The sequence below is a fragment of the Staurois parvus genome, unplaced genomic scaffold, assembly GCF_062004578.1.
Source record: "Staurois parvus isolate SC_StPar_1 unplaced genomic scaffold, SC_StPar_1.0 ptg000488l, whole genome shotgun sequence".
NCBI lineage: Eukaryota > Metazoa > Chordata > Amphibia > Anura > Ranidae > Staurois > Staurois parvus.
The window spans coordinates 31,541-103,629 of record NW_028318284.1 but is presented as its reverse complement, the minus strand read 5'-3'; the positions used below and the strand labels follow the sequence as shown (position 1 = coordinate 103,629).

At 40.8% G+C, this 72,089-nt stretch overlaps 1 protein-coding gene across 1 annotated transcript; it reads right to left on the bottom strand.

Annotated features, from left to right (window-relative positions):
- Positions 1–12,478: 12,478 nt before the first annotated feature.
- On the bottom strand, positions 12,479–52,033 carry TEKT2 (tektin 2). The gene is made up of 10 exons (XM_089689636.1): positions 51,910–52,033; positions 45,018–45,177; positions 40,235–40,360; positions 38,373–38,578; positions 31,022–31,165; positions 27,402–27,516; positions 20,701–20,808; positions 16,609–16,752; positions 16,438–16,517; positions 12,479–12,813 (listed from the first exon to the last, which is right to left on the bottom strand). The coding sequence occupies exons 2-10, from the start codon at positions 45,171–45,173 to the stop codon at positions 12,600–12,602; spliced, it is 1,293 nt and encodes a 430-aa protein (XP_089545762.1). The 5' UTR covers positions 45,174–45,177; positions 51,910–52,033; the 3' UTR covers positions 12,479–12,599.
- Positions 52,034–72,089: the final 20,056 nt, after the last annotated feature.

The following is a 72,089-nucleotide window of genomic DNA, read 5'->3' as shown; positions in this document are numbered from 1 at the left end:
CTAACTGTAAATGTGTAGTGTTTTACTCACTTTTACTGTTTCTTCTTCTCTGTCTGGAACGGAATGTGTCCAGGCAGAGAAGAATGACATCATATCCTGTCCTGTGTAAACTTCAACACAGGACAGGATAGGATAGGGACCGATCATCTGATTTCACCAGACATCACTGGCTGAAATCTAATGATTGATCCCTCCGGGATCGAATGGTGTCACCCGCGGGTCGGCGGGAGCGCGCATGCGCGCCCCCTGCCGGCAAAAACGTCGGGAGCGCGGAACCCGTTTTAAAACGTGGTTTTGCACCTGAGTGCCGCCCTGCACACGTATATATACAGTGGCAGGGCGGCAAGCGGTTAATGAATTTTATTGCACACAAACACAATATAATACCCAGTTGTTTGGTAAAATATAAAAAATGATGATACAAAGTAAATAGATACCAAACATGTCATGCTTTAAAACTGCGTACGCCCATAGAACTGGACCAAACTACGATACCTAAAAATCTTTATAGGAGATGCTTTGAAATCTTTTACAGGTTGCCAGTTTAGAGTTACACAGGAGGTCTGGAGCTAGAATTATTGCTCTCACTATAACGTTTACAGCAATACCTCACATGCGTGGTGCAAACACCATTTCAATATGTGTGCACGACCTACATATGCATTCACCTATTAAGTTTTTTTATTTTTACACTATCTCTTGAATTTTTAAAATCACTTTTATTGCCTTCACCATCCCTGAAAACGTATCTCTCCAGGGAAGCCTATCACGCCTCTGCCTGCAGGCATCTTCTCAATATCTCCACTTCAAGTTCAGGATATCATATGGCGTCATATGGGCGGAAAATTGTTGAAGATGTATACTCACCTCTACTCTAGCACTGTGGTGTCTTGGAGCTTCCGCTTCAGTCTTCTGGGTATTGATCTTTGTCTCTTTTCAGTGGCCGGGCCGAGATGATGCAACAGTCACACATGCGGAGGAGTTCATTCATCTTGGCAGTTGCCAAAACTGTACAGTGTATAGCACAGACAGTCAGGTAAGAAACTTTAATGCAGAAACAACATAGTATATCTCTTCTGCATTCAAAAAATGCCTGTTTGCATTTTTTTTAACCACTTCAAGACCATACTGTTTCACCCCCTTCGAGTCCAGGTCATTTTTCAGATTTCAGCACTATAACGCTTTGAATGACAATTACTCAGTCATAAAGGTAATTGTGGATCAGTGTAATGTTTTGCCAGCAATCCTAATTCATCGTGTGCCCACCCATTTATGTGGAAACCCTTCACCATGGAGGAATTTAAAGTTTATCTTGGACTTATACTGAATATGGGACTGACCAACAAAACAAAAAAAAATAAATGAAGTCCATTCCTAAAAGTCTACCCAACCCATACATCACATGCCAGTCTATTCTTCTTGTATGCCCAAAACACACTATGAGATGATAATGAGGTTTTTACACTTCAATAATAATATCCTCAAAATCATCTTGATTACGACAAGCCGTCTAAAAATTCAGCTACGAATATTTTTTTGCAGTAAGTTCAAGCTAATGTTTACTCCTGACAAAAATATTAGTGTATATGAGTCCCTTCTTCACTTCACCAGAAGGCTTGACATTAAACAGTGCATCCCTAGTAAATGGGCGGGCGAAATATAGGGTAAATTTCTACCATGTATGCGACAGGGCCACAGGATATACATACAACTTCAAAATTATGAGGAAAAGGGCAGCCAGCTACAGCCCCCTGGATGCCCTACCTATATGGTAATATTTAGAACCGCTATTCAAGAAGGGTTACCTGTGTATAGGTAATTTCTACAAAGTGTCTCACTATTCCTCCATCTCTTTCTACAGCAAACTAGCCTGTGGAACAGCGCAGGCCAACCACAAAGTCTTCCCGCATAGTTTGGTCAGAACAAAACTAAAATGGGGGGAAACAGTCAGTTTACGGAATGAAGAGATACTAGCCCTAAAGTGTAGGGATAAAAGAGATGTTGTCAGGAATCAAGGAGTGACCAGAAAGGTGTGGACTGACACAGGGAAACACAGGTTTCAGGTATAGTATAATACAGGTTATTATTAGCCACCCAGATATATATATATAAACGCACAGTGAGCAAACCAACCTTCCAGATAGATTATATATATATATATATATATATATATATATATATATATATATATATATATATAAACGCACAGTGAGCAAACTAACCTTCCACTAATCTTAGGAGGTGCAGGAACACAGGCGTAGTCAGGGCTGGAGAGGTGGAATGGTCAGGCCGGCCGTAGGGTTCTGTAACGACTGCCTGGTGGTACCTCTAGCGGTCCTCAGGGCAGGATTCCCCAGGGCGCGGAGTCTAAGTCCCAGTCTGCTATTCACCAGGGCCCCTGATGGTGGGGATGGACTTGGAGCAGACAGGAACCAGGTCGCGGCCCCTGAGTACACCTGCTAGTGATAGAGGGATCCGCCAGAGGTATGTGCAGGTACGGCTGGATCCGTGCAGGATGGATGGATGGCAGAGTAGTGAGCGTGGTCAGACGGGCCAAGTCAGCAACGTGCGGGCAGCAAGGTATCAAAGGAGCAGGCAGAGAATGGTCAAGGTCACAAGCCGGGTTCAGTAACTCACGGACAGCGCAGTACAGAGGATCAGGCAGAAGGATGGTCAGGGATGAGCCAGTAGTCAGAACAGGAGACGGTCAACAGGAATCAGGATCAGGCAGGGTCGGCAACAAGGTATCTTCTCACAGGAACTAGGAACAGGATACAGGGGCTCATGGGAAAACATACACCAAGGCCCAGAGCACAGGCCTGGTCATGCCTTATATACACCTTTCTGTAATCAGCCCCAGGTTTGGCTGATTGTGAGCTTCTGGCTGCTAAGAGCACCCGCTGGTCAGCTCTGGTACTGCAGCCCACACGGCAGGAGAGTCCCACCACCGGTGCTGAGAGCACCCGCTGGTCAGCTCTGGTACTGCAGCCCACACGGCAGGAGAGTCCCACCACCAGTGCTGAGAGCACCCGCTGGTCAGCTCTGGTACTGCAGCCCACACGGCAGGAGAGTCCCACCACCAGTGCTGAATCCATTCCTGACAGAACCCCCCCCCTCAAGGAGCGGCCTCAGGACGCTCCAAACAGTCCTTAGTGGGCAAAATGTTCCACCGCCCGGGTCCGGTAACTGGCTGAATATCCTACTGCCGGAGTAAACCGGCTGGCTGGGTTTCCTGCTGGTAGACTTCTCTTTGTGTAGGAGAATCAAGGAAGGCAGGTCACTGGGCACAGGATTTCCAGGAGCAGGCTGGGTATCAGTTATCGGCCAGTTCAACTGGACATCAGGGGCTGGCATGTCGGGCTGTGTAGTGGGCAGAGGCACGTCAGCGGGCACCGAGTCATCTGGCACGACAGCGGGCACAGAGTCACCGGGCACGTCAGCGGGCACCAAGCCTTCTAGCAGAACCGCGGGTACCGGGTCACCAAGCTCGACAGCAGGCACCGAGTCAACTGGCACGACAGCGGGCACCGAGTCAACTGGCACGACAGCGGGCACCGAGTCAACTGGCACGACAGCGGGCACCGAGTCAACTGGCACGACAGCGGGCACCGAGTCAACTGGCATCGAGTCATCTGGCTCGACAGCGGGCACCGAGTCAACTGGCACCGAGTCAACTGGCACCGAGTCAACTGGTATGACAGCGGGCACAGAGTCATCAAGCATCAAGTCATCCGGCTCAACAGCGGGCACTGAGTCAACTGGCACCGAGTCAACTGGTACGACAGCGGGCACCAAGTCAACTGGCACCGAATCATCAGGCATCAAGTCATCTGGCTCGACAGCGGGCACCGAGTCAACTGGCACCGAGTCAACTGGTACGACAGCGGGCACCGAGTCAACTGGCACCGAGTCAACTGGCACGACAGCGGGCACCAAGTCAACTGGCACGACAGCGGGCACCAAGTCAACCGGCACGACAGCGGGCACCGAGTCAACCGGCACGACAGCGGGCACCGAGTCAACCGGCATCAAGTCATCCAGCTTAACAGCGGGCACTGAGTCAACTGGCACCAAGTCAACTGGTACGACAGCAGGCACCAAGTCAACTGGCACCGAATCATCAGGCACCAAGTCATCTGGCTCGACAGCGGGCACCGAGTCAACTGGCACCAAGTCAACTGGCAGGATGGTACAGTGAGTGGGAGTAGGGTACCGACATGTGGCAGATTGCTGGGTATACTGGGCTGTCACTGGGGGGGCTGTCACTGGGGGTGCTGTCGGGAATGCAGGAAAAGAGCTTTGAGCAGAGGAATGATGAGAAACAGGACTGGTTCGTTGCAAGCTGATTGAGGCTGGGTGTAACAAGTCTGACCATGTCTGCAGTAAGGGTTGGACAACACTCAGCTTACACAAGGCCTGTCTGATCAAAGTTTGCACTGCGTTTATACACTTCTTTAGCACCTGTGGTGAATATGCTGAATAATGCTCCAAGAAGCAATCCGGATCATCCTCCAACAACCATACCAGTGATATTATTTGACTCGCCCTGAATGGAGGAAGAAATTCATCCCTGCTTTCAGGGGTACTAGATGAAGCCAACTCAATACAAGCCTGAATCAATGGTTGCACCTCAGAGAGCTCTAGGTCCTGACCTACTAGGGAATGAGCGACCCGTATGCACTCTAGCAGCTGATCCCGGGTATACTCCCGCAGAGTCTTATAGGCATATTCTCTGTCATCAAAGACTAGCATAGACAAATATATAACCTCACCAGGATGCATCCTTCACGACAAGTCAAGATGGCTTCCCTGTGCAGCCACTTCTGGTCAGGAAAGGCCTTGGTGTGATGTCAGGAATCAAGGAGTGACCAGAAAGGTGTGGACTGACACAGGGAAACACAGGTTTCAGGTATAGTATAATACAGGTTATTATTAGCCACCCAGATATATATATATAAACGCACAGTGAGCAAACCAACCTTCCAGATATATATATATATATATATATATAGATAGATATATATATATATATATATATAGATATATATATATATATATATATATATATATATACGCACAGTGAGCAAACTAACCTTCCACTAATCTTAGGAGGTGCAGGAACACAGGCGTAGTCAGGGCTGGAGAGGTGGAATGGTCAGGCCGGCCGTAGGGTTCTGTAACGACTGCCTGGTGGTATCTCTAGCGGTCCTCAGGGCAGGATTCCCCAGGGCGCGGAGTCTAAGTCCCAGTCTGTTATTCACCAGGGCCCCTGATGGTGGGGATGGACTTGGAGCAGACAGGAACCAGGTCGCGGCCCCTGAGTACACCTGCTAGTGATAGAGGGATCCGCCAGAGGTATGTGCAGGTACGGCTGGATCCGTGCAGGATGGATGGATGGCAGAGTAGTGAGCGTGGTCAGACGGGCCAAGTCAGCAACGTGCGGGCAGCAAGGTATCAAAGGAGCAGGCAGAGAATGGTCAAGGTCACAAGCCGGGTTCAGTAACTCACGGACAGCGCAGTACAGAGGATCAGGCAGAAGGATGGTCAGGGATGAGCCAGTAGTCAGAACAGGAGACGGTCAACAGGAATCAGGATCAGGCAGGGTCGGCAACAAGGTATCTTCTCACAGGAACTAGGAACAGGATACAGGGGCTCATGGGAAAACATACACCAAGGCCCAGAGCACAGGCCTGGTCATGCCTTATATACACCTTTCTGTAATCAGCCCCAGGTTTGGCTGATTGTGAGCTTCTGGCTGCTAAGAGCACCTGCTGGTCAGCTCTGGTACTGCAGCCCACACGGCAGGAGAGTCCCACCACCAGTGCTGAGAGCACCCGCTGGTCAGCTCTGGTACTGCAGCCCACACGGCAGGAGAGTCCCACCACCAGTGCTGAATCCATTCCTGACAGATGTCCACAATAACACCTCTGTGGAACTTCAAACAAGACAAGGTCCCATCCAGAAACCAAAATGCATACACTGCTATAACCAGTTTCTGGGGGGGGGGAGTTGGATATGAACGACCAGATGATAGAGCCCTACTTAGCCACCAGGAGATCATTCTCTTGGTATAAAAAGGTAGTCATCTACTTATTTCAGTTGGCATTGTACAATTCTTGTATCATCTTTTCTAAGTGCACACAAAGATCCCTATCCTTCCTGAAATACCAAGAGGAGTTTGTTATAGACCTTCTCTATCCAGATGGCCATGCCCTTGAACAAATTCACTCTGATCCAGTGACCAGACTTCATGAAATACATTTCCCTGATATCCTCCCTCTTACCCAAACAGGCTGCAAACATGAAAAGAAAATGTTGTGTATGTTCCAGTAACAGTGACACCTGATATTACTGTCCCCAATGTCCCTCCCAGCCAGGCCTCTGTACTGGAGAGTTCTTCCAGACCTATCACACATCATTACATTATTAGTGAAGATATTTTTCCAGTATCTGCCTTTTTTTCTGTATGACCTGGACTGTTTATTGACGATGCCTCTGCCTATCGACTGATCTATCAACCGCGTTTTTGCTTTCCACGTGAACTGACCTCGGCTTGTTAATCGACCATGCTTTTTGCCTGCCACCTAAACTGATCTTTTGCCCTGCCACTGTATTAGTGGGAATCAAGATAACACAGGGGTCTCATATATGTGAGGGGCTCCAGAATAGTTTTTCTGAGTGAAGAAAACTAAGTTTTTGGTTTTCTCCAGGTTCTGTAATTCTTTGATTAGGGTCTGCAGACCGGAGGTTTTGAAGAGATTTGGGTGGGAAGAAGCCTCTACCCCTGTGTCTAGGTCTTACCTGACCAAGTCCCTAAGCCTGATGTTTCTGCCTGCTACCATCTGACCCTTGGCAACCATGCCTCTGCCTGTCACCTGAACAGATCACACCTCTGCCTGTCTGGACCCTTCAGTGTTCATAGACCATATTACCGCCTGCTTCCTGCATGTCAGTACTGTATGGACAATGTTCCTGCTTGCTGCCTTAACCAGTCCTTTGTATCGACCATGCAAGACATCAACCCCACTCATCCTCTGCTGACAGCTGCACTACTAAAACCACAGGTGGGCTTTTAAAAATGTGGCCATTTTGTGGGTAATTCCATTGTCCTGGTGCTCCAGGGCCTTTATAGATGTGATAGGTAGTCAGGAAATTAGATGTACGTGATATTTGTTAGAAATATCTTATAAATTGACAACTTTGTGTAAAAAAAATATGTTTTCATTTTCTTTCCACATTTTCCAAAAACTTGTGGAAAAAAATTAAATGTTCAAAAGACTCATTATGCTTCATAGCATATACATCTGGGTGTTTGCTTTCCAAAATGGGGAAATTTGTGGGTAATTCCATTGTCCTGGTGCTCCAGGGCCTTCAAAAATGTGATAAGTAATCAGGAAATTAGATATGTAATTTATGCCTCTTGAACACCTGAAGGTGCTTCTTGGATGTTGGGTCTCTGTATGTGGCCAGGCTGTGGAAAAGTCTTACACATGTGATATCACCATACTCAGGAGGAGTAGCAGAAAGTATTTTGGGGTGTAACTGCAAGTATGCCTATGCTGTGTGTGAAAAATAACTTGTTAATATGACAATTTTGTGGAAAAAAAGCTTCATTTAACAAACAATTGCAGGGAAAAAAATTACAACTTAAAAAAAACTCACCGTGCCTCTTACTAAATACCTTGGACTGTCTACTTTCCAAAATGGGGCTTGTCTACTTTCCAAAATGGGGCTATTTGGGGGTAATTTGTAATGTTCTGACATTTTAGGGCTCAAGAAATTATATAGGCACTCAGCACATCAGGATTGATCAATTTTTCAATGATATGTACTGTAGCATAGCTTGTAGACACTATAACTTACACACAAACCAATTAATATGCACTTATTAGGATTTTGTTTAGCAAAGACATGTCACAATGTGAGACTGATTTTATTGGATATTTTTTTAAAACAGAAACTTGAAAAAAGCTTTTTTTTTTCAAAATGTTTGCTCTTTTTTCGCTTATATTGCAAAAATCAAAAACCTAATGGTGATTAAATACCACCATTTCATTTGGGTACAGTGTAGCATGACTGAGTGTCATTCAAGATGTGAGAGCACTGAAAGCTAAAAATTGGTCTGGGAAGAAAGGGGGTAAAAGTGCCCAGTATTGAGGTAGTTAAGGAGTAAACCAGGTACTCGGGATCAAGCAGGGATGTATTCCTCTCCAGCAGGAACTTTCACATTGTAATCTCAGGATTAGTAGATGGAAAGGTCAGGCTAAATCATTCACACAAGTCAGGCTCAAGGAAGATAAAATAGAGACTATATTGCTCACTGCTGCATTTATTAAAACTCAAATAACCACAAATATTGCACTAATAGGCACTGCAAATAAGTACAAAGTATCAAACTGTTGGATAAAACCTTATGTAGTCCAAAAACACAGACCACCAACCAGCTGCTGTAAACCTCTTACTCACAGTCTGTGTTCATCCGAGATTGCAAGACTTTGCCCTACCGGTTTCATCACAAATGATGTCATCAGGGAACCCCAGTATAACCCAAAATGACCCCTTTTTGGAAAGTAGACAGTCCCAAGTTATTTAGTAAGAGGCATGATGAGTGTTTTGAAGTTGCAATTTTTGTTGTCCCTTTTCTCTGGAAAATAAAGAAAGCCATATTTCTAACACACAGAATGGGCATACTTACAATTACACCCCATAACACATTATTCTACGCTTCCCTAGTATGGGGATTCCACATGTTTGAGACTTTTTGGTTGCCTAGGTGTATAGAGAAGCCCAAAATCCAAGAAGCTCCTTCAGACTTTCGAGAGGCATAAATTATGCATCTAATTTCCTGACTTCCTATCATATTTTTGGAGGCCAGGACAAGAGCATCACCCACAAATGATCCCATTTTGCAAAGTAGACCCACCAACATATTTAATTAGAGGCATGGTGTTTCTTTTGAATATCTCATTTTTTGCCACAAGTTTTTTGAAATTGAAGAAAAAAATGACTTTTTTTTTTTTACACACAGCTATCAATAATATCTCACACACAGCATGGGCATAGTTAGAATTACACCCCAAAACACAATCTGCTACTCCTCCTGAGTATGGCGATACCACAATGTGAGACTCCTTTGCAGCCTAGCCAGATAATGAGGCTCAAAATCCAAAGAGCACTTTCAACCTTCAAGAGGCATTTATTAGGTATCTAATTTCCTGACTACCTGTAACATGTTTGGAGGCATGATAAGTCTTTTGAAGATTTAATTTTTCTACCACAAGCTTTTGGAAAAAGCAGAAAGAAAATAAAAATGTACTTTTTTACACAAAGTTATAAGTTAGTATGATAGTTCTACCACACAGCATGGACATGCTTAGAATTACACTTAAAAACACATTCTGCTACTCTTCCTGAGTATGAGGATATGTGAGACTTTATTAGGAGCCTAGCTGCATAGAAGTGCCCAAAATGCAAGGAGCACTTTCAAGCTTGCAAGGGGCATAAATTATGTATCTAATTTCCTGACTACTATTTTTGGAAAATGTGGAAAGGAAATGAAAAAGTATTTTTTGTACAAATTTGTCAATTAATAGGATTGTTTTTACTATACAGCATAGGAATACTTAGATCTTAACCCCAAAGCTCATTCTGCTATTCCTCCTGAGTATGGTGATACCACATGTGAGACTTTTTCACAGCCAAGACACATAGACTATCAAAATCCAAGGAGCACCTTCAGGCTCTCTAGGGGCATAAATTGAGCATCTAATTTCCTGACTCTACATGCATCTGCATTGCCACCTACATCCAATCAGACCCACAAATACACCCCCCCCAGCCCCCACCCATCTAACGAACATCCACACCCACATGCTTTCCTTTGCCGACACTTGTTTCTTGGAATGGTTGCTCAATATGTATATATTTTCTCTCCTTTCATCTCCACTCAGTGCATTTAACACTCCAGCTGTCAAACAATGTATACAGTTGTGTATGCCTTTTCTTCAATGTACTTGTGTAAAACTTTGGAAAATCAATACAAAACTTGTGAAAAAAATTAATCAATTATTCCTATCTGGATGTTTTTTTTTCTATGAGAGGTCTGGAGATAATGATGAAAATGTACATCTGACCTTTCAGAGCACATGCAATGCTGTGGATAATTTACCTGGTCAAAGATGGCAGATCCACTTCAAAGGACATTTTTGCGTGGTAAATGAAATGTAGCCAGGTGCCGGTTATCGCATTATGCCTTTCAGGGACATATACAAGTGGGACTATAATTAAACCTTTTCCCCCTAGTGCCCACTACTGGAACTGCAACATCACTTCCTGTTAGCAGAGTGGATCCAGTTCTTCTGACAGCAGAGGATCTTAGAGGATCTTGGGACCTGTAGTCCTAGAGGGTGCTAAATGAACTATAACTACCAAAGAACTGGCAACCGAGAGGAATGCTGGGAGAGCAGATATATTCTACAGAAAGAGACAGGCTCACTCTCTTGGGGTGGGATTCAGAGCAGAACACAGAAGACAGATTGTTGGCCTGCTGTTGCGGGATTCTGCACATCAGTTCAGCACAGCAGTGATGCCGATCACCACACCGGGATCACAGCCTCTTTTGCATGGGGACTGTCAGTATTTGTTCTTCTCACAGACATCTCTGCTCACTGCACGGACAAGCCATCAGGTGGTAACTCCACACATCCCTGCAAAAAGCCAAGAGCCTGTGCAAGAACTCTTGTTCCTAGGAGGCCATGCTATCCATAGGATTGGTGAATTGGCAGATACCCAACTTCTTTCTGTCATCACTCTAGAAACACTGCATACAGACTCCTTTACACCTCAGTATCAGGAGATTTCTGCTTGGAGCAGTACCACAGCCTATCTATTTAACTTCATTGAATAACCAGTATTCACTACTTTTTATGGGCTCCACCATCGCTAGAAGTAGACAAAAGACACCACCATATCAGGAACTTTAAACAACACAGGACTCAAGTTGCAATCTCTAGTTAAAAGGGACTTCTCTTCTATAGCCATTGTAATTGAAATTAGGATACTTATATCTATTTATGACAGAGTATACATGTACATAAGTCTCTGCATCCACTATTATGGCGCTGATAGCTTAGTGGGAGCTGATAAGTCACCAAGTCTTTTCTTCCCCCTCTTACTGCTGGTGTTGAAGTTCAATGGTTGAAGTTTACTATTCATGACTGCATAATTTAAGAAATGTTGCTAGTTGATTATTCCTATTTTAGCTGAGTTCTATTTTTATGCATTGACTGGGGTTGTATATTCTAAACCCACTATTCTTGTGGTACTCATTTGAACAAGACTAATATAAAGGTGTTACTAAAGAACTGAGTCTCTGACATTATTATACTATACTGTAATATGTCTAAACCCACAGTATCAGAAATGTCGGGAGGCTTGCAAGGTCAGGGCAACCACTGGGGACAAGATTTATCAAGTGGCCTCTATGGGGGTAGCGCTACAGAAACATGGTTACACAGAGAGTGTGGACCACATAATATATTACATGTAGCTGGGTTTAAAGCTGGCTGTGTATGTGAATATAATACGGTTTTCATTATATACCTTAACCCAGTGTTGTCATCACTAGATCTCTCTGCTTCTTTATACAATGCGGGTACATACTTGGGGAGATTTACAAAAACTGCAGCGTGCAAAATCTGGAGAAGCTCTGCACAGAAACCAATCAGCTTCCAGGTTTTAATGTCAACATTTAATTGAAAAAGCTGAAGTTAGGCCTCTTTCACAGGGGCGTTCCGTATGTCCATTTTTCATCTGTCCATTTACGGATGAAAAACAGAAACCCATGTATTTCTATGGACTAGCAGATGTAAACGGATTAATATCCATTTTCATCCGTTAATGTCCGTATCCGTTAATCCGTTAACATCCGTTTTTTTGAACAGAAGAAAACCCTATTTTTCTTCCACAAAAAAAACCCTGAATGGACGAAAACGGATGTAAACGGACCAAAAACGGATGTAAACGGATGAAAAATAGATGTAAACTGATTTTAAATGGATGTAAAACAGGTGAAAAAATGGATGTAAATTCATCCATTTTTTCCTATGAAAAAATTTGACTGAACTGATGAAGAAAAAAAAGGACCCTTAGAAGCTATTATGTTCCAGATTCTGAGTGCTCTAGTTTTAGTAAATCTCTCCCCAATGGCCGGTAGGAAGGGCTAGCAGTGTGCTGTACATAGCTTCCTGAAAACATCAGAACACAAGCAGTGGGCTGGCTGTAAGGGGAAATTGGGAGTTATGCAAATATCAAAATGTCATGATGGGTTGGTGTCAGTCTGGAAGAATATTATAAATGTACCGGTGGCAGTAAGAATAACAGAATGTGATTGCAGTGAAAGCCAGGTAAGCAATGTTAAAAAAACATAACCCTCTTCATCAATAAATGTTTCTAAACACAAAGATAACTTGATATGTAGTTTTCCTGAAACTTTTGTGTGTTTTTAATTGGTACTATACATTTTCTAAGATATATTGGTAATTTATTGTATTGCCTAAAAGATTACCAAATCAGGAAATTTGGGCCTTTCCCCTGAAAACTCAAGCTAGTTCCAGCTGTTGACTTTTCAAGGGTGAAAGTTGGCGATTGATGGTTCGGTTGAAGGAATCCATGGATGGAACATACTTCTCCATAGGCAGAGTGAGCTTCCGGCGGGAATCAACACATTTGTTGTCCAGGTTTAGGGAGTTTTCCTTACATTTTATATCTGCTTCAATGCGGGCAAGATGTTTGTAGAGCGCATCCAGTGCATCCCTGCAAGAACACAATAACAGTGCTTTCACTTGTGTTTTCTGCGCAGACTAAGCTTTTTTGCAACTCACAAAGCCTTATTCAGTTAGATCAGTTGAAAAAAAAAGTTTGGTAAATTGTCAGCAAGCACATCATTTGAATTATTAATACACTCTACATAAAATTATTTTTCTGTGACTTTCACATTTGTGTTGCTGTAATAAATGTAAAGCTTTGTAAATCTGCCACTAGAAGCAGGGTAGATTAGCTTTTACAAGGACTCTCACCCTAGGACCCTCTTGGGTGAAGTTCCGCTTGAACAACTTTTGAGGTCAGATATCAAGCATATAGGGAGTGTTTAGTTTTTGGTTGGCTGACTGATAGACTTGCATTATGAGAAGGAGTAGTAAATCAGTACTGTTGTATAGCAGGAAGCAAAGTATACTTATATATTTAGGTTTCACATGCATAGGTTTAACCCAGTTTTTATATCCAATGGAATTGACACCACAGTAAATATCTGGAGTATCATATCTCAATAAATCTTTGTCAAATGAATAGGTGTCAATGCCTAACAGTTAACAACCTCCCACTTATTTTTGTACGGACTTAAAAAAATTAGCTTCAAATTTTCTCAGTACATATCAAGTTTTTTTTGTAATTCCTTTATTTTCATAGGACAAAGCAAGTACAGACAATGATCATTCACAAGTGGTTACTCAGGTAATACAATTACATAAGAGCAAGGCAAAACTTAGGAGTATAACAGGCAGCAGATGAGCGGTATATCAACACCACATGAACTGTTTGATATCCATGAGACAGAAATATGGGCTCTGTATCAAGTCACACGGGCACCTAACAGCAAACCATGACCAATGAAACCAATACAGCATGCTCTGCTTTAACTTGTAATGTCAGTGGCTCTACGGACACAACAGAGTAGGGCATGGCAAACAAATTCAACATTTGGAAGTTCCCAAAAGGAAAAGGGGAGGAGTAGGGGAAGGAGAAAGGGTAGCAGAGTCATCCCTCTCCCACCACAGGATACAGCAGGGCAGGCTTCACTGGGAGGCGGACAGCTCATTGAGGTAGGAATCAGTGTACACAAAATAGTTCTGTTGTCTACAAATGTCGGAGCAGGACACCTCTGTGTTGAGCACGGTGGCTGTGAGGTCCTCCATATCCCATGAAACAATAACTCTAGCAAACCAAAGATCCTTTGAAGGAGGCTCAGTGCTCCTCCAACAAATCGGACTGCAAGCCTTAGCTGCATTAAAAAGCTTAATCATAAGGGAAGATTGTATTTTTAATAGGTCTCTCTGTCAAGTGTAACAGGCAGGCTGCTAGGTTATCATGCAAATCCACAGTCGTAAGCTGTTTAATGACTGAGGTCACATCTTGCCAAAATGGCTAGATTCCCGGGCACGACCAGAAAATATGGAGCATAGTCCCAGCCTTTGCACCGCAGCGCCACCATGTATCTGGGATCAGTGGGGAGATACGGTGGAGTAGGGAGGGGACCCCGTACCATTTGGTAAGTAACTTGTAACTGGATTACTGAACCCTCATGGCCATAGAAGACTTTTGTGCAAAATGAAGGATTTTCTTCCTCTGGCTAGGGGTGAAACTCATACCAAGTTCAGATTCCAATTTTGTGAGAAAAGGAAGTGTGTAATCCTCGCCAGGGTGTGTTAGAGTGGCACAGAGTAAGGAAAGGGAGTGGTGTATTGCATCCCCCCTGTGACACAACGATTTGAATACAGTTAGCGGGCGACTGATACCGACAAAGGAAGTGGCACAACTGAAGTCCACCCCAGAGATCCAGGAGGGATCAGCCAGGCAAGGAAGATCAGCGGAAACCAACCGCCCTTCTGATGTTAGAATGTCAGATACATGGGAGTAACCTTGAACTTGGAAGCAGTGAAAATTACCCTTTTGGAGGCTGGTAATAAATTCTGAATTCTGGATTGCCTATGATAGGTGAGGGAAGCGGAGAGACCGCAGTATTGTGAGATGTCGCCCGTGCAACTCGGGGAGTGCTGCCAAGGGTGGGATATGTACACAACACCTTAGGTAGCGGGGATGCAATCCAGGGCCAACTGAATACGGTACCCTGTCCTCCATCTCCATAGAGACCCAGAGTTTTGCATTTTCAGTATCAAGTTTACACAATTGAGTCATATGACTAACCAGCATGAGTTATCACTAATATGTCTCCCCAATAATATCCACTTTACAAATTTATTTTGTAATTGTCTTTAAAGGGACATTCTTCTTCCCACTTACCACCAATGTAAGCAGCATTTTTCCTACTGGCCACCAACATCTGGGGCATTCCTCCCATTGACCATCAATGTAAGAGGCATTCCTCCCACTGGCCATCAATGTAAGAGGCATTCTTCCCATTGACGACTAATGTAAGGGGCATTCTTTCTGCTAACCACCAATCTAAAGCACATTCTTCCCACTATGAATATAAGGGGGATTCTTTTAGCTGACCACCAATGTAAGGGGCATTTTTTCCACTGGGCATTAACATCAGATGTGTTATTTTTCACACAGTCTTCCACTGTAAAGAGGCTTTCGATCACCCACTGGCAAGCAGTGTATAGGAGTATTCTTCTTGACCAACAATAGAAGGGGCATTTTCCTACCACTACAAATGCAAATGTACCTGGCATTCTTCCTCCCATGGACAACCAGTATAAGGGGCATTCTTTTTTCCATTGACCACCAATGTAAGTGTGCAATCGTCCTGTCCATTGACCATCAATGTAGTGATATTCTTTCTGCCACTGGCCACTAATGTGAGGGTATTGTTCCTGCAACTAACCACCAATATAAGAAGTATTCTTCATCCAACTGATCACCAATGCAAGTGACATGCTTCCTCCTACTGAACACCAATGTAAGGGGCATTTTTCCTACAGTCTACAAATGTAAAGGATACACATTTTGCAATATTCTTTTTTAGAGTCCACGCACACTGGCTTAAAAGAAATACCAGTGCTCTTGGTAGAAAAAAAAATGCTAATTTTGAATGTTTTCCTGTACTAGCGTTTAGAAGCGTTTGGCCTTTTTTTCTGCCAGAAAACTCTCAAAAATGTCTCTAAATGGTGAGCTTAAAATATGCCTCTAAATCTCCTAATGTGCATGGACACATAGGAGAACATCCATTGCTTCTACAGGCAATAAGCTAAACTCCTCTAGGAGAAACATTTTTTTTTAAACCAGTGTGCATGGACCCTTAAATAAACTTTATATACAAAATAGCACAACAATATAATATGCATGCAGCAACTTCATCTCCAAAATTTATGTTGTAAAATTTTGCAAATTTTATACAGTAATAGAAATACGACAGGTTATGCTGTAGATAATTATCTCTAGCGTTTGGTATTTATTTATTTCCTAATATATTGGTACCTGAGAAGCCAGAAAACCCCACACAAACACATGGACAGCATACATCCTCAATGATAGGGCCCTTGCTGTAACCCAGAACTGCTAGACAAGAGTGCTTACTACACCTCAAAATGGGCCTTTGCTTATCCAAGCTCTAGTAGGAGCTAAAAAGGCTTTTATATTTTTTAAATAAAAGAAAAAAAAAAACACGTTTAACATCTCAAACATGATATTACTTACTGTGACTGAGCGATTTTTTGCTTTAATGCAGCAATAGTGCCCTCTAGCTGGTGGACCTCATTTGTCAAACCATACTGCACCTATGATTTGAAATAGAATAAAATACTGAACAGACTACAGACTTTGCTGTTTTCTGAATACAAGCACATGTAGGAAAAAGACATAGAATACCTGATCTCTACAAAGATCCACATTGGGTCTATAGGTACGAGTCTCAAGGCGTGTATGAGCTAGCTTCAGAGGTCCACTCTTCTCTCTGAGATCACACTCCAGACGTCTTATGTCTTCCTCCAGTTCCTCTATTTCCTCCTTAGTCTGTAACAATAAAAAGACGATATCAAAATGGTCCTCCATTTTTTTTGTTATTGCTTCAAAGAGGAACTGAACACTGGAAGCTGGAAATAAGGTAGGTAAAGGGCAAAGGACTATTCACCTATTCTGTGGTCTCCCTGCAGCTGTTCTTTACAAACTACTCATTTTACAATCTATCTTTCCATGTCTCTGTGTGAAAGCAGCCAGTCTTAATAGAGGTAAAGTTTTTCTTCCTCATATCAGAGTCTCCAGCAAAGAGAACAGTGTGCAGCACACTAGTGATATCACTGCATCTCACTCCAAATCTCCAGGCATGTTTTTTTTCTTTTTATATTGTTTCCCGCATAGGGCAGCCCTTTTATTTTAATGGGCCACCCTATGCATAAATGCAGAAAACGCTCACGCACCTTTTTGAGCTTTATGCCTTTTTTAACCGTCTGGTTTTTCACGTGCAAAAATACACATCTTGCTGCATTTGCAGTACCATTACCTTGTGTTTTATAGTGTGAATATCTCACTCTGCAGATTTACAGCTATGAAGCATTAACACCCCGGTCACATCAAGCTGACTTTGAAATCATGCGACTTACAGTGAAGCTGCACAAATTCAAAGTGGGGATATGTCGATTTCAGGTGCGATTTCCAAGACATCTGATACAGATGTCTATGCAAATCGCACCAAAAGTAGTGCATGTAGTATTTTTTAAATCGATGCGGCTTCGACCAAGTCGGAACCGCACCGATATGACCGCTCTAATAGCGGACAATAGGGTGGGACTCGGCATGTGATTTTCAAGTCTCAGGGCATGCAAATTGCATGCCAAGTCGCACCCAGTGTGAACAGGGGGTAAGCACAGGAGTTCCTAGGCATCCTAACATACCACACTGCTATCTTTCTGAAGAAATTAAACAAAAGGAAACATTTCAGCGTACTAATTAGGCACAATTACCATTTCTAGATCTTCCCTAAGGGATGGTTCACACCAGGAATCGCGCAGTAGTGTACTGTGCATTCCTGTGCGATTCACATGCAGCTCTGTGCTGGTGATTTCAACCCATTCATTTTGAATGGGCTCAAATTGCACCGCACTGCACCGAAAGTGGTGCATGCACTACTTTTGGAAACTCACTGCAACAGCATCACATGGTACTTCTATACGATGCAATTCAGAGCGGGCAAACACACCACGCTTGCAACCTGCGTTTGGGGTTTTGAACTCAGGTTTCCCACACTGCGTTATTATTATTATTATACAGGATTTATATAGCGCCAACAGTTTGCTCAGCACTTTACAATATAAGGGAGACAGTACAATTACAATACATTTCAGTACAGAAGGAATGTGAGGGCCCTGCTCATGGAGCTTACAATCTAAAGGAAGGGGGAGATGATACAAAAGGTGATAGCTGTGGGGGATGATCTGGTGGAGGTGATTCAAGTACAGTTCTTAGGTGGAGGTGGGGTAGGCTTCCCTGAAGAAGTGCGTTTTCAAATATCGCCTAAAGGCAGACAGGGTGGAGGCTGACCGGACATGCTGTGGTAGGGAGTTCCAGAGGATAGGAGAATGGCTCTGGAGAAGTCCTGGAGGTGAGCGTGGGAGGAGGTGATGAGGGAGTTAGAGAGGAAGATATCAAGGAGGAGCGGAATGGGCGATTTGGCCGATATCTGTGGATGAGGTTGGTGATGTAGCTAGGGGCAGTGTTGTGGATGGCTTTGTAAGCTGTGGTTAGTATTTTGAATTTTATACGTTGGGTTATTGGAAGCCAGTGGAGGGATTGGCAGCAGACGCTGATCGGTTGGTAAAGTGTATGAGTCTAGCAGCAGCATTCATAATAGACTGAAGGGGGGGTAGCCTGTTCAACGGTAGACCAGTGAGGAGGGAGTTGCAGTAATCGAGGCGGGATATAATCAAGGCATGAATAAGTTGTTTTGTGGTGTCATTGGTCAGGAAGGGGCAGATTTTGGAAATGTTCCGGAGGTTGAGGCGTCAGGATTTAGCCAGTGAGTGGATGTGGGGCCCAGAAGGAGAGGTCAGAGTCTAGGATTACGCCTAGCACCCTGGCATAAGGGAAGGACCAATGGTTGTGCTGTTGATCTTAATGGTAAAGTCGTGAGTGGGGGATCAGGGAGGAGGAAATATTACAAGCTTAGTTTTTGAAAGATTGAGTTTGAGGTAGTGATGTGACATCCATACAGACAAGTATACACAAAGAAAGAAAACAGAAGAAAAAAAAAACTAACAAAGCAGATAATTTCAGGTATGCAAAATAGCTTAACCATTAAGAGAGAGCAGTGGAAGTAGTGGTTACCAGGGGCAAAAGGAGGCTGTTAGCTGCAGGAAGAGCGGGAAGTTTCAGAAGGCGATGGAAAGCAGTGGTTACCAGGGGCAACAGGAGGCTGTTGTCAGTTGCAGGAAGTTTCAGAAGGCGATGGAAAGCAGTGGTTAATTTGGCGCAAGGAATGCCAGCCTGTCCCCTCGCCAGCCGTCCCCTGGAATGTTATGTTATGGTGTGAACCAGCCCTAAAACATAAGAATTTACTTTGTCTCTCTTTGTCTCTCTGTCTTAAATCCAAAGTAAACCACTTACAAGGAGCCTTAGCCAAGATGTGCAAGTTTGCACAGCATATATGCACATTAAGAAAGGGTGCCCTCCTCGTTGCTTCATCACCACCCCTGCCATCTTGTCCAGGTCTTCTTTTGGGTGTGGAGTCTTGGCTAATAGAAATCCCACACGTGCACAAGGAGATACTTTGTCCCAGCAATTTTGTAGGAGATACTTTGTCCCAGTTCTAGCAGGGAGAGAAAAATCTTTTATGGCAGAAGAGACACAGAGAATCTCTTCTCCCATAATTGAAAATTCACTTAAAGAGGCGCTCTCCCCCCAAAAATTAAAAGTCAGTGGATACAAGTATACAAATACTGTAGCTGCTAACTTTTAATATAAGGACACTTAGCTGCCCAGGGATCCAGCACTGTCCTCACCCGAGCTGATTCTTCAATTGGCTTCAGGTCCAGGCATCTTAACTAAGGGAAAACAGCTTGCGGCTTCACAGCCAGCTTCCCACTGCACATGTGCAAGCTGTGCTGCGCTTTGTGAATGGGATGTGTCCCAGAAGGCTGCGAGCAACGAGGGGGGGCTGAACTTCCATTTGGATCGTCTAGGCGTTTCAGGTGGAAGTGGGAGCAGGTACCTATCAAAACCAGGTACCCCCCCCCATAAAAAGTGCCATTTATTAAAGAGAGGGGGGGCAAACAAGTGGTACTTTCTTTTTTAGTTCTGCTGTACGTTTAAATTTAAACATCTGTTTAGATATGATATGAGCCACATAAGGAGTACATTGTTTTCAGTAGGATGGCTGGTTTTTAGACCTGAGTTGTTAGAAACAGCAATAAAGCACAACAATTGTATAGCAATGCATAGAAGGCAACATAGCCCAGGTATGGTATAAACAAATACAGATAAAAGTATACATTTTACAAAGAATACAGGTTTTTGAATATTACCACTTACTGATAAGAATATTTACGTCAAGGTATTCTCATTTAGGTGTTATTTAAAAAGAGACAGTGAGATTTAACATACCATCTTTCACAAATCGGAATATGTAAGGGATTGTGTACATGAGAAAATGCAGCATGTTTTCAATCAGCAATTAAAAGATATGAACTTTGGAACATGTCACATGTTCTACTCGCTTTAAGCCCTGGTTGACATCTATGCGGCCGTGCGGGCCGCATTTGTGCAGGCACAAGAGCATGCATACTTACATTGGTCCAGCTTGAATCAATGTAAGTATGCAATAAAGATACAAGGAGTCAACCTTTATAGCTCTTTTGTTGTGTTTTTCACTTCCCTCCCTACACAAACTAAAAGTAGAATGTGTTTAGTACTTACTACTGTTAAAATAAAATAACATGACATGAAAAACAGACTATACAGAAAACTCACATTTTTCTCTTGCCACTTGAGTTCATTGTGAGCTCTTTCAAATTCATGGATCCTCTTCCTGAAAGCAAATTCCACAGCTTGTCTCTGAGCTTCCAGTTCATTATTAGTCTGTCAGTAAGGAAACACCAACTCTATTTAACCACTTCAATACCAGACACTTTCACCCCCTTCCTGCACAGGCCTTATTTTTTTTCAGTTTTCATCACTGTCACACTTTGAATGACAATTACTCATGCAACACTGTAACTAAATAAAATTTGTATAATTTTTTTTAGACAAATAAAGCTTTCTTTTGGTGGTAATTAATCATCACTGGGTTTTATTTTTTGTAATATAAAGGAAAAAAAGACAGAACATTTATGAAAAAAAGACTTTGTTAGTTTCTGTTATAAAAGGTTGCAAATAAATTTTCTTTCTTTTCTTCTAGTCAAAAGGACTAGTGGAACATCTCAAATAGATTCAAACAGCTGCTTCTGTAAGATAGCCAACACCAAATTTAAATCCCAAAGGCACAAGGGTAGCCTGACAGGACGGACTGTACAAATCACCAACTGTACAAAGGTCCGAACCAGGGAGTGCGAAGCAATAGGCCTCTGAAAGAATACAGACAAAGCTGAAATCTGACCCTTCATGGTGCCCAAGGCCTACCTCATTTTCACGCCTGACTGGAGAGGAGAGAATCCTCCTAATCACTGGGATGCCATCCTTTGCCCTCTCACCAGGAAATGTGAGACTTACAGAATCTGTAAAAGATTTCTGGAAACCAGCTTCCTAGTGTTAAACAGTGTAGAAATAACTGGACTTGAGACCCCTCGGTCCCTCAAGATCTTGGCTTCAATGGCCACACCGTCAAATTTGTGGACCGTAAAGAAGGGTGCCATATTGGGCCCTGAGAGAGTAGGTCCGCCCAGACTGGAAGGGCCCATGGACCGTCCACAGCTAGTTTTACTATATCTGCATACCAAGCCCTCCTGGGCCAGGCCAGGGCTACCAAGATCACCAATGTTACCTCCTCTCAGATCCTTTGTAAAAGGCACGGCAGAAGCTGAATGGGGGGGAAGGAATAAATTAGGGAGAACTGATGCCAAGAAGTAACCAGAGCATCCACCCTGAAAGCGATCAGATCCCTTGTTCTGGACACAAACTTGTCCATCTGGTTGTTGAACCAGGATGCCAATAGATCTACTTCCGGGGTACCCCAACTCTGGCAAATTGCCACGAAAATCTGTGCAGGGACCACTCTCCCGGAACCAACTGCTAGCAACTAAAAAAATATGCATGCCAGCTCTCCAACTCCAGAATGTAAACTGCTGATAGAGGCAGCACATGAAGCTCTGCCCAAGCTACAATGTGATTCACCTCCTCCTGGGCCATCCGGCTGCCGGTGCCTTCTTGGCAGCTGATGTAAGCCACGGCCGTGGCATTGTCGGACTGGATCCTGACTGGATATCCATGTAACCTGATCATCTAAAACTTCAGAGCAAAGCAAACCACCCAAAGATCCAGCCAGGCTATGAATAAGGTCTTTTCTGGACTTGAACACATTAGTGTGGGTCATATTATGGAACATTTTACACTTAGTTTTCAATAAAGAAGATTTATTTACTTTTCACCTTGCTGCTGACATTCATTCACAAGTATCTACTGGGAAGCAGATGGAGACTGCTAGTCTGGCATGGTGAAGCACTATACCACAGCCTGGGAGAGAGTAAATTGTGTTGCAGCACCCTCACCTGTGTGGATAGTGTATGCTCCTTGAGTAATAGGTCGTCCAGATACCCTAGTACCGATATTCCCTAAGCTCTAAGTAGGCCCAATACTGGAGCCAGAACTGTTGTTAAAATGCGTGGGACCGTGACAAGCCCGAAAGGCAGAGCCACAAATTGAAAATGATGACCGTCTACCGCAAATGAGGTTGGAATATTGGTGCATGAATGTATGCGTCCTTGATGTCTATGGATGTTAGAAAATCCCGTATCTGCAGTGAGACTACTACTGAATGGACTGATTCCATCCAAATCGAACGAACAACTAGAAATTGATTCAGAACCTTGAGATCTATTACAGGCTTTATATCTCCATTTGGAACTGTGAACAGGTTTGAGTAGAAGCCCCTGAACTTTTCGCTTGATGGCACTTCCACAATTACCCCTTGGGACAGCAATAGATCGAGAGCTTGATATAAAGAATTTCTCTTCAGCTGGTTTGTGGGTACATTGGACTTTAAAAACCAGGGAGGGGGAAGTACCCGGAACTCCAGTCTGTACCCCTGAGAGATCGTGGAAATGACCCACTTGTCCTGAATCACCTCTTCCCAGGCACTTGAAAACTGCGAAAGCCTCCTTCCCCACCCGTACAAGTGGGGTGTCCCTTCATAACGAGGACTTAGGGTCAGCCTTAGCGGATTTCTGAACCCATGATTGCCTTTTCCCTTGGCCCTGAGGCATTGCTAAACTAGCAATGAAAGGGGAATCCAACCAGCAATTTTTTGCAAGGTAATTCTGCTGACCAGCTTTTCAACCTGCGCATGTGTACTGAGAGGACAGCCAATTGTGAAACCTGCTGTATTGAATCCTTAAGGGCATCCACAGCAAAGCACAAAGTGTGTGGCAAATACGTCACCTCCTCAGCAGAATCCTCTCCCTGATCAGGAAGATTCTTAACCAACCGTTTAAAATGGTCCTTCAGGAATTGACATACGCCAATTGCCACCACCACAAGTTGTGCAGCCGACCCAGCAAGAGCAAAAGAAGCCTTCAATAATGATTCCAACTTCTTATCAGCTGGATCCTTAAACACTTGGACATTGTCCACTGGACAAGTCCAACTTTTATTCAAGGAAGGCATGGCTCTTTGAACAGCCAGCATACTCCATTTTTTAACAAATTTTTCCTCCATGGGATATAGCAAAGAAAACCTATTGGGAGGAACACATACTCTATCTGGGTGACCCCAGTCAGCATACAGCATACACTACCTGCTATGTGAGCGAATGCAATGGAAAGGCTTGAGCATTCTGTGGAGGCAGCATCGAACCCAAGGAGGAAAGTCACCAATCCCGCCGCAGGGCTCTGCTAATAACAGACACACAATCTTCATCCATCATGGTGGGTCTCATCATGTAAGGACCTTCAAGGATACAGTCACCCTAGGTCTTGTATAGCGCTGTGCCGGAAAACCGCCTTGGTCATTAAACAAAATTGCACGGGGATCTGTAATGCAGGGCCCAGCATCAAAAATGCAGCATTACAGGCAAAACTTTGTTGGGTCCTCCATTTTCCATACAAGGCTCAGGTACCATTTATTTTAGCGTACAGCCATCCAAATGGATCAAATTAACCAGTCCCTTGATCTTTATAAGAACCATTTCTGGGACCAAACCACATTCCCATAGAGAACTAAACTTCAGTGACCATCACCTTCCAGACACTGGCAAAAAAATTGAGGTACCTCCAGAGTAGGAGGGGTGATATAGGGGAACACTTTCTGTCTGTTTTGGTCTGCCAGTAGTGCATAACCCAGATAGTAATGATTATAGCCTGCTCTGTGTCCCTTGATGTACAATAAGGAAAAGGTTTTCTTTTTTTCTTCAATTTTGTGCTTTTTTTAAAAGGAGAAGTGTGTAAATATAGCTTAAATGTGTAAAAATATTAATAAACAAAACAAAAATGAGAAAAAGGTTTAATGGCTAATTAAATAGAAACAAACTTAAAAAATCACTAGGATAATAATAGATAGAGATGGAGACTAAGGTGTTAATTAAGGCTGATTTGAGTAAACTAAGGGTTTACTTTAAGAGTTTAAGGAAGGAATATTTTGTTTAAAATAAACAAACTTTTTTTTGCTTGTCAGGTTTCTTTAATTGACATGATCTGCAGATGAATGAACAGAAGGATACAAAAGTAATAATTTGCTGTGTACTGGGAGGGGGGTCCTGGAAGGACAGAGAGACTGGACCTGCTATACACCTCTTGAGTACAATGATGATGTTTTTTGGGTGTGTGGAGCACACCCAGTGTCTGAAACTAGTTAACCACTGGCCTACCGGGCACTTTTATCCCCATCCTGCCCAGGCCAATTTTCAGCTTTCAGGGCTGTCGCATTTTGAATGACAATTGTGCGGTCATGCAACACTGTACTCAAATGACATTTTTATCACTTTCTGAGACAGATAGAGCTTTCTTTTGGTGGTATTTAATCACCACTGGGGGTTTTTATTTTTTGCTAAACAAACATAAAAAGACCGTAAATTTGGAAAAAAAATAATAATAATTGCTTTGTGCACTGATGGGCATTGATGAGGCGGTACTGATGGGCTGCACTGATGGGCACTAATAGGCTGCACTGATCATCAAGGCACTGATGATCAGTGCCCTGATTATTAGTGTAAATGTGCCCTGTTAGAATTGCCGGTTACTGGTTCTCCTTTCCTCACACTGTGATAGTGCATGAGGAAAAGACTGTTGATAACCAGCAAGTCTGTTTACACTGTGATCAGCTGTGACTGGACACAGCTGATCACATGGTAAAGGGCCACTATGATTGGCCCTTTACCTCGCTCTGTGATTAGCTATGTCCGAAGGACACAGGGATCACAAATTGTGCCCCCTGCGTGCCCCGAGTGTGCGCAGGGGGGTGGGGTTCTGGGAGGATGTCAATAGACACCTTCCCAGAACTAGCTGACTGCACTGTAGCTGTCATTCGGCTATAGCATAAACATACATTTAGAATCTATTTTAAGAAGACATCTTTGTTTACTTCATGGTACCACTTGAACATTTCTATTGCAAATGTAAAAATGTCCATGCATGACATACTACTTAATACATTCACAGCTCTGCCTGAACTCTAAAGAAACTTCCTCCCTGAGGGCCAAATATTGGAACTGCTCCAATTTGGGATGCATATATTGCACTTATTGTTGGTCTTACTTATGGAAGTGTCTGAAACAGGTACTGTTTATGTTGTCCATAGCATGTAATCGCATTCCTATTATACACTCAAGAGAGCTTGCCAAGGCAGCACAGTTTGTAACTGTAATGGACATTATAACTTCTTTTTTTCCTGTCCTAGTGTTTGACCCTTGGTCTCTCAGTCTTCAAGGTTCTCTTATATAATGATTTTTCATTCTAAATTAGAAAGCAAGTTTGATACATGCCACTGCTCTGTGAATACATTTACATACTAGCGTGGCTCAGCCCTGCCCCTGCTCTTTCCTCACTGGCTCACTGGCTGTGATTGACAGCAGCAGGAACCAATGGCACCTGCTGCTGTCTCAGCCAATAAAGAGGGGGAGTCCCTGGAGAACCAACGCTCTGGTGCACGTCACTGGATTGGAATGGGGCTCCGGTAATTGTTTTTGCTCAACACAAAGTTTTTTCCTTCATACATTGCACTTAAGTTTAACAGACAATAGTACAATTATTCATATAAGCTGATTCCAGTTCTCCTGACTCCTTAGCACATTTTGCTCTAAATTGTAAGCAAATTCAAGATTTGATTGGTAAATTTTGCTTTACTTGGTGATTTTGTCATGTTTTGCTTATTGCTCCAGAAGGAAACCAAAGACATTGCACAGGAAAGAACAAAATTAAAATGTGCTAGTTCTTCAATACTATATTACAACAGATCTTTGTTTGCGCTCATTTAGGAATAAGTGCACACAAAGATCCATGGTAATATGGCATTAAAAACATTTTGTAACAATTTTAATTGTAATTCCTGTGCAATGTCTTTAAACTTTGTGGTTTCCCGATAATGCAATGAGCGAAACATGTCACAACCACCAAGTAAAGCACAGTTTACCAATGGCATCTTAAATCTGCTTACAAAACTTGCTAATGACACCTGGAATTTACTTATGAATACTTTAGGTGTACTATTGTCTTGTGTTCACTCATCACGGTTTTAAATGTAATATATTCTTTTGCAGGGCTTTTCTTCTCAGAGAATAGGTGCAGGAACTCCCCCTTTCCAAGTCACTTCTTGGCTCAGCCTCTACCCACCTCTGAACACCATTCCTTGGTTCTACCCCCTAACCATCTCCCAGTACCATTTCATTGAAAGAATACAGAACCAAGTATCATTTTGTGAATGGAAATTAATGTAAAGTAAACTGCATGGGATTTGTTAATGATAATAAGAAAAGCAGTAAAAACAGACCTCCAGCAGCAACAATAGACCCCCCCAGCAACAATGTACCACCCATAACAAAATACCCTTCCCCCCAGCAACAACAGATCGCCCACAGCCAAAATCAATGGACCCTCCAGCAGCAAGCAGTAATAGACCCCTCCCTCAACAGTAGATCCCTCCCATCAATTGACCCCCTCCAGCAAAATAAGACCCAGCCCCAGTAACAAAAGACCCCCAGCAGCAACAATAGACCTTCCCAGCAGCAAAAGACACCCCCCACAGAAATAGATCCCCTCCAGCAACAATAGACCCTGAAGGACATTCCAGTACCCATTGCCATTACATATATTCGGTGATGGAGGTGCCAGAACTGCGTTCCACCACATTCCCGCTGAAAAAAGCCCTGTTCTTTTGCATTGTGTTTTGTACAGTAACAATGAATTTTATTGTAAATTTTTTTGTTTTTTTTTATATTGGCACCTTAAAAGTCCCATTTTCTTTTGATTGTTGAAATTTTGGCTAATTAACGGGATGTGGTGTAGTCAATTTTATGGAGACTTTATTACCTGTGCAATAGTCATAGCAATGGCCTCTCTCAACTGGGCAGAGGCTCGGACTTCAGCTTCTGCTCTCTCTTTGTTGTAACGGCTAAATTGTTCCCATTCTTGAGGAGTGGTTGTCCTGGGGGAAAAGGACAGTTTAAAATGATTCTATATGTTAATGTCCCCATGCATACATAAAAACATCACATACATTCTGACTGTTTCTTTAAAAACCAACTAAACATTCTGGTGCTCAAAGGTCTTAAAGAGGAACTAAACTAAGTGATTTAACAGGTTTCCAAAATAATTACATTCAAGGTGTGCCATAAATGCTAACTATCACATTTGCTTATGTTCCCAACTGAACTGTCAAGCCATCAAATGGTTAGTTTCATAACTTATCACATGTGTAACACCATGGCAATGGCAGATAAAAATCAGGCGAAGATGGTCCATTTCTTCAACTGTAAAGGATAGCAGGGTTTAGTTACACTGGTCAAGGAAAAATGTCTAACTTGTCCGTTCAACAGAAGCCAATCTAATGACGGACTTCTGCTGAACAAAAACGCACTGGTTGAAATTTGGCTGGCCCAGCTGAACCGGCCATGTATGGCCAGTTTCACAGATTGTTTTCTTTAGAGAGCAACCACAACTTGAGTAGAAAAACATACCCTTGCCAACATGCTACAAATAAGGAACGTTGCTCTGTGTGTGAAAGCAGTGGTCTCTCTGCTGAGGTCTGGCGTACCCCCCTTGTCATCTCTCTCCAATCAGAAGTGAGTTTTAGCTTTGCCAATTGCAGGCTATAGGACTGACCCAGCAGGTGTGTAAGACCTCTGTAGAGAGAAACCTGCTTCTACACAGAAAGAAAAGCTGGGTACACACAGTGAAGGTTTTTTTTTCTTCAACCAGTGGGCTTAAGGTAAAGTCAGGTTCCTGCACAAGTCATGTGGATGCAGAGATCTCTCCTTCTGACAGCTGGTAGAATTGTCAGAATATACCGATCTGCGCTGCACAGCCTCATCTAATGCTGGTTTTCCAGCAGGACGGTTTGACAGAATCCAGTCTAATGATAGACTTCTGGTGAACAGAGAGGACTACGCACAGATCAAAGTTGAGGCAGTTCCTACTGATCTGGCCAATTTTGATACATGTGTACCCAGCTTAAAGAGGATCTTTGCTTTAGGAACAAAAAAAAAAATTAAGGGTCAGCAGCTACATTAATTTAATAAAAGGACACTTACCTGACTAGGGATCCAGCACCGTCCCCACTTTGGCTGGTTCTTCACCAGTATTTTGGTCCCCAGGACTGGCATCTTTAGTGTGGGAAATTGGCTGTGATACTTTGCGACTTCACAGTCAGCTTCCCACTGCACATGCACGAGCCACGCTGCACTTTATGAATGGTCCCGCGCCTTTGATGTGTTCCAAGATGCTGCAGGCACAGAGGGGGGCCGAACTTTCACTTCGATCGCCTAGGCAATCCAAGCAGAAGTAGGAGGGGCTACCCTCTCCCCCCCCTAAAACAAAATGAATGAACCAAAAATCGTAGGGTGGGAGAGGTAGAAAATATGAACATCCCATTTTGGGTGTAGTTCCACTTTAAGGGTGTTTCTGTACAGCATGCTGGTAGGGGACAGGCCTTTCTACTTGAGCTGTGGCTGCTTTGTGAAGAAAACAAACCCATATGGCTTTGCACACCTTTTGTTTTGACACATCCAAAATGAAACTGATTTTTAGGCTTCAATTCCTTCCTACTGGTACAGAGCACTGCCACAAAAATTGTGGAATAACCATATAATATCTACAGTATATGTACACTACCTAGAATAAATTAACTTTTAAAATGATCTGAAACATCTTTATTCTATTGTCCAGCGGTAGACATAATAACTGCAACTTCACATCACATAAAAAAAATCAGTTAACCTCCTAGATGATAACTACAATCATAATCACACCAGTAAAGAGCAATCATATTAGGTGGTTGGCCAGATAGCACTTTGATATGTAAGTTTTCAAATTGAAGGTAACTACTGGAGTTTTCAAGGAGATACTACTACCTGAATAGAAGGCATACTGACCAAGAAATAAAATGACAACATTATTTATGCATCAAGGGAAAGAGGCTCAGCAAAACTGACAATGTATGAAAGAAGAAAACCACTTCTGCAGAATTCTTTGTCAATGCTTACCAATGGAGATAGTCAAACATTTAACAGGCTAGTCATAAAATAACCGGACTCAAAAATGAAGACAGAATTAATGCAACACCTTTGGGACACAGTGATATAAGGATCAAGGTTCACCCAATGGATTCATTGTACAACAGTTCATAACAAATTAAAACAAATAACACATTTTGTTACTGAAGCTTTCTTTTTGTGACTACGGCTCTGATTGCACAACAGCATCCCCAGTATTCAGGATAGGTGTGTGTAAAAAAAGTGCTAGTACACATATCCCTCACCTTCAAGTGTTTCTTGCCAGATATATTGCACTTCACCAATCCTTAGATGTGGTGTCTGTCTCAGTTATTTTTTTTTTCAGTATTTTTCCCTTAAAGTGGTTGTAAAAGCTCAAGGTTTTTTACCTTCATGCATTCTATGCATGAAGGTAAAAAAACCTTCTCTATGCAGCAGTGCCGCAGCCCCCCAATACTCACCTAAGTCCCCTCTCGATCCAGCAATGTGAACTGGAGTCTTGGCTATCCCAGAACTCCCTCTTCTCATTGGCTGAAACAGCAGCGGGAGCCATTGTCAGTCACAGACAGTTAGTCAATGAGAAGAAAGAGGGGACAGGGCCGAGACATGGCTCTGTGTATGAATGGACACACGGAGCAGCAGGTGCCCCCATAGCAAGCTGCTTGCTGTGGGGACTCCGGACAGGAGGGAAGGGTGCCAGGAGTGCCTGAGGGGGCCCCAGAAGAGGAGGATCTAGGCTGCTCTTTGCGAAACCACTGCAGAGAGCAGGTAACTATAATGTATTTTATTATTTTAAAAAAAATTAAGCCTTTAGTATCACTTAAATTTTAACCTGGTGATCCTGGCTGTAAAATGCTTCCTGCTTTAGGGTAAAAACTCACTCCTCACACTATGGGGGAGATTTACTAAAACTGGTATACTCAGAATCTGGTGCAGCTCTGCATGGTAACCAATCCACTTCTAACCTCAGTTTGTTCAATTAAACTTTGACAAAGAAAACCTGGAAGCTAACTGGTTTCTATACACAGCTGCACCAGATTTCGTACTCTCCAGTTTTAGTAAATAAACCCCTATTTCTATGGAGCAGCAGAGTTGTTACCCCAGAAAGGGACTACAGAGTTCCTTCCCTTTCTTCTTTTTCATACCATAAGAAGGGAGGTGTTTTGTAGTTCACAGAAACAGCTGGAAAAATGTTATCTTATTATAGCCAGCAGAGAACACCGGAGGTTACGAGCTCATAAGATTTCTGGCAGGATCAACACTTCTCAAACACATATCACATATAGGTTTCAATGGTGTATTTAACAGGCCTAAATGGCAGGCAAAAAAATTCATTGCTAAGGTATGTATTCATTTTTAACATTCAGTTTACACATCTCATGCATGATACACAAGCATACGTATCCTCCCCTTAGATAACATATAAAAGCACACTCTTACCCATGAGGAACACGGGTTGGATCCACCTTCAGTGAGATGTTTGGGGAATGCTTGGTAAGTGAGAGGCATGTTTGATCGATATCAATTGTTTCAGTCTTGTCTCTCTGATCCCAGGCTAGTTGTTGACGTGTCTCCTGCAAAAGACTACAAAGAGATGCAATAACAGAGGGCCCCATCTTCTCCTTTTTTCATCATTCTGGTAACAAAGTATCAGTAACTGTCACTCTATTAATGACATCACTTGTGATGTAATATTGCCATGGATTCCATTGACTGTAAATACTGTACTGGTGAAATGGTAGGTCAGGGCACAGGGGGAATCAGTACAGGAAGTGTAGACTGGGCTCCCAATAAGGCTGCAGCTGTGTTCTTCTGGTTTTCTTCAAGACCAGGGTATTACCACTACACTGATGGCATAATAATAATTATTCATGTACTGTTAGTGTAACAAATAATGGCTAGTAAAATCTGCTATATTTACAACAAATGATCAATTTTGCTATGTGAAAAATTATCCTTCGGCTCCGTTCACAATAAGCGTATCTGGAATTGCAGGCAGAATCGTATGATAATGGCCACAATTTCAGATCGCACTCAAATCGCCGCAACACAGGTTTGGTTGCCATATTTCTTAATGGCACATTATAAAAGCAGTAGAATTTTGCTGCGGTTGCCATGCAACAAAAACTGTTGAACATCATGGTCAGATGTGCCTAGCTAAGTGTCATGCCAAAGAAGCTCATGTACCATATTTTGGCAAACACACATAGGCAGCCGATTTAAGTGGATGGGCGTCTTATGCACGACACACATGTAAGTCACTCTTTGTAATGTAAGTCTGAAATTCACATTGTAGATGCATTTCCACTCTGAGAGACAGAATTTTAAAAAAAAATTCAGGATATCACATTGTATGATTTTTAAAGAATCTATTTGTCTTGCACTGCTGAACATAAGTATTTGAACACCTACGAAACAGCAAGAATTCTGGCTCTCAAAGACCTGTTACTGTGCCATTAAAAAGTCCACCTCTACTCCGCTCATTAATCTAACTTAGTAGCACCTGTCTGAGCTCTTTAAAGACACCTGTCCACCCCACAGTCAGTCAGACGCCAACTACTACCATGGGCAAGACCAAAGACCTGTCAAAAGACACCAGAGACAAAATTGTGGATCTCCACAAGGCTGGAAAGGGCTACGGGGCAATTGCCAAGCAGCTTGGTGAAAATAGATCAACTGTTGGAGCAATTGTTAGAAAATGGAAGAGGCTAAAGACGACTGTCAGTCTCCCTCGGACTGGGGCTCCATGCAAGATCTCACCTCGTGGGGTATCACTGATAAGAAAGGTGAGGAATCAGCCCAGAACTACAAGGGAGGAGCTGCTCAATGACATGAAGAGAGCTGGGACCACAGTTTCAAAGGTCACTGTCGGTAGAACACTACGCCGTCATGGTTTCAAATCATGCATTGCACGGAAAGGTTCCCCTGCTCAAGTCATCACATGTCCAGGCCGTCTTAAGCATGGGGGGTGGTAACATCATGCTTTGGGGGAGCTTTTCTGTGAAGGGGACATGATGACTGCACTGTATTAAGGAGAGGATGAATGGGGCCATTTATTTTGAGATTTTGAGCAACAACCTCCTTCCCTCAGTCAGAGCATTGAAGATGGGTTGTGGCTGGGTCTGCCAACATGACAACAACCCGAAGCACACAGCCAGGATAACCAAGGAGTGGCTCCGTAAGAAGCATATCAAGGTTCTGGAGTGGCCTAGACAGTCTCCAGACCTAAATCCAATAGAACATCTTTGGAGGGAGCTGAAACTCCGTGTTCCTCAGTGACAGCCCCGAAACCTGACAGATCTAGAGGAGATCTGTGTTGAGGAGTGGGCCAAAATCCCTGTTGCAGTGTGTGCAAACCTGGTCAAGAACTACAGGAAACGTTTGACCTCTGTAATTGCAAACAAAGGCTTCTGTACCAAATATCAACACTGATTTTCTCAGGTGTTCAAATACTTATGTTCAGCACTGCAAGACAAATAAATTCTTTAAAAATCATACAATGTGATTTCCTGAATTATTTTTTTCAGTTCTGTCTCTCAGAGTGGGAATGCACCTACAATGTGAATTTCAGACCCCTCCATGATTTCTAAGTGGGAGAACTTGCAAAATGGCAGAGTGTTCAAATACTTCTGTTCCTCACTGTAGGTATAATATGTAACATGTTATGATAGGTGAAGTTATTGTAGCTTACCAGCCCTGACCCTAGGTTCACACCTAAGCATTTTCCGCTTTGCAGAAATGCACTACAGGCCATTTAACATGATTTCCTATGGGGCACATTCACAACTCCGCGTTTTCACTGTGTGCATATTTTGGAAAGGGTCAGGGACTTTTTTTGAACGCAAAAAGTTGCGTTTTTGGTTCTATAGACTTCAATGGAAATGCTGCAGAAATGCATGTAGTACGTTTTTAATGCGTTTTTCGTGTTAAATCTGCCTAATAAAAATAAACACATAAAACCAGAAAATGCAGCAAAACGTAACGCAAAACGCAATGCAGAAGCGGGTCAAACGCAAACTGCATAGGTATGAACATAGCCTTAGATGCAGTGATGCATTCATTTTCTTTTTTATAGACTTTTTTCCTTTATTTTCAGCTGGTGATCTGGTCAGTAACACATTTCATGGGTGGCCACACTCCTCACTCATCTATTGTTTCTAGAGAGGAATGAAGCCTTCCTTGGACAACAGCACTGTCAACCTGTGGAGAGGGTAGTGCTAGATGGACTAGTAGATTTAAATTGACATTATATAAGCGACTTCCCTTTGGAATAAAGGTTTTGATAGCTCAATGAATGGAAGCTAAGCATTGCAAGCAACTCTGTTAAATGATTTGTTGGTAGTCAGCAAAGTACATGTCGAGAGCTTTGTTTTTGTAAATTTGGTGGCACAGTCCAGGGGTGTGTTCCTGACAGCCTGGGCACATAGTAAGTCGGCTGAAAGATGCTGGCCATCATTCAATCTGGAAGAGGAGCGGCAAGTCTGTGGAGGACAGCATCGGTAAGATAGGATAAATATTGCATCTAAAGCTTTTTTTTTTTTTTTTTATTTACTTTGTATATTTATAAATTCAAGACTGTATTAAATAACAGATGCACAGGTTTATATTCCTTATAATCATAATAAAAATTTGGCCCTTTTCTTTGTGATGTTTTTGCATTTTAATTGGTGTAATTTCTTATTATTAGAGGCAGATTAATAAATTAGGAAAAAAGGGGCCAAAGATAGCAATGTTGTATTTTCAGCACTGGCCACATGCTTGTGTTAGTATTTTGTTAACCCCCCTTAATCCCGCCTGCCCCAGTATCCCTTTAACCACTTCCCGTCTGGCCCATGTATGAGAGCAGTGCAGGAGCGGGTTGCCGTTCATAAACGGCGCCCGCATTTTCAGCCTGTGTGCGTTCCCTGGGAGCGCGCAGTGACGCAATCCAGTGCCCGCTATGTCCAGAGGACACAGTGGAACACCAATCATTGTACGGGACCTCTGTGTGAGGTCCCAATCATGTGATCACTGATTGGCCAATTGGTGATCACATGAATAGTAAGCAAGATGTCACTTCCTGACATCATTACTTACTACTAAAGAAATCTGTGAATGATTACACAGATCACATGGTACAAGGCTATTCACAACAGCCTTGTGTCCATGTGACAAGCTGTGACCAATCACAGCTCTCACAGTATTTCTCAATGGCTGCAAGAATGCAGTCAGAGAGAAGGAGAAATGATTGCTTTTACAGCCTTTATGGGTGTAAAAGCAAACAGTGTCACTAGCAGTACAGTGTCACTATGGTGACACTGTACTGCTAGGGTGACAGTATGAATAAAAAAAGCCCCATAAATAATAATATAAGAAAAAAGTAAAAATATAACAACAATTTTGAAAAAATATAATTTTTGGTTATAAACTAATGTGGGTTATTTTTTTTTTTACTAAAAAGATAGATGAATACATTTTGGCCAAGATTTATGAAGAAAGATTATTTATTTGCAAAAGTTTACAAGAAAAACACTTTTTTTCAAAAATTTTTGACTTTCATTTATATAGCAAAAAAAAAAAAAAAAAATCAGAGTGGTGAATAAATACCACCAAAATAAAGTTTTATCTATCTCAAAAAAATGCTAAAAAATTCATATGGGTACAGTGTTGCGTGACCACGCAATTGTCATTCAAAGATTGACAGCGCTGAAAGCTGAAAATTGGCCTGGGCAGGAAGGGGGTACAAGTGTCCAGACTTGAAGCGGTTAAACAGTTCAGAACGCCCAGGGTTGGGAAGGAATGGCAATCATATGACCGCTGCCACAGCCTGGACCAAGAGCAGTCTTTGTGCTTGGTCTTTGGGCTGAGAGCATACAATGAGAGCTTTCTCAGCATAAAAACAACAGTCCAGTGATTCGTATATGCAGTGTGTCGGCGGTATGGCCTCCAATGTGCATATGTGCGTTTTTTTTTAGGTATACAAGCATTTACTGATGTAAATCCCGATTATGGTGTTTTAATTTGCCTGTACACACGGGCGTGTAAACATAAGCTGCATATAGATCAGTATATAGATCAGAAAAAAAAATAAATAAAAAAAAAACAAGTTGACGGTCATTGTTGTATGCACTTAGATTTGCACATACCTATGTGCATACAATACACCCCTAAATTAGATATTACATTCTGAAAGGTAGAAATTATTTTACGCATGTACGCTGGTGCCCCCTAATACACATGCAAAATATACGCCTGAAACACTGACCGGGAATACTGATGTTCAAATATCAGTACCGTGTGCAAGTACCCTTAAGAAACTGGTGGTTTATTTTACATTTATACAGGAGCAAGGACAGCAGTGCCGGTAAGCCTGTGTGACAGACCTGCACTGAGGTGTTGGGCACCAGGGATCTAACTGTCACTTTTGCTGGTCAGCTTGGCCAGTTAAAGGAAGTTGGAAAATAACTGACAATTGTAGGATCAACAGGTGAAAATAAAGGAAGAAAATGCCAAAATAATCTAATGCATCCACTACCTCTAACAACTGGTAAGTTGCAATGCCTTACATTTTTGTTGTTGGGTTTAGATACACTTTTAACAGTTTTTTTTTTGCACTTATCAAACAGTTATAACAAAACACTTTCAATGTTATTTTTACAAGATCCATAGAAAGAAAATAGGAGAATTACAAAGTTATGTTTGCCTTAAACTTTCACTGTTTTGTAAGTTTCAGAATGTGGGTTCAGTGCTGTGTTACATACATATACTGGAATACAGGCTTTGCATGGTGTTTTGTGTTTTAGAACTTGTATTTTTGTGCTTGGATTTTGAATAACAGAATAATGTAAAAACATAATAAGAATACAGGAGTTCTGTGCACAGATTTTCTTCGTGCTAGCTTCACTGACATTGGTTATAAATCATGAAGAATCACCTTTTAACTTGGGAAGAGTAGGAACATCATGCTTACAATGGAACTTTACCCTTAAGAACTTGATAAAAAAATTAATATTCATTAGTAAGGAAAGTTAAAGTATGTCTTTTATGAATGGAGGAGGGGGCAGACAAGACGGTCATAGTCAGCACTCCTTATGAATGCCTATGAAAGGTCCAACGGCTATATTAACACCCAAAGCACTGGAAGATCGCCAGTTGGGGGGTCAAAGGATGGAAGATTTAAAGTTGGACAGCAACACAAGGGACATTTCTCATTAATTGCAAGCACATTTGTGCAGATTTTTTTCTATTATAATAAAACATTTATTAAAGGGGAAACGTGTGTCTACAGGTGAAACTCGAAAAATTAGAATATCGTGCAAAATTCATTTATTTCAGTAATGCAACTTAAAAGGTGAAACTAATATATGAGATAGACTCATTACATGCAAATCAAGATAGTTCAAGTCGTGATTTGTCATAATTGTGATGATTATGGCTTACAGCTCATGAAAACCCCAAATCCACAATCTCAGAAAATTAGAATATTGTGAAAAGGTGCAATATTCTAGGCTCAAAGTGTCCCACTCTAATCAGCTAATTAAGCCATACAACCTGCAAAGGGTTCCTGAGCTTTTAAATGGTCTCTCAGTCTGGTTCAGTAGGAATCACAATCATGGGAAAGACTGCTGACCTGACAGTTGTGCAGAAAACCAGCATTGACACCCTCCATAAGGAGGGAAAGCCTCAAAAGTTAATTGCAAAAAAAGTTGGATGTTCCCAAAGTGCTGTATCAAAGCACATTAATAGAAAGTTATGTGGAAGGGAAAAGTGTGGAAGAAAAAGGTGCACAAGCAGCAGGGATGACCGCAGCCTGGAGAGAAGTGTCAGGAAAAGGCCATTCAAAAGTGTTGGAGACTTTCACAAGGAGTGGACTGAGGCTGGACATGGGCTTCAAATGTCGTATTCCTCTTGTCAAGCCGCTCCTGAAAAACAAACAACGTCAGAAGCATCTTACCTGGGCTAAAGAAAAACAGACCTTGGCTGTTGCTCAGTGGTTCAAAGTCCTCTTTTCTGATGAGAGCAACTTTTGCATCTCATTTGGAAACCAAGGACCCAGAGTATGAAGGAAGAATGGAGAGGCACACACTGCAAGATGCTTGAAGTCCAGTGTGAAGTTTCCACAGTCTGTGTTGATTTGGGGAGCCATATCATCTGCTGATGTTGGTCCACTGTGCTTCATTAAGTCCAGGGTCAACGCAGCTGTCTAGCAGGAGATTTTGGAGCACCTCATGCTTCCTTCCGCAGATGTGCTTTATGGGGATGCTGACTTCATTTTCCAGCAGGACTTGGCACCTGCCCACACTGCCAAAAGCACCAAAACCTGGTTCAATGACCATGGGATTACTGTGCTTGATTGGCCAGCAAACTCGCCTGACCTGAACCTCAGTAATTGCTGCAAAAGGGGCCCAAACCAGGTACTGAGTACATATGCATGCTTATACTTTTCAGAGGTCCGATATTGTTCTATGTACAATCCTTGTTTTATTGATTGCATGTAATATTCTAATTTTCTGAGATTGTGGATTTGGGGTTTTCATGAGCTGTAAGCCATAATCATCACAAATATGACAAGTCACGGCTTGAACTATCTTGCTTTGCATGTAATGAGTCTATCTCATATATTAGTTTCACCTTTTAAGTTGTATTACTGAAATAAATGAACATTTGCATGATATTCTAATTTTTCGAGTTTCACCTGTATGTGTGGCAAAGTTGAACAGAGAGTTGAAGTTCTCCATTGCTTTGCCAAAGACCTAAATGCTGCATTTCTACACCCTCCTATTAGCTCTCTACCAGTAGTTCTCCTATTTACCAAATCTGCTCAAAAGCTTCACTAATCTTTTGCTGCAGTGCTTTACGAACTCCCTCAATCACTTCCACTTCCTTGTGCAGTTCTTCCTCCACAGGGTCTTTCACCAGGTCAATGCTTCTTCGGCTTTCACGGAGGGTCAGACACTCTATGGCTACATCTGAAGGTACATTCTTAGCTTGCAAGGCTTGTTCTGCTTCATCTTTCATCTAGAGCCCCAAGGAAAAGTTACAGTATGGTTAACAGCAATACCTAGAAAAATGTAATTGATTAGAAGTGTTCATCACAAGTGCATACATTAAAGTAGAAGTTCTGTGACAAGCAGCAATGGGTTTGAGATGAAATGCAGTGCCAGACCACTGCCCTTTTCATCATCTTATGACAAAAGACTGGACCAGCTTACATCACGTTGTCACTTATACAATAATGACACTCTCAGGAGCACCCTGCATTTTCCAGCTTGAGGAACCACAATCTAAGTGCCAACAGAATTTCATTCAGTTTAGTTAATTAAGCAATTAACTCTGTACACTGTCACCACCTGCTTTTACTGAAAAGCAGGAACATTTCAAAAGATTAGCAATTACAATTATGAAAAATAATCATCTGTACACACACTGTCACCACAGACAGGTATATTCTGAGGATTATACTACAGTAGCGCTCTTCAAGAGACAGGGATTCTTTTAGTTTGCATTAGCGCATTTAAAGACAGTTTCAATACTGGTGCAAATAAAATATTTACAAAAAAAAGAAAAAAAAAAGGTATTACAAAATAACAAAGAGAACAAGCAACAGCAAAACAAAGAGGTGAGTAAATAAATACTTGGTCTTTGGTTTCAGCCAGTTGGAGTTCAGTCAATGAGCAAGGTGTTAATGGTTCTCATAACTTGACAGATTTTCCTTGGTTGATGATACAGGACAGCTGTCAATTTCAGGAGCAGTCTCCTTTTTCTCTGATATCAAGGTGGTGTTGTCTGAGACCAGCTGGCCAATTAGGCGGCTGAGAAGTGGCCATGGGGGTGTCACCGTGTGTATGGCCCTCCCTTACACATAGTTTTATAATAATATTAATATTTTCCAATATATACAGGTTGCATTCTGGAAACTGGTAGATTATTGTTCAGTATTGAAGTTCGTGTCCAGGGATACCAAACATGGAGTATATTGGATGGGCTTTTCACCCAGGAGGTATCTGAATGCTATCTCACCTTCTGTATACTATAGCTTAGTCATGTATGATCTCAATTGTTCGGTATGATATTCCCTATTCAAATATATATTCCAAATGGTCACCGCAAGCCTGACTGCTTTACAATCCCCATTAGCCCTGGTTAAGACATTTTACTGCACACATTGTATCCCTTGTGTGTTTTATTGCCCTACAAACCATGGGTGACAGAACTGAAGAATTTTGTGACCGTTTTACAATGGGTCAGAGGGGAGTAATGCTCAATAGATTTTTATGGTTAGCAGAAATTAACATACATCCTGCCAGAACTTCAATTAGATATTTATGGCTCTGTCAACGGCCTGTGTACTGGTGTCTGCTGTCCCCAAAATGAGATAACAGGCTCTTTGAAATGTGACTAAGTTAAGGCTATGGAGGTACATTCTTCGCCATTTGCAGCTGCAATGTTTAACTGTTCTACAAAACCATAATGGCCGACCTATGATTCTTGAACAACATGGCTGCCAGACACAGCTTTTTGTGTGCCCAGTATGTGATATCATTACAGGGTTATCATTTTGTCACTGGAGCATACAGCTGTTGATTTCACCTACACCACTGAGGACTTCTTTCTATTTTGATTGCAAATGTATATTCTGAAGCTACTTGGGATGCTGTTAAATACACAACTTACCGAGGTTAAAGCATCTATTTCTGCATCTACTTCAGCCAGGCACTTATCCAGCACTTGTTTCCACTTCTCCACTTCATCAATACGATCGACAAGGCGGGTACTATTATCATGCTCGTCCCATTTAGTCTAATCAGAAAGTAATTTTGGTTATGAAATATCAAGATAAAACATGTCTGTATATAATTAAAACTGACGTGTATTTACTTTCATAAGCTTGTGCAAGCATAAATACAAACTTTTCTAATACAGAGTATTACAGGCTAAATTCACCTTTAATGAAAAAAATATTGAATGCACATATTTTTGCAGGTTAAAAAATGTGCAATTAATATTTATGTCTTCAAGAGCCTGTAAAGTATGATGGATTGCGGGTATTATGTCAGGCTCTTGCACATTCTTCTTCCAGCATTTTTGCCATTACCTCTGTACAGGCTTTCAGATTGAAAGCTGGAGGCAGTGAGCACACTAGCAGTCCATTGAAACTACAAGTCCATATAACATGGCGGAAGATGGGACTTGTAATTTATTCATTTACAGATCTCTGTGAATGCATGATGCTGCTTTGTGGGTGGAGAGCCACACCTGCCAGCTATCATAGGGATCAGGAGGGTGAGGGGGGCTGATGAACATGTTACATGCTAAATGCAAGTGTAACATGTAAGATGTTCAGAAGGTGAACCTACCCTTTAAGTAGGCTTTGTAGGCTGCGAACACGGGTCTGCTTTTGCCAATGTTTTTTATATCAGTGCATGCTTTTTTTAAACTGTTTAATATGTTTTTTTTCCCCACAAATTACTGTATATACAACCTTTATATTACAAATAAACATACATAAACATACATGATACAGCATTCCCAGAGCACTATGGGTTAGTAAAGGAAACAGCACAGCAGCTTGCTTTGCCACTCCATTTATCCAACTGAAACCACATACTGAGACATCTGATAACATGAATTACTGTTTTGTTGAAAACTGACCTTTTTTCAGCACAGCTGAAGAGTAATCAAACTAATGTAAAATCGAGACTACATCATCATCTATCAGCATAACAGAAGACTACAATGTGTAAAATTTTATATTACCAGATTTAAAAAAAAATATTTTTTTAATTTGTATTTTTTTGTTCTGACCATAAAAAAACAAACACAGTTTGTAAACAATACACTATAATGATTGTAAATTGTCAATTCACACGTAGCGCACACTACTCAGACATCCAACAAAAACAAATACCACACATTGGTTGCTACATTAAAAGAAAATTCCTTCACCTTTAATCAAAACTCCCTTGTATTTGTATACTCCCACCATATAGAGTCTATAACTAAATGCTCAGACGAAAGCATATTTATCACACGCAAGATTAAAAACATGCTATAAAACAAGAGATCCTGCTTGGACTTCCACTAAATGATTACTGAATAAATAAGAATGAATATTATTTTTAAAAAGTCGATAATCATTACTCTAAGCACACTTTAAATGGGTTACCAATAAGTCAATATCTTTGAAAAAGGAAGATTTGATTTGCTAATGAGGACTTGTGGATGGAAGTAAGGAAATTAGAGATTGGAAAAAGATGTTATGAAAACAAAATATTTTAAAAGAGACTGCTAGAGAGCCAAATACACACAAAAAAAGATCTATTAGAAAATCATGATAGAAGGGGTCAAGAAAAAGAGATATCAAACATTAGATTGATAGATGCTTTTCCTGACATCTCAATATCCACATATAAGTGGGTAGACCTCCCCCTCTCTCTACATTCATAGGACCAAGTATGTATAAATTTGACCCCCTCCCTAGACAGAGCATTTGTTTCTTGTCCTCACACCAAAACTTCCATAGGACATTTTTGTAGCCTTACCTACTTGTGGTGATACATTTACTGTGGCCCATCAGGAGGTCCTGGATGAAGCTAAAGTAGTCAGAGTTTCGCTGCTGGCCCTTGGAAAGCTGGTTTATTGTTTATTCCAATAGCATACTTTTAGGGAAGCATGATGCCCTTTTTGCCCTCTATTTCCAACTGTTTCTTGTGTTTTTCCCTAGGCTTGCCTAGGGAACCTCATGATTAGGACATGTTCAGTCTGAACCTTCCAGTTGTGCCCCCTGGCAGTTCTGAGTACGTGTGAGGGACATGGCATAGATCAGTAAGGTAATGTGGGCCACCCGTTCTTGCTCTGCTGCCGTTGTTTTGACCTCAGGCAACCTTATCCTTGGCATCATTACAGTTTAGGTACCTAGCATCTTATTTGTAAAACCCCTAAAAGAATATGATCCGCCCCCTCCAGATCCAGAGAAGACATTTGTCACATCATCAAAGGAAGTGCAGATCACCTCAAGGCATTCACTTTCTAAATGTATGGCCATCATCAACCCCAACTCATCGAGAGGGCTGTTGGTTTAGCCCAAATAGGGTTCTACAAGGGAAAATGGTTTCTAAAGATTGTTTCCTTGAAGTAACAAAGGATATGGAAACAGATAATCAGCATGTGGTCTCCTTCCTTAAACTGGTAGTGCAAGATTCTTTCAAATACTTTGCTAAATCCAACCAGGCCTTAAGCTCAAGTTCTCCTCAATGGCAGCACGCCAGCAGCCACAGCTCAGTTGTAGACACTAGCAAATCATTAAGATATTCAATAATTGCCAGGTTCAGGCAACCACAGTGAGGGTTCCTCTAAGAAGGAGGGTGATGCAGAGTTTGACTTTTCGCTAGTCCAGCTTTATATAAAAGCAGTTAAAGAAGCACTTTTATGGGAAAATACAGTGGAAGTACCACAAATAAAAAAGAAGCTTTAAAAACCTTAAAAAAAAACGTATTACCTCTTTAATTACTAATGAAACTAAGGTGTAAACCAGAGTAGACAGAAAATCTTCCCTGAATAATTGTTTCTCTAAGCTCTGTTGTTTCAAGGAAGAAGAACTAACAGTCTGAATTTGCCACCATTACAAAATGCAATCATAATGAGGTAAGGAATATTATTCTGCTGCTAAATGGTGCAGTGCCCTTCAAAGATTCATTGGGCAAACACAGAGATTAGATCTTCTTGTCAACCTGGACTTTCAGAGAAAGGTTTAGATTTTAAATAAAGTTATAGTACTTTAAAAGTCCAAGTTTCAGCACTATTAGCCTTTAAAAAAGATACAGTGGGCTTCAAACAATTTAGTGGTGTAATTCTTCTAGAGAGTCGCCAAGTGAGCCAACTAGATGTGGGCAACATTTTAAAGCCAAACTCTTTTTTTTTTACTTTAGTTCGATGCAGCTTAGTTATCTCTAATTGTTAAAAATCTGCCTTCATGACTATCCACTTTGGTCTTCCGGGTTCTGCTGTACTGTGACTTGCTGTCTTGTACAGTTCAGGAGTGGCTGTACTCTCTCGCCCTTCCTCCCCCTCACCCATTGATAAAACGTCTTGGCCTGGCAGACCCCTCTCCTCTTGGTCAGCCAAAGCTGACCACCAAGTACTAAGTGAGGGGATCCCCCTTGATTTCAAGGGTATACCTCAGGACCCACACCCCCCCATCCGAGTATAAATAAAAACACATACTGTAAATAACAGCAAAGTGACACACATATTAATTAAAAAGAAAGAAAGAAAGTACTAGTGTAGGTGCTATGGCTAGGTCTGGTAGCCTAGTAACAAAAAGTTCCTAAGTCTTGGCCAAAAGGCCTAGCCCATGAGGCTCTATACAGGAAAAAAACAAAAAGGGGCTGTGGCCATGTGCTTGTTTTCACAGTGAGGTCCCAAACCTATAGTGATACTAAGAGCACCCCTGGGGTGACCAATTCCCAGGGGGCACAGACACCAAAACACAGACCACTATGCATTCTGGAAAAGAAAACTACAGCTATTATTGGTCCAATACTACCAATGATTGCAAGAGCATACTTTACATAGAAACATGTACATTGATATTTGAGATTTACAAATTATCTATGGAGAGCTACCCATATTAAACTATTTGTTTGGATTGAAAGCAACATATATAAAACATCTTATATTCACAAGCAGGATTTATTGTCTTATAGCGTGTTTTTTATCATGTAAGTAATAAATGATATGTTTTAAACCTGAGCCTTTTAATACAGTCTAGGTGGTTAGAATATACACACAAATGGCTCTATGACTATGGTTGGAGACGTTTTTGGTATGTAGAGGTTAATCAGTAGTATTTGTGTTTGTTAGATGTTTGAATATGGTTTATCCACAGTCTGCACATCCAAATTCTCTCCTGAATGCAGTATTTTTGCAAAAAAAGACCACATTCACCTTGCTACAAAGGCAATATATTAACTAGAAAAGCTACAATTTCTGGGGAAATTGTGTGAAGTGTTCTTGCCTCCACGTTTTGATATAAGATTTGTGTAGGTGGGCTTGAAAATGAGGGAGTGATAGCAGTTTAGAAATCATGTCCTGATTTTTCAGCTCACTCTCTAGCTTTTGTCAGCTTCCACTCTAGTTTTGACCATTCCACCATTCATTCCTATGGGACCAATTTCACCACAAAAAAGCCGATATTTCGTGAACCTTTCGGTGAAACATTCCACAAAGTAATAGCACACCAATCGGGAACAATCCGCACGTTTCGGTATATTACTGTCTATGTAGTGTAAAAACTGTGGGAGGAGTTAGGGTGGTAAATTTGACTATAATAATAATATATATGTGAGATAACAGTAAGTGGTCTTCCCATGCAAGAACAGTTAATTAGGATAACAAACGTTACTGTAACAATATGTACTGCTATAACATAAGACAAACCAAGTTTCCTGGTAGATACCTGGTTGTTGGTCTCGTTGCGTAGACTTCTGGCTTCCTGACGAATCTGATGAGAAGCTGAACGTTGCCTTTCAGCATTTGTGGATATGAGAGCACTGTTGGTGTGCCAGTCCGGTACAGAAAAGCGGCTCCCTGGTTTCATGCTTAGAGTGGCCATAACTCTGCAGACAATGATTAAGAATTCATAATGTACACACACAATGGGTATCATACAGTGATAATAGTGGAAAGGAGAACTACCTTTGTTCTTCACAGCAACCAGTCAGAATACCTCTTTTGAAATTGGGATCAGGAAAATGAGATATATATCTGGTGGTTTGCTATAGATCATATCTACACTTTTCATTCCTCCTTTTAGGAGTCTTATCCACAACACTTGCCTGGATTGCAACCTCTGATAAAACAGTTACTTTTGGTAAAGCAATTTTTTTCCAGGGTCCTCCTATCTATGCTCACAGGTTTGCAACCTTTGTATCTGCTTCTAGCTCAGAAAGAACACTATATGGCCCCATGTACACGGGACACTTCTGAACAATGGAAACTGACTGCTGGAAAACATAGGTTAAAAAACATCTGTTTAGCCGCATTTGCATACTGCTTTTATGTGTGTTTGCGTTTAGAAGCATTTTTTTTAAAGATAACCTCAGCAGACCTTCCAAAATGCCCAGATTGCACTGAAAAACAGTAAAAAATTAACTATTTCAGACATTTTAAAGGAAATAGAGAGAGGTATTTGTTGAGATTAGCTGTCTTTTTATTTTTTGTGGTGTTTGGATGTGTTCCAGCTCATTTCTGTGCAGCAATGATTGCAGCAGTGTCTAACATATTTTTTTTTCATACAAAACCTCAAAGTATGGTGTACCAGGTCCATTCGAGTACCGGGAAAATGCTTTGCATGCATTTTTCAAGATGAAAAAAAGGCTCTGGACATCATCTGGAAATGAAATAGTTAAAAAAAAATTTCAAACGCAAATGCCTATAAACACGTTTAGCCACGTTTACAAGCGTTTTGCGTTGGAAATGCAGATAAAATCTACTGCTGAACGCAAGTTTTCAGCGTTCAAAAAAATAACTGTAAACTCAACTGCCTGTAAACGATGATGTGTACATGGACACATAGGAAAACATTAGGGTGAGTTCAGGGGCTCCTGAAAAAAACGCTGAACAGCTCCTAAACGTGAGTTTATCAGCTGCAGTGTACATGAGCCCTAAGAGCTAAATGTTTATGGTCCACAGGCCTCACTCTTCCTGATCCAACAGTTGTCTACACTGCCCTTCTCCTGTGCAGTCTTTGAGGAAGAGGTGGCTGTTTGCAGGGCAGCTCAACAGAACTAAATGGCTTAGACAGCCGCCTAATCTCAGACTGCAGGGCACCAACCAATGAATTTAGATAAGTAATGTCATTACATAAACTAGAAATCTTCATACAAATGGGACAGCATCCCAGCTTCCAAAAAGCACCACGAAAAAATGCCAAACAAGTACTGCACTGAACCAGACATTTTAAAAAAGCTTTATGCAGGCCATAGATGGGATGAAAAACGGCCAAAAATTGGCCCAAAAAAATTGGCTGATTTTCGGATCGTTAGTGCGGTAATCGGTCGGCCGTTTTTAGTGATTTTTGCCCTTTTGGATTATCGGTCCTGCTGGAAAATAATCGGCCAAATTTGTCGTTATGCCAATTTTTGCGGCAATGATGGACAAATCTGCTGATCTTTTTCCGATTTTAAAAAATTCGCATGAGCAGTGACATGAAAGAAGAAGGAAAAGAAGAAAAGGAAAAAAATAGAATATGAATGAGAAGAAGAAATAGAATATGAATAAAAAGAAGAAATTGAATATAAAGAAGAAGAAATAGAAGAAATAGAATATGAATGAGAAGAAGAAATAGAATATGAATAAAAAGAAGAAATTGAATATAAAGAAGAAGAATAAGAAGAAATAGAATATGAAGAAGATGAAGAAAAATTGAATATGAAGAAGAAGAATAAGAAAAAGAAGAAATCGAATATGAATAATAAGAAAAAAATAATAATTTCAGCCCGATATTATATTTGACATTTAAAAGTATAGCAACATTGTACCTATTTGTATCCGAATAGAAACATCTGTATCCGAAATGGATACAAATAGATACAATGTTGCAACTTTTTCTTATTATTATTCATATTCTATTTCTTCTGCATGTTTCTATTTCTTCTTCTTCTGCATATTCTATATAATTGCCAGCCGTAGACGGGACGAAAATCAGCGGCTTTTTTTTTACCAATGGTGGTAACATCGGCTGATTGAACAACCAATTTTTCATTTTTATAAAAAAAAGCGGCCGGTTTTCTCCCCGTCTATGGCCTGCATCAGGCTAAGTTCACACTAGCTTTGCTAGCAGGCGTTTGGGAAGCGTTTTTAATGTTCCTCAAATGCCTATGAAAATTCTACACATGGCAGCACACAATACTGTTCACACTCAAGTCAGGAGGAGTTGAAGCCTCCCATTCAAGTCTATGGTGACACCTGGCAGGCGTTTGTGGGGCATTTGCGATGTGATGAAAAACATAAAAGTAAAAAAAAACCCAAAGTGTTTTTTGATTGTAAAAATGAAATGTTACACCCAAGCACATACCATCCCCCCTCCAAAAAAAATTGAGGTGCCCCACCCCTACATATATGCGAGACACGTCACATATCGCCGCGCACGCCAGAATGAGAGCAATAATTCTAGCACCAGACCTCCTCCATAACACTAAACTGGTAACCTATAAGGAGATTTAAATGTGTCAACCTATAGAAAATATAGGGTACTGAAGTTTGTGGCCATTTCACGAGCGCGCACAAATTTAAAGTTTGACATGTTGGATATCTCTTTACTCACTGCAACCTCATCTTTTATATTTTACAAAAAAAATAGGGTAATTTATTGATTTTTTTGTACCCTAAAATTAACTTTAACTTTTGGGGGTTTTATGTAATCTTTGGGTCTAAAATGATTTTTTTAAACTTGTGTAAAAAATGCAAAAACGGCTCTGGTAGTGAAAGGGATAAAGGAAAAGCCTTGACCTTTCCTGACGAGCAGCCAATCGGTGCTCATTACACTGCAAGGTCTCTCCCCTTCCTGCTAGTCCCTGGGTGCGGTGCTGGAGAGAGGCAGGGAGGGGAGGAGGAGATAAATAGCGTAATTTTAAAAATATTAAACATTTAAGTCGCCATAAAACCCCTTTTGATTTTAAAAGCCCCTGACATTTTTAATATCACCTCCAATTTAAATACAGTTTTGGTTAAAATGTTTTCGTTTCTTTAATCTGGACAAGTAGATTGTCACGAGGGACAAGTAGATTGGAGCACCGATTTAGCCCCTGGACAAGTAGTTTTTCCAAAAATTTGCACACCCCTGAAATGTCCTACATGGATAGAAGCTGAGCTCTTGTTTGTACAGAATCTCAGGATGGCCATGCACACTTCAATAAATTATTTCTTTCCCAATCGATCTCTCCTGATAGAAATACTTGATTGATAGTGTACAATCCATTTAACCAATATGTCACACATGAGGAACTGGATTTAGATTCGGGATGGTCTATATGTTCGAGTTGGACATACCTTCAACTCTAACATTGGATGTTTGTGTGTTCACTCGTTCATCCCCCTCCTTCCCTGGTCTGCCAGGCCTGTGCTCGGATCAAGGGTCTGGTAGGAATTTACGAGGGACTCCCACGCTTCCCCCTATTTTTTGGATGTGTGGTTCCTCTTAAAAGTCCTACCCCATGCATGTTTTCCCCCAATTTTGGGAGGTTGGATTCCCTTTAAAAGTCCTACCTGGCCTAAAGGGCCTGGTATGACTTTTAGGGGGATCCCCACGCACTTTTTTAAAAAACTTTTTTTTACTGTGGGGTCCCTCCTAACCTTCCCACCAGACCTAAAGGGTTTTACTGTGGGGTCCCTTCCCCCCCAGGCATGATATTTAAAGGAATTACTCAATTTTTGATTTACTTTAACTGCTTCCATACAGGGCACTGCCCAGGCAATTTTTCAGGTTTGAGCGCTGTCACACTTTGAATGACAATTGCGCGGTCATACAACACTGTACACAAACAAAAATTTTATCATTTTCTTCACACAACTATAGCTTTCTTTTGGTGGTATTTAAGCAACACTGCGGTTTTTATTTTTTGCTCAATTAACAAAAAAAGACTGAAAATTTTGAAAAAAAACCCACATTTGTCTTTGTTTCTGTTATAAAAGTTTACAAATAAATAATTGTTCTTCATAAATTTAGGCTGAGATGTATTCTGCTACATGTCTTTGGTGAAAATAACTCAAATTAGGATGTATTATTTAGTTTGTAGGAAAGTTATAGAGTTCTTAAACTATGGTATAGATCTGAATATTGATCAATCCTGAAGTACTGACAGCCAATCTAATTTCTTGAGGTCCAAGAATGTCAGAACAGTACAGATATCCCCAAATGACCCCTTTTTGCAGAGTAGACAGTCCGACGTACTTCATAAGAGGCATGGAGAGTTTTTTGAAGTTGTAATTTTTTTGTCATAATTTTTCGGAAAATGAAAAAAATTAAAAAAATTATTTTCACTATTTTTTTTTACATACTGTCACCAGTGCAGTACAGCGTCATCATATAACTGGCATGGCGGTGATCAGGGACACTAACTGGTGACACTACGAAAAAAAAAATTATAATTTATTTTTATTTTTTTTATTAGTTTTAATTTTTTATTAATTTTTTATTACTTTTTTTTCTCTTTTTTTAACATATTTCACTATGACCAAAGTAGTACAATGATACCATAGTAACATTGTACTACTTTGGGGAAGTGATCAGTATTTTTTTTTGTACATAATTTGCTTATAGCAAAGAATTACTTTGCTATAAGCAAGCATTTACCTGAATGACATCGATTCATTCAGGGTTTTTTTTTGTGCTTAGCTGTGATTTGGCCACGGCTAATCACATGACACAGCTGGGCTGTGATTGACCCAGCTTGTGCATGTGACCATTCACAGCTAGACACACTAGTATACAATGGATGGCATGAAAGGAAGCCATCAATTTTATACAACTGTCATGTGACCTGCTGTGATTGGTCACAGCAGGTCCCATGGTACTGGAAACAGGGCCGGTACACAGATCTGTCATTGGCCGTGTCCGAGGTACACGGCCGGTGACAGATCGCGCTGCAGAGCGGGCCCTGCGGGCAGGCAAACTGCACATGCCTGAAAGAACGCCATATGGCATCCGCCCGGAGGGATGAGCTGCTCGCCCGGCCGCCTTTGTGCTATTGGCTGGGCAGGAACTGGTTAAGCAATGAAAAATGAGTGCCCCTTTAAAAGCGGTACTTAAAAAATAAAATTCACTTATTCATGTCCCTCAGAGCAGAGTCCCCATACCCCTTTTATGGCCAATAACTTCCATATAAGCCTTCAAAACGGGCACTTTTGAATTTACAAGTTCCAGTCCCATAGACTTGCATTATGTTCGATGTTTGCAGTAGATCTTTCTTTAGGTTTGTCTGTTCTACCGCGACCCAAACAGGGGGGGTGTTCAGACCATCACTAATTTAGATCAGGAGCTGAAAAATCTGATAGCAAGTTATTGATTGCATCTCTGTTTTCACTATGCAGTCTCTTCATCTGATCTACAGTATGGAAATATGACAGGAATCTTGAGCAGAGCATCTCAATGTTGCTGATCAATACAAAATAATGGATAATTTTCCTGCTCTAGTCAACTGACACTTCATCAAACCTGAGTCTAAGACTGGCCATACATTATACAATTTTCTGTCCAATTTCCTTTGGATTTACCTTCAACTATGTAGTGCAAGGGCCCGCCTAATTGGACACAACTGAAAGTGTTGTTTAGGTTTGACCTCATATTATATGGTTTTTGGTAAATCTAAAGCAAAAATTTCAAGAAAATTGTATAATGTATGGCCAGCCTTAGTTGACCAGAAGTTTTGGCTATTCAGTAGTTTGCCGATTTGCTCATTTTGATCAAATTGCACAGTGATTGGATAATAAAAGAGTGTGTATGGCCACCATTAGGCCAGTGGTGTATTTGGGTTTTATGCTGCCCCAGGCAACACAAAAATTGGACACCCCCCCCTCCCATGAAGAGAGCCTGACAGTGACCAACAACACTCCTGCCCCATCCCCCCCACCAAAGAGAGCCTTCCCTTAAACCCCCCCTTCCCCGGCGACAGAGAGGAAGACACTCACCTTCGCAGATCTGGCCATCCCCAGGAATGCCAGTTGGGCACCATACAGCATTTCTCAGATCCCACCTGGTCCCCATGCCGCATATTTACCTTCTTCTGGGGGGGGGGGGCGGTGCTGCCCCCCTAAAAACTGCTGCCCTAGGCAAATGCCTTGTTTGCCTTGTGGTAAATACACCTCTGCATTAAGCAACTGCTTAGTTTACCTTGTGGGTAATATAGCTCCTAAAATCACTAGACAACCAGCATTCTCAGACAGATCAGCAGTGACAGGTTCATAAATGTCAAACTCTAAATTAGGAGCTAACTAAATATAAAGTGTAAAAAACAAACACAGCATATAGTATCTATGCATAAATATCTACAACTATTTATATCAAATATTCCATGTGAAAATAATGCATAAACAATTGAAGGAGCAAAGCACAGCACCGATCAGTCATTGTAGGACACAATCTTCCTGGTTACTATGTGGTACTCCACCATATTTTCCAGTAAGACTGATAGTTCCTATAAACACCTCACACCTCGGTCCTGCTGATCTGAAATATACATTAACGCTGCTAACAGTCATGATAGATGGCGATAAAGCCCCAGATCGCGGTGGTGGCAGAAGAGTGCTCTGTCCTGTCATGCCATGACAGCCGAGGGTCTCCTGACACTTACCTTGTATCAGCGGTTCGTCCGATCCTCGATCTCCTGCTGCTACTGCTCACACCAGCGTCTGGCCGTATCCAGGACAACGCTGCGCAGCCAATCAGCGCCGAGCTGGAATGTTTACATGCGGTGTCCTGGTAACATGGTGTCACAGGAATCCTTGTGAAGAATGCTGCAAGAAACCGGAGCCTGCTGCTTAATTATTGAGCCTAGGAGACCTGGGTGGCTGAGCACTGCTCGGGGATCTGTTCAGCAGCTAATCAGCATTTCAAAAGAAGCAGCTCCACTGTTTTGTTTACTGAGTCAGTGAGTGAGCATTTGCTTTATGTGGGGTTTAGTGCACCTGATGTTGGAATATAGCTAATGAAATGTTGAATTCAAAAGATCTTAAAAATTCATACATAAAAACTAAAACTGGATGGGGAGATAAGATTGCCCCCTTTGCGTGCAGGACACCACATGTGATTCGCACAGGAATCTCAGCGCGTTTCTGTGCGAATTACATGCAAATGTCTGTGCGGTGTGATTTGAGCCATACATTTTGTATGCTTCCAATCGCATCCGCACCAAAAAAGGTGCAGGACCCTTTTTTTTTAAATCTGCACCTGAATTGGGTGTTCACACTTATAGGATGCGATTTCTGGCAATTGCCTTGCGTTTGGCAGTCTGTTTCGGGGTGTCATTAATTTATCATTGACACCCACACCAGATCATATGACTGCAATACGATTGCAATGCGGTAAGCGAAACACACTGCATTGATGTGAACCCAGGCTAAGGGAGCAAAGGTTCTTTTGTGCAGACAGAATTGAGATTATACTGAATATATATACACACACTATATTGCCAAAAGTATTTGGACACCTGCCTTTGCACGCTCATGAACATTTGATGGCATCCCAGTCTAAGGCTGGCCATACATTATACAATTTTCTTGAGATTTTTGGTTTAGATTTACCAAAAACCATATAATGGGATGTCAACGCTAACAACACTTTCAATTGTATCCAGTTAGGCAGGCCCTTGCACTACATATTTGAAGGTAAATCTAATGGAAATTGGACAGAAAATTGTATAGTGTATGGCCAGTCTTAGTCCGAAGGGTTCAATATGGAGTTGGCCCACCCTTTACAGCTAGGACAGCTTCAACTCTTCTAGGAAGGCTGTCCACAAGTTTTAGTAGAGTGTCTATGGGAATGTTTGACCATTCTTCCAGAAGTGCATTTGTGAGGTCAGGCACTGATGTCAGACGAGAAGGCCTGGCTCACAGTCTCGGCTCTAAATCATGCCAAAGGTGTTCTATCGGGTTGAGGTCAGGACTCTGTGCAGGCCAGTCAAGTTCCTCCACCCCAAACTCACTCATCCATGTCTCTATGGACCTTGCTTTATGCACTGGTGGGCAGTCCTGTTGGAACAGGAAGGGGCCATCCCCAAACTGTTCCCACAAAGTTGGGAGCATGAAATTGTCCAAAATGTCTTATTACGCTGACGCACAGGGGCGGACTGACCATTTGGAAACTCGGGCACTGCCTGAGGTCAGAAGGGGGCCCCATGAGATGCCCCTGGTACCTTTTTCATAGGCTTTTTTGAGTTTGGACAGGGACCCCATGATCCCCTATTGCCCAGGGGCCCCATGAGTTGTCAGTCCGCCCCTGCTGATGCCTTAAGAGTTCCCTCCCCCAGGGGGGACCATTTAGGTCATTGACTTGGCGAAGGAGTCTTCCCGCCCGGTTTCCAGGTGATGGATTTGTCCCCTTTGCCCACATCTGGGGGGGGGGGGGGGGGTAATGAGGGGAGGGAATAAGGGGAGGATGGGGGATGGTGAGGGTTGGCGATCAGCATTGACACGTTGATCCATGAACCTGTAGATTTTCATTAAACACGTAGCCACACCTAACCCTGCCAAATTATTTCAATTTACAGCATTCACTGTGCTGCTGAAATCCTCCCAGTGAGCTGCAGTGTCTGGGAGGAGGAGAGTGTGAAGCACAAATTGAGGATTTGGCTCAATTAGAGAAGGTAAAAGGAAGTTTACTTTATACATAGTAGAGGTGGAGGGGATTCATTTTTGTAAATGGAAGTGCGCTTTAAAATGAACCCCTGCTTAGTCTTCACACCAAACGGCCATTGTGCATGTTTTAGGTGCCAAACATGGTGCAAGGAGGACTTTTATTCCTCTAAAACATCAAACCAAAGCAGGTGTAAAATAGATCTAAATCTACATGCATTAAAATCCTAACCCAAAACATAATTCCTAATGGTACTTAAAGTATATAAAAAAAACACAAACAGGCAGGATTTTTAATGCAGAAGAGACACATTGGGGGGAAATTTACTAAAACTGGAGCACTCAGAATGTGGTGCAACTGTGCATGTTAGCCAATCGGCTTCTAACTTCAGCTTGTTCAAAAAAACCTGGAAGCCGATTGGTTTCTATTAGTGGTGCACCGAAATGAAATTTCTGGACCAAGACCAAAACAGGAAATTCAGGATGCACTTGGCTGAAAACGAAATGTGCAGTTTTAAAAAATATATATTTTCTTTATATATAATTGTATTATATTCAGCTTTTTAATGAATATCTTGAATTTAAATGAATATGAATTTAACTTGCCCTCCAGAGGATTTACCCCCCCTTCCTGACCAGGCCACTTTTTGCATTACAGCGCTGCGTTACTTTATCTGACAATTGCAACACTGCACCCAAATGGAATTTACATCCTTTTTTACACCATAAATACAGCTCTCTTTCGGTGGTATTTGATCACATGTGCGGTTTTTATTTTTCCTGCTATAAAACAAATAAAAAAAAAAAAAAAGACAATTTTGAGAAAAAAAATAGTATTTGACTTTTTGCTATTAAAGATGTCCAATAAAACAAATTTTAAAAATCACATTTTGGCATAAATTTAGGGCAAAATGTATTCTGTTACATCTTTGCTGGAAAAAAAAAATCCTAATATGTGTAAATTAATTGGTTTACGTGAAGGTTATAGCATTTACAAATGGCGGTATATATAATGGAATTTGTTTTTTTTTTATACTAGTAATGGCGGCGATCAGAGACTTCTAGCAGGACTGCAGCAGGCATTCTGACACTGGGGGGAACTGACTTGGTGTCACTGACATCCCCAGTGACACTAATACAGTGATCAGTGCTAATAAAAAGCACTGACACTGTACTAATGGCAAAGGGCAGGAAGGGGTTTCCACTGTAAGCACACTGCTTTGTATGGATCTATGTGTGCAGGAGCTGACAGGGGAGAGAACTGTATTGTTTACATACAGTTCTCTCCACCGTTGGTAATACTCCGCGATCACTGGGTGCTGGTGAGTAATCACTGGCCGGGACCCGGTGATTGACAGCTGAGGCCACAAATGGCAGCGTGGTAGGGTTCCTACATGCCCCCCTACCCGGAACTGATAAATCACACATATTTATATATTACACACACACATGTGTTTTGCGCACCCCTGCCACTCTGTAGCAGTATTTCTGGTATAGGATGGAGAGGAAGCTGTTAAAAAATACAATCCAGTAACTTTTATTGAAAATAACACAAAAATTAGAAAAAAAGATGAAATTATATATATATATATATATATATATATATATATATATATATATATATATATATATATATATACACACACACACACACACAGATATATACATAATCACAGTTAGGTCCATAAATATTGGGACATCGACACAATTCTAACATTTGTGGCTCTATACACCACCACAATGGATTTGAAATGAAACTAACAAGATGTGCTTTAACTGCAGACTGTCAGCTTTAATTTGAGGGTATTTACATCCAAATCAGGTGAACGGTGTAAGAATTACAACAGTTTGCATATGTGCCTCCCACTTGTTAAGGGACCATAAGTAATGGGACAATTGGCTTCTCAGCTGTTCCATGGCCAGGTGTGTGTTATTCCCTCATTATCCCAATTACAATGAGCAGATAAAAGGTCCAGAGTTCATTTCAAGTGTGCTATTTGCATTTGGAATCTGTTGCTGTCAACTCTCAAGATGAGATCCAAAGAGCTGTCACCATCAGTGAAGCAAGCCATCATTAGGCTGAAAAAACAAAACAAACCCATCAGAGAGATAGCAAAAACATTAGGCGTGGCCAAAACAACTGTTTGGAACATTCTTAAAAAGAAGGAACGCACCGGTGAGCTCAGCAACACCAAAAGACCCGGAAGATCACGGAAAACAACTGTGGTGGATGACCGAAGAATTCTTTCCCTGGTGAAGAAAACACCCTTCACAACAGTTGGCCAGATCAAGAACACTCTCCAGGAGTTGGGTGTATGTGTGTCAAAGTCAACAATCAAGAGCAGACTTCACCAGAGTGAATACAGAGGGTTCACCACAAGATGGAAACCATTGGTGAGCCTCAAAAACAGGAAGGCCAGATTAGAGTTTGCCAAACGACATCTAAAAAAGCCTTCACGGTTCTGGAACAACATCCTATGGACAGATGAGACCAAGATCAACTTGTACCAGAGTGATGGGAAGAGAAGAGTATGGAGGAGGAAAGGAACTGCTCATGATCCTAAGCAAACCACCTCATCAGTGAAGCATGGTGGTGGTAGTGTCATGGCGTGGGCATGTATGGCTGCCAATGGAACTGGTTCTCTTGTATTTATTGATGATGTGACTGCTGACAAAAGCAGCAGGATGAATTCTGAAGTGTTTCGGGCAATATTATCTGCTCATATTCAGCCAAATGCTTCAGAATTCATTGGACGCCACTTCACAGTGCAGATGGACAATGACCCAAAGCATACTGCAAAAGCAACCAAAGAGTTTTTTTAAGGGAAAGAAGTGGAATGTTATGCAATGGCCAAGTCAATCACCTGACCTGAATCCGACTGAGCATGCATTTCACTTGCTGAAGACAAAACTGAAGGGAAAATGCCCCAAGAACAAGCAGGAACTGAAGACAGTTGCAGTAGAGGCCTGGAAGAGCATCACCAGGGATGAAACCCAGCGTCTGGTGATGTCTATGCGTTCTAGACTTCAGGCTGTAATTGACTGCAAAGGATTTGCAACCAAGTATTAAAAAGTGAAAGTCTGATTTATGATTATTATTCTGTCCCATTACTTTTGGTCCTTTAACAAGTGGGAGGCACATATGGAAACTGTTGTAATTCCTACACCGTTCACCTGATTTGGATGTAAATACCCTCAAATTAAAACTGATAGTCTGCAGTTAAAGCACATCTTGTTAGTTTCATTTCAAATCCATTGTGGTGGTGTATAGAGCCAAAAATGTTAGAATTGTGTCGATGTCCCAATATTTATGGACCTGACTGTATATATATATATATATATATTTTTTTTATATATATTTAAAAAATGAAAAAGCTTAAATAGAGGCATTTTTGCATTGAAGTCAACTATCATTAGAACTTTTTTTTTCCAAATCAGCAAGATGCTGATAACCCTCTTTTGGTCCAATCATTTTCAGCAGCCGATATATCGGTGCATCGCTAATTTCTATGCAGAATTTCACCAGATTTTGAACTCTCCAGCTTTAGTAAATAACCCCCATTATTTGCCTTCTGCATTAAAGTGGAACTAAAGTTCCACTGTTATTCACTGCAAGCAGATAGGCTCTTTATTACAGAAGATATATGCAATAAGATACACCTACCTGCCTGCTCTCAGTGTTCCCTGGCATGTAAACGGAGCTTCTTATCAGGCATCAAAGCGATATATCCTGCACTAACACCCCACCGAGATCTCCGTGCCAAAAACAACAGATTATATATAGTATATTGGCTTTAATTTCCATGAAATAAACCAAGGGACACATTTTCAATTTATATTTTTATTGCAGGAATTAGTGAAAGTTACACTCCAAACTGATGCAAGCAACATTAACAACCCAAACAGAGAATAAGCAAAGAAAAACAAACAAAAAAATACATATTATGTGTAAAGTAAAACACAAAAGTTCCAGTAGGCAGAATGGCATGGTGACAATGTAAGGTGTATAAATGCTGTCAGTGGGGTCCAGTGACAGTTTTGGCTCAGGAAATAGGCTGCAGGTACTGGATTGTGAGGGTTTGAATGTGATGGCATAAACCTTTACAAGTAGTAGTTACAAGCATCATAAAGTATATAGTACCTGGTTAATAATGTAGACGACTGATTTCCAAATGGAGATCTACAAAGTGTACCTCTCTTTCATTTAGCCTATTAAGACTGATTAATCACTACACTTACTTGGGTTTTTGCAAATGGCCCTCTGGCAGTGCAGCTGTTAAAGTAGCAGCAATGAACACCTTTGAAATGTACCTACTTGTGAGCCCTAATCCATTAAAGAAAGAGCAATGCGCAAACTTTGGTAATCGATAGCAACCAGTCACCAATCAGGTTTCATTATTCAGACTCTAAATTGATAGAACATGAACTCTGAGTGGTATAGATTACTTCACCATGTAAATTACTGTTGCCCATTTGTGAGGCCCTATCAATAGAATGCCAAGAAATATATTAAAAGTGTTAGTGGGGGGAGGGGGGTTCCTGACCAGTGGATAGGTAAAAAGTTATGTGGTATTAGCGTAATGGCATTACAGCAAATGTAAAAGTAATGTCTTGATAATCTAACAGTTTCCAGTGAATCTCTAGCAGCAGTATTTATGAGAACATTTATACATCCATAGAAAACACAGAACATTTTTCATGGTCAGGAAGGTGGTAGCATTTGATTAAAAGTGTAAGGAGAGTTTCAAGTTCTTTAACTGGAATGTTTGTTTTCCCAGATCTAGGACATAAATACACAAAAGAACTGGAAGAGTTTGCACAGTTAAAAATTATTCCAGCTATTTTGTCTCTTGAAACAAGTGTGAGTCACACTTTAAGAAAAAAAAAAAAGTTTCCATGTGTTTCATTGACCAAAGTCCTCTCCACCATACAGACAAATGGTACTTAAAAGGAATTCTGTTCTTTGAAATAAGTAGATTGCAATTATTGGCATCTAATGAAAATGCTTGTACTACATAGTCTCATCCTCTGGCTATCATATTGACCCAATGGCTTCAGCACTGAGCCAGTGACCTAGAAGAAGTATGCAGATCAGATGTTCTGACTTCCTGAACTGCGTAATGACCAGATGGCACTGAAGGCAAAGAACCAAGTATTTTCATAAGAGGTCAGCAATGGCAACCCCCACATTTCTATTAGTTGAGGTTCCCTTTAATACAGAAAAAGAAGTGGTTAAAATACAGCATGAAAGTGGCTGTCAAGAGATGCCTTGCGTAGGATGGAAAGGTTCCATTCCTCTAGCATACACCTAAAGAACCCTCTGTTTTGTAAGGATTAGTCGCTTTAAATCAGAACTAAATGCAAAAATTGGGTTAATTTCTTGCTATGTTTGTATTTAATTATGAATACCTGTGGATATTGTATGTCATAAATAACTGAATATGTTCAATTGTAGCATGGAATGCCTCACACTACATATGCAAAACTAAGTAAAAATGAAAGCCAACTATTTAAATTGGATTTCTGTAAATAAATTCACTAAAGGATGACTGGTATCAATGGAATCTTATACTGTGTAAAAGTTTGGCAATACGAGGTGTACCACTGTAAAAGTATAGATCATTTCTGATATATTATGCTTTAAAATTACATGATATAGGGCTCATCTCCAGAAAAGACACGCAGGCACGTAAGCGCGCACACACGTTGTTTAACCCATAAATCACAGTTCTTGATTGTTCAACAAGAAAGCAAAAGAAGAGAAGCAGCATGGCAAATCTGCATCACTATCCTATCCCAATGGCCTGGCACATTATTCCTAGACACAAAAGATAGAGAAAGCCAGATCCTGCTGGCCCTGTATTTAAACAATGCACTGAGCTGATGGTCCATTATTTTCCCAGAATGAATGTCTAACTTGTCACACAAAACATTTCAATCTGCTTCAAGAAGAATCTAAAACACATTTGATGAATTAAAGCATCCCAGCTCTGCAATCAGTTCAGTGGATAAGGATATTACTTAGGATATAAACGATTAATACAAAATGAACCACAATACCAGAATTTTAAGGCGTTGGGTTAAAACACCTGACAGTGGTTCTCTACCCAGTTGGGACCTCAGTGCAAATGTTAGTTTGCGTCTGAATCTGGTTCTTAGATCTGCTGCAGCAGGTTATGTTCTATTAATATTTTAGTCACTGGCTCTGCTTTTTTGTATGACAGTTCTTTTAACATTTTTTAATTTGTATAAATAAGAATTGCCACCATTTAGAATCATTTTATAACAGTACCAAGTATTTATCAGATGCCTGTCCGAGTTGACTAACCGGTGCTCAATGACTGCTGAACATTACTGCAAAATGGCAAAAAGTAAGAGTGATTAAGGCCTTTTTTTTTAGGGCTTACATGATGTTACAGAGAATGTGGTAAGCTGAAATAAATGTGCTTCAGGCCCTGATTTGCCATTTGTTATGTGTATATGGCCCACAGTTCTATTGAACATTCAAGCTATACACACGCATTTGAAAAGTAAAGCACCCCATACATTATACATTACAAGAACACACAAAAATGCCTCATTTCTCCCATCCACACATTCCATGAGGGGGATACCTCCCGCTGTGCTATTGTATTCTGACAGTGGGAAACCTTCCCCGCTATAACACAATGATCAGCGTTGCATCCTATAGGCGGCAGCACTGAACGTTCAGGAAAAAACCTTATAGGCAGGTTGTACACAAGTCTATTAATAGATTCACATGTGCCAAACCAGCCTTCCCATACATGGATCAATATTCAGCCAGTGGCTGCTGAACCAGCCACATTTCAATCCATGTATGGTTGGCTTAAGATCTTAAAGTGGAACTTCACGCTATCAGTCAATATTGACCATTTTTAATCCTTTTGCTGCTAGCATTAGTAAATAGATAGGAAAGTATATCATAATTACTTGTTTTAAAAGTAATTTTTTTTTTTAAACATTTCTTCAGTTACTTCCTGGTTTCTATGCCTAGGAAATGATGTCATACATCCTAGGAATCTTCAGCAGAGGAAAGAGGGTTCTCAAGTCCATGCCTAAAGGGCAGATGGATTCCAGGAAGTAAATGCTACATGAATCATCTGCCCTTACTCAAGATGGCCTTACTGCCAGAAATGCTAGGGGGTGTTTTTCAACATTAACAAAGCATGGAGACATGGATGGATGAGTTTGCTTTGAATATTAGCAATGAATTAAATAGAATTTTTGGTTTGTGGTGCTCAGATGCAGTGCAGTTCCACTTTAATCAACAATTTGTTCTGTATGTATAATGGTAAAAATATAAACTGCATTCAATAAAAACATAAGAAGGATTTCCTTATAGCAATTGCAGAATACTGGACATGATCTCTAGGTGCCAAAATGTGTTCTCTTAGTGAAAACCACTTCTGTGCTTATAAAAAGACAACCTTACAACACAAAGAAATAAAGTGTCTCTTCGATATATAGGGAATGCCAAAACACTTAACACTTTACCATGAACTTAGAGCTTGATCTACTGCCATTCTGATTGTAATAAAGCATGAATGTGAATCACGAAATACTATTCTATGATTTTTTTTTTATTTCCAGTGGCCAGATCTGAAAAAAACTGGCATGTCCACACAGCCACTGGTCCACTGGTTTACAGAGAGAATGTGGACTTATTCAAAAATTAGATAATGTGCACCATTTGAATGTATAAGGCAATGACACCCCAAACCTAGTAAGAGATCAACTAGTAACAAAAAGGTATAAGGTAGGTTTAAAGGCATTGTTGTTGCTGGCACCACTAGAGCACTGTTAGGCTATTTAATAAGGCAAGGGAGGGGGACAAAGGCCTTGAAGTAAACCTATGCACTTTATTTCCCCCTACCTAACAGCACGTACCTGTTCTTTGCTCCTCCTCCACTTAATACTTCCAGGTATGGCAAGCATATTACATCCCGGGTACTTGTCTATGTAGAGAGACTTGAGGCTTAATCAGAGTTTCCGTTCCTAACTTGGGCAGCTGAACAGAGCAGTGGGCTCATTCACACCATGGTGGGTTTCTCTGCATGCGTTCTGCAAGGTCACAACAAAATTGATTGTTCTCTGTGTGCCCTGTTCACACCACAACACTGGCATCACGTGCATTTTCTGCAACATGTATAAAAATATTTGAAGCATGCATGAAAACTGATGCAAAGCGATGTTTCTGCAAGAGGTATCTGTGTGTCAGTTTCCATCAGTTTTTCTGCACGTATGGTGTGAATGAGGCCTTAAAGAAAACCTGTACAGAGAGAGGCCGCAATTGCTGACCTTTTTCTTGTGATGCGCTGCGGTGTGTTGTCCTCTACTGTGCAATGCACATAAAAGCAGGTTTTTTAATGTGTTTGTGTTGTACCATGCATTGCCACAAGGCTTAAGTATGAATAGGCCCTCAAAGAGCATCACTACACTGCTGAGGTCCTTTCTGTTCTCTCCAGCTCTTCTAAGTCACTTGAAAGAAAACGGTGTGGCTGCCAGTTCTCACCTCAACTAAAATGCTAGTTTCCTGGCTTTTTTCTTACCCACTAGTTTCACAACAGTGACTCTGAAAAAGTAAGACAGTCAGTAGTTCTCATCTACATACTTGTTCTGTGTCACGGTCTCAAAAGGGTTTTCTTTACTAAAGCTGGAGAGTACAAAATCAGGCTCACTTCTTTATAGAAACCAATCAGCTTCTAACTTCAGCTTGTTCAGTTAATATTTTGAATGAATGTAGGGGGAAGATGGCTATAGATAAACAGGTACAACTTATGTAGGAGGATTTGTTTTATCCCTGTGTATCTCCTGAGGCCAGTCACTTTCATTCTGCTCTAGTAGGATGCAGAACCCCTGACCTCTGTCTGGACAGTGCTGATCACATGCACTCTCCCAAGAAAAAAAAAACAACCTCTTAATATGTCTTATCAGGAGATAAGATGGGGACACTGGAAAGATCAGACAAGACAGGATCAAACAGTCTTTTTACACAATGCAGCGGATTAACCCCTTAGGTTCCACAGTGAGCATAACAAGCATGCTTTACTGCATAAACAGACTGATTTTACTGTTGTGGGTTTAGGAACACTTTAAGCTTTGGCAATAAAATCAGGAAGCTGGATGGTTTCTAGGCAGAAGTAAGCCTGATTTTGCACTCTCCAGCTTTAGTAAATAAACCCCAAAGTATTGAATCCAGGTCACTGCCTCAAAGTACTAAATCCTTACAACTAGTATTTTCTAAGAATAAGAGCCAATTCCATGTTTTTCTTCAGCCTCCAGTGCCTGAATACAATTTTAAAGTGACAACACTGTTCTAAGGTGTACACCCCAATTGTCAAAAAAAAAGCAAAACTTCCCAGTTTTGATTTCTGGTGTGCAGCGGATTGTGGTAAGAAAATATAAAGGCATATTTCAGCAGCTGTACTGCTAATATTGAAAAAGCATCTAATGATCCCATAACTGCACTGCATCTTGGGAGGAAGAGGGGGAGAGAGTATTGGGTTTTTCTGACGACTCCAACACACAAAAAGGAGAAAACTAGTAAAGATAAATATAAGAGGAGGAGTGTTGTTAAGAGAGCCTGTTGCTTTAAGCTATAGGGGTGTTACTTGAACTGTTCAGTTGTACAAAATCCAACCATGAAATCTCCATTTGCATGGACTTGTGTCTTGGGAATGAAAATTAATTTACTCTCCCTGTAGTCATATTGTCCCCAATGACAATAAGTGAGCATGACCATGATCTATGTCTGAACTATATCTTTCAAAGGAATCTTATCATAAAATTAGCCCCTTGAGAATAAATGGAAAAGTCTGAAAATGACATGTGTAATCTAGCCCTTTCTAGAAATGAATGTCTGCAATAGTCTCTCTACATTATATATAAAATAATTTGTAAGAACAAAACTACATTTCATAAACACTAATGATAGTATGAGATACTGAGCTCATAAAAACATAAGTTAACAAATATATTGCTAGCATTCTCTCACAATAGGCTGGAAACTCTACATTGTTATTATAGCAGTGTTACAGAGCAGACAGCATGGGGACAGTCTGCTTAAAAATTGAATATAGTAAAAGGTAAAATGTTACATATAAGGCAGCTTATAAAAAAAAAAACAAAATACAAAAATGCAAGCACCTTTCTACTCTGAATAAATGGACTCTCCCAAAGACAACTGCTAGCACCATGTTCAATGTAAACATTACAAAAGTGCTTGTTTGTAATGATTCATGGGAGACACCAACCACAAGCAGCATTTGATTCAATTCCAAATCAGTAAACAATACCCATTAAGATAGAATATTCAGAGAATAGACATCAGTTATACACACACAAGGTTTCACTCTATATAAAATGCAAGAATAGTAACTATTTTCCAAGAACTACAGAGCCCTGGACATCCATGAACCTTACTTGCCTAACCCAAGACAGAACAATAACAAAACAAATTGTAAGTATGCTATAACTGATAAGCATACATATAAACCGGATACATCTTGTGAGAACATGAGACATGAAGAATCAAACAATGAAGGACTTGCTTGTTCCCCAGAATTTGTAAACACTTCACTCAGAGCAGCTACTGTCCACTGGCAGAAACAGTATATTCAAAGACAATTGCTGGACCTTCTGATTTTAAACACACATTGGCACATCTATTTTTTTGGTACCATGAACTGCATTGTTGCATCTATGTTGGAAACACACAGGCAGAACCTGGTGTTTAGCCCAAGCACCTATAATATAGCCAGTCTGGAGGGAGTTTGGCTAAGGGAACATAGACATGTTTGGCTTTTGAGAATACAATAAGTAAACAGTTTTCTGTAAGCTGTCTGTAGATGTTCCTGACTATACCTTAATACTCGAGAAGTACAAAAACACTTGGGGGTCTATTTATAAAGCAGCGAATTTTACTTTTAGCAAACATTCACTGGCAGTCAATAAATAACTGTCTTAAAATGGAACTAGAGTTGAAAATACATTTTCGAATAGGCAGGCTCTATTGCAGAAGAGACATACAATGTTTTTTCTGCAATGAAATACACTTACCTGCCTGTTTCGCAATCCTTTCTAGAATGTACACTGAGATGCACATGCACAGCTCAGTTTACATTTTGGCACAGTGCCTGTGTGCTGGGATGACTGCAATCCTGCTCCTGTGTGAGAGACATCATCCCATGCTAGACATTTAAGACAACTGAAGACCAACACCCGAACGTAGTCAGGGAGAAGATGCTGATGAGGGACCTTGCAGGTATCAGATCACTGGAACAGAGGAAAGTATTTCTGACTTTTAAAATATGCACTTGAAAGCCTCACCTTCTAGGAATGTCACATTCACTACTTTATAAATCTGCCCCTTGGTGAATGTCTTGGGTATTTGTTGGGCGGTCGCAGGGTGCCTGGTGAGCATTTGCCATTCATTTCAGAAAACCTTCCAATCGTTTGGCAGACCATGTGAAATTGAAAACACTTCTACAGAAGCATCTTAGGTTAGAGAAGTGGAGACGCATTAGTGTCTGGTGAGTCTATTGTTGAAAGTGATTACTGTGTTGAGGATACCCTTGTGGGCACTTTTCAGGTAATAAAAGTCCATCACAAAAGTTGTTAGCCTGAAAGCTGCTTACACAACAAAATACTTGATAACCAATTAATATTTTGCCTTGAGTTGTCATTAAAGTGGAAGACATGCCTAAGTATAACTATTCTTAAAATTGTTCCCTCCCCTTCCTCCTACCTTTCCTGTATAAAAAAAAAAAAAAGATCTGCGTACTTACCTATTTTCAATCTGCTCCATTATGGTCACGTGGTCCTGCAGATCTGTGTAAGGGAGTGCTTGACAATGGCTGTAAATTCCAAGAGCTGTTATGTCACAAACAAGCTCCCCATGGTCCAGCTGGTCCACACTGGGGAGCTGGAGCTGCAGGATCGTGTGACCAGACCAGAGCAGATTAAAAATAAGTACAAACATCCTTTTTTTTTTTTTTAAACAGGTGAGGCAGGATAGGTAAGAGGGGGGGGGGGAGCATTTTTAAGAATAGTTATAGTTAGGCTTTTATTCCACTAACTTCTCAAAGTGGTTGTAAACCTCAGACGTAAAATATTAACAAACCATATCCTTCTATACTGCGTGCTTGTCTCAATCCAGGACATTAAATGTCATTTCTGTCTGCTGCTTCATTCCTTTGCTATCTACATGAATCTCTTCTGACAAGTTTTCCTGACACCAAGAGAAAAATAAGTGACGGGAGGGCACAGCCTGTGGTCGATAGCCTCAGCTCTACTCCTGTGAACTGTATGAAGGAGAGTGTTCCCTCCTATCAGCTCTCAAAGCTCTCCTCACTGAAGTAACTTCAAGTCCCTGCCTCCTGCTTTTCAGAGCTGAGAGAACCTGTGTAAATTCTGCATTTTGAATGAATGTAGGGAAAAGATGGCTATAGATAAACAGGTACAAATTATGTAGGAGGATTTGTTTTATCCTTGTGTATCTCCTGAGGCCAGTCACTTCACTATGTATATGTAAGTGTTTACAACCACTTTAAGAGCCAACTATTTCTGAATAGACCAAAAAAAATTACAGATTTCTGTGTTATTGCCACACAAACCAAACACCATCTGCCCAAATGTAATGGGCATGCCAAAGCAAGATGATGGCTTTATGTGCTTCTCACCAGTAGATTCACAAAACCACATAAATTGGGGAGTCTACATGCAAAAACGAGGCGAAACTCACTGGTGCTCAACCACAATTAAATGTCATTGGCCAATTAAAGTGTTACTAAACCCAGGACCCTGCATTCACTATATCTGGTCTCCCACAGTACACAGAACATGGAAATGCAATTATTTTAGTAAATATAAACTGCTAAATAGCTTTTCTCATCTGCACTTAGAACAGTCTTGTGACTTCTATCAGTGTTCATCAGAGCACATGTTAAAGCTTGTAGGAGGAGTTTTTTTTCTAGGAGGATGTAGAACCCCTGACCTCTGTCTGGGCAATGCTGATCACATGCACTCTCCCAAGGAAAAAACAAAACAAAAAACCTCTAGAAATACACACCAAATTGAGCATGTGCAGTGTCTCCACACAATATGTCTTATCAAAAGATAAGAGGAAGACACTGAAAGAAAGGGAGGATCAAAGAAGACAGGATCAAACATCCTTTTTACACAATGCAAAGGAATAACCCCTTAGGTTCCACAGTGAATATAACAAGAATGCTTTACTGCAAATACAGACTGATTTTACTGTTGTGGGTTTAGTAACACTTTGATGCTCCTTGCTTCTGCCATGTAATGATCATGCTTTTTTTCCTATATTATTAAAAATAAATCCCACAGTGTCTGCTATTCATAACGGTCCTGTCTGCATGTCACACTTGCCAGACCACATGAAGAAAACTTGGCATATTCTTGATAGGGCATTCCTTCCAAAACAGAAGCAGGATGAACAGTGAACAGTTAAAGATTCTGGAAAATACGAACTACAATTTGCTACAGGGTACAAAATACACATATTACAGAAGTTAACTTGCCTTGACAGCTAAAAGAAAATTAGAAATGGATGCAGAATAAGAAAAAAAAAAGAATATTTAAAGAATTTAACTGAAACAAATAATTTGCAGCTCTAAGACATAGGTTTTTATTTATTTTAAGTAGACCCTATAGGCATTTTTTTCATTCATTTTGGATACAGTAAGGGAGGGTGGTTATAACCCCTATCAGTTTTTTTACCATCTGTGTTCCATTGGGGAGATTTACCTTCACGTCCTATCTATAGCCAAAACAGGAAAGGAGAGGAAATCCCCATTGGATGATTTCCCCTCTATTACTTTCCTAGGGACAATCCAAATACTTTTCTTTTGCTTTCAATAATAGGACACAGGGCAAATAGAGAAGGCAAATATCTCTAACTGGTGCACAGATAGCAATAAATACCTAATAGGAGTTCTAATCCAGCTCTACCCTGTCCAAGACAGGAAAACCCCCCCCCCAAAGTTTTGCCTTTAGTTATACTTTAATACTTGTAAAAAGAACAGTTTGACATGGTACGTCACAGCAACCAGATTTTAGAGGTTTGGACAGACTAATGGAAGATCATCTGATTACTGGTTTATAGTACAGAGTGCAGCAACATAACTTCCTTTTTTCAAAACGCAATAAACCCATTTTATGAATCAGAATTGTTTTTATTGTCTTTAACAATGTAGGTACATATCTAAAGTTCTGTTTTACACAGTTTTGAAAATCATATCAGGTAGGTGACGCCCCCCATTGTCCATACACTGAATAAGTGAATTCAGACCAGTATGTGAACATGTTGGAGGAATTTGTTTTTCCACGACTTGATGAATTGGACTTAGGGGACATTTGGTTCCAACAGGACGGAGCAACGACTCACACTTCAAGAGCATCAATGGCTGTTTTAAGGGAACACTTCCCGGAGCGCCTCATCTCAATAAGGGGCGGTTTGGAGTGGCCAGCCCGCTCCCCCGATTTGGCCCCTTGCGACTTTTTTTTGTTGGTTTTTTTTAAACCCCGCGTTTATGTTAACCGTCCAAGGACCCTACAAGACCTGAAGGCCAAGATCCGCGCAGAAATTGCCAACATACCCGCTGCTATGCTGGTAGGGCCATGAAAAACGCCAGAAATCGGCTTATTCAGTGTATGGACAATGGGGGGCGTCACCTGCCTGATATGATTTTCAAAACTGTGTAAAACAGAACTTTAGATATGTACCTACATTATTAAAGACAATAAAAACAATTCTGATTCATAAAATGGGTTTTATTGCGTTTTGAAAAAAGGAAGTTATGTTGCTGCACCCTGTACTTTCTTTACCTTATTAAATTAAAACCACCAATATTGTTCTTCAGAAATAGCTGTTCAATAACATTTCACTTCGGTATAACCAATAAACTGGAAATTCACTTGTGGCTCCTCTAGCAGTGTTAAATGTGTCATAAAATGGTTTTATGAATATGAATTAAACTACTCTAGTTACCAATTTTATCACATATCGAATTACATAAAATAATAATAATAATTTAACAGCTATTATATTCCATTATCAATTACGTCCACAAAATAAATTCTTTGTCGCTTTTTTTTTTGTTAAGGATAAGTGAACTTTTAAAACACATTAGCACATGAATATAACCAAGCAAACAAGACCAGGGCAAAAATATATTTTCTCCTTTTCTTTGGGAGACATCCTGAAGGGTCCATCCAGTTTAAATATGTTTAAAAATCAACCCGCATAAAAACATGAGAATGGGGGGGGGGTGCTTTATAGATTTTTATTTCACGCAGAATCAAACGGTAGCATCATTTTATCAGACAGATCCTTTAATTGTAGTACATTCTCCAAATACCTGAACTTGTGATTAATTTGGACAATTGAATCCTGTAAAATCCATTTCTCTGTGTTCATTGGAGAACCTAGCTCTGCTTTAGAGCACCACCTAAGGAATGTTGTGCCACCTGTAGCAGCCTCTAGCAACCAAGGCCCTTTTGGGCTGAAACAGATCAGCTTTTCCTGTTGGCTGTGTTTTTAGACTTGTGTACCAATAAAATGTTTTTTATACTGGAACTTTCTGTGATGTGGACTGTTACTAATATCCTATTGGACGTGAGCTTGCAGAAACTGGACTTGGGCTCCAGAACTCTACAGTCTGATTGGGATATTGGGATACAGGGACTGACTACTTCACTTGGATTTTATACTAACTAGATATAGGTCAAATTAATTAAAATTCATGTAAGTTTCAGTTCACAATAATTTAGTTACAAAGCTGAAGTACAGTAGGTGGTGTTATTCTGTACACAAAGGCTGATTTTACTTTCAGACAGACATGGCACAAAAGTGGGATCATTGACATTTAAATGAAGTTGGGAACAAAATTCTAGCTCGATTCCATAAGATTTCCAATGAGAACATTAACACAAAGTGACATTCAAAATAAATCAGGAGGATGTATAAAGTGTATAAAGAAAAACACGGAAAAACAGGACTGTGGGAATGATTGTATTTTCTAGAGCGTTTGCATGCAACTTTAATGTATCAGTATTAATATGTGAGATATCTAAGATAGCTGAAAAAACAATCATCTAACAGTACAGCAAACAGGTGTATTAACTACACAAAAAAAAAAAAAAAAAAAAAAGACATTACAGATGACCTGATGAAAAATGTAAAAAAATGCATGCCAACCCTTTTACAAAATATGTACTTCAAAGCTTAAGAACAGATCATGCATTACTTTTAATGGTTTCTTGCCTTGTTGTAAACGTGGGCAAAAGGGGACTTTATATGCTAAGAGCCCATGGGTCTGAATGAGGCTCATTGCTCTTACACTGCTGAAGGAAATGCAATGGTACAATATTCCAGCGTGCTACTCATGTGTAGGTTCTCACAAAAGACTAAGATGCTGTGACCAAATTATGATAATGTCATTATACATTTATGATTATGTAATCTCTGCATGGAATCAAGTTTTGTTTCTGATCGCAGATTTTATGTTACAAAATAGAAATGGCTGACATAGGCTTATAAATATTACTACCTATGCATGCAGCTGAGTTTAGAAGTGGCATATCCAAAACACTTCAGTTTTGTCAAGTATTAAATGAAGGTCATGTTAAATGAGCTACATAAAGAGATCCAATGTTTGCAGTTTTACAGCACCATCTTACATATAGGCACTTAACACTTTATTAAAGGGATTGTTCACTATATGGCAAAGCAAGTCCCACGCTAAATAAATTACCGTTTGGCAAGCCTCTTTATTCAAAGCTTAAGGTTAATCTGCTTATAATTGACCTTCCTGGTACCTCTAACGCCATTCCAAAATGCAAATTCATTTTTTTTCTAAATAAAACCTTTATGTTTTGATACATACCTAATTTTTTTTTCTGCTCTGTAAGAACATCACCGGATCTATTATTATCTATCTAAAAAAATACATGGACAGAAATAAAAACTTGACAGGGATTCTGACACTTCCTCATTCCATCCAAACAACCTTCAAATACATTTGGAATGGTCAGGCTTGTGTAAGCCTGTTCTTAGTGTGCTGCACCTCTACAATCTCACCCACAAATCCAAGAAAAGCCCAAATTTCCAGATGACACAACATACTCCTCCCACAATTCTGAAGGTTAGGATCAAGCTTATTGCATCTGCTATCAAGCCAGGGCATTAGGGGCAAGTAAACCTGAAATCTGAGATTCATTGGCCCTACCTGGAAAGCAGTGCTCTTTAAATCGTTTTTTAAAGCAAAATTGTGCCTGTAAGACACAGCCAGAACTGTATTTACAATAATGGCATGTGCATGCCAGCGCCTAGGGCAGCAGGGTTAGAAGGATCAGACTTAATTTGTGATAACTTTTTAAGTTGTTGCTCTTCTGCTCAACTATGGGCATTCATGGCTAAATTTAGCTAGCAAACTATAGGGGGAAGGAGGTGCAAAAAAAACAAAACAAAACAAAAAAAAACCTCACTACAGTTCAAAAAACCACATCTCCTTTCTTGTTTGGTGGACTGAACAGATTAACGGTAAATCTGCATGTAATGCAACCTCCATGCTTTCTCCAATAGCTCATAAGCAGTGTTTTTATTAAAATACATTACATATGAGACAAGCTTAAAGAATAAATTCACCTACAAAAAGAAAAAAAAAAAAAAAAAAAAAAAAAAAAAAAAAAGATAAAAAGATGTGCATTTATTATTTTTTTTCTTGGGAGCTTGTGATACATAGCATCCGCAATCAGCAGATTGTGGGTGCAATATCAGGCTCTTGAAGACTGTCAGTACATCGTCTGTCTGTACCTCCTTTACAGGGTAGGCTGCTACTTAAGTCCAGGAAACTCAATAGACTATGAGATTGCTTACCAGTACCCTTGCAGTTCATTGAGAACTACAAGCCATCAGCTGCAATGGCTGACAGTACTTGCAGTCATTACACAGCCAGGTGGGTGCAGGCCCACGAGGCCTCATGGTTTTCAAATTGTGACAGCGAGTGAAGGGAGAAGGTCCCCCGCCTGCTGTCACAAGTAGAGGGCAGATCAGGGGGTGAGGTGGTGGATACTCAACATGTTACACCCTAAATATGGGTGTAACATGTTGAGAAAGGCTATATAGAAGGAAGAG

Excerpts from the sequence above, each read along its gene's own strand:
- TEKT2 (XM_089689636.1), bottom strand. The coding sequence starts at position 45,173 with ATGGCCACTCTAAGCATGAAACCAGGGAGCCGCTTTTCTGTACCGGAC. Across the intron at positions 38,579-40,234 it reads AAATAGATGCTTTAACCTCG|ATGAAAGATGAAGCAGAACA; the intron begins GTAAGTTGTGTA and ends TTGGGGCTCTAG. Across the intron at positions 12,814-16,437 it reads CAAAAAATCGCTCAGTCACA|GGATGCACTGGATGCGCTCT; the intron begins GTAAGTAATATC and ends GTGTTCTTGCAG.